General features: G+C 49.3%; 3 protein-coding genes and 1 long non-coding RNA gene across 11 annotated transcripts in view; 3 read left to right on the top strand and 1 right to left on the bottom strand.

The window, feature by feature from the left end:
- The window catches only part of RGS8 (regulator of G protein signaling 8), a 38287-nt gene extending 28024 nt beyond the window's left edge, over positions 1 to 10263 (top strand). For all 7 annotated transcript variants that reach the window (XM_082702869.1, XM_082702870.1, XM_082702874.1 and 4 more), the window contains exons 5-6: positions 8279 to 8445; positions 9645 to 10263. In XM_082702869.1, coding sequence (XP_082558995.1) covers positions 8279 to 8445; positions 9645 to 9827 — 350 coding nt within the window. In that variant the 3' untranslated portion in view covers positions 9828 to 10263. The remainder of the gene's footprint in view (positions 1 to 8278; positions 8446 to 9644) is intronic.
- A 548-nt stretch (positions 10264 to 10811) lies between these two features.
- Positions 10812 to 14932, bottom strand: LOC309849880. The gene is made up of 2 exons (XR_014303973.1): positions 11140 to 14932; positions 10812 to 10929 (listed from the first exon to the last, which is right to left on the bottom strand). It is a non-coding gene; the product is annotated as an uncharacterized lncRNA (long non-coding RNA).
- Positions 14933 to 49907: 34975 nt separating this feature from the next.
- RGS16 (regulator of G protein signaling 16) lies at positions 49908 to 55717 on the top strand. 2 transcript variants are annotated; one of them, XM_082703802.1, is made up of 5 exons: positions 49908 to 50078; positions 51009 to 51119; positions 51918 to 51979; positions 52265 to 52431; positions 53818 to 55717. In XM_082703802.1, exons 1-5 carry the CDS (start codon positions 50035 to 50037, stop codon positions 54037 to 54039), a joined length of 606 nt encoding a protein of 201 aa, XP_082559928.1. In that variant the 5' UTR covers positions 49908 to 50034; the 3' UTR covers positions 54040 to 55717. The 2 variants fall into 2 exon arrangements, with proteins under 2 accessions (XP_082559928.1, XP_082559927.1); XM_082703801.1 differs by having other exon boundaries at positions 51915 to 51979.
- Positions 55718 to 62479: 6762 nt separating this feature from the next.
- The window catches only part of RNASEL (ribonuclease L), an 18920-nt gene continuing 11402 nt past the window's right edge, over positions 62480 to 69997 (top strand). The window contains 3 exon segments of the mRNA XM_082702866.1: positions 62480 to 62588; positions 65508 to 65618; positions 65875 to 67518. Of these exon segments, the coding sequence (XP_082558992.1) occupies positions 66045 to 67518 (1474 nt within the window). The 5' untranslated portion in view covers positions 62480 to 62588; positions 65508 to 65618; positions 65875 to 66044.

Raw genomic sequence — 69997 nt, 5'->3', positions numbered from 1 at the left:
AGGAAAGGGGGGCCGGGTCTGGGCCAGGTGGTCTGCCTACAAAGGCAGCTGCTGTCACCTGCTCTGGAAAGGGAGGGGCTCCTGCAGCCTGGGGGCAGGGGGCTCCACCCACTTCTCACTTCTACGTTCTCAGGTGAAGTTTTTCTTTCCACTGTGGCCCTCCCCGCCCTGGTCCTTCCTCTGCAGGCCTGGGAATGCAGCAGGGTGGGGAGCGAGGGGACTAGAGGGCAGGGTGAGCAGAGGAGAGGTCTGTGGGCGGGCACCGTCTGTCTGGGGCTTTTGTGAGCTTTTTCTTTGCCACAATCTGTTTGCTGCGGCTTTTCAGGTCTGGACCTTCCCAGGCCTTCTCCCACCCCCTTCCCCATCTCTCCTCAAGCCCTTCTTTTGAAATCCCGGACACATGTTCTGAAGCCAGCCGTGGAAATGCAGGTGACCACATCTTTGGGTGAGGCGCCTGAGAGAGCTCGAGGTCTTTACAGGGTCACTCAGCCATGCTGGATTAGGGTGTCCCCAGGCCACCATTGGGGAATGCACCAGTCTGCTTTGTGTGATGCCCCTGTGCCTTAGGGAGGTGGCCCTGCCCTGGGAGAGAGGAGAGTTTTCGGCAGATTCAGGTTGTTGGTAGCACCTGGTGGTCTCAGTTGTCACCGCAGATGAGGGGATGGCAGGTGTCCTCTTGCAGGAGAATCTCCAGCTCTGTAAACCAGAGGTCACCTTTGCCCTCCTGTGATGGGTTTTCAGTGTGATTGCTTGATTTGGGGTTTTCGTCCATCCATCCTTTGGAGGGAGAGCTAAGGTGGGGCTTTCCGGTGATCACTAGGGGAGACACAGGCAGTGGGCTCTGAAGTCTTCCAGATGTGTGTGCAAATCCACTGTCCACCTCTTACTGGTTGAGTGACCCCACACATTGAACTTGAGCTCTCCAAGACACTTTCCCTCGTAGCGAAACAAATTTCTGGGAGAGCAAACATGTGTTGACTTCTGATAGTGAGCCACAGGGCACTTAAACGTGGACCGCTTCATTTCGTCCTCATAACAATCTGGGGGGAGTAAGTCCCAGTATAATTCCCATTTTCCAGATGAGATGAGGCAGGCTTCAAGACATTAGGACCCTTTTCTGAGGTCATGCATATTTAGACCCAGGCTGTCTGACGCCAGGACCTCTGCCTTGACATTAGGTGGGTGTGAGGGTGGAAGGAGTTGATACACGTAGATTGGACAATAGAGGACTTGGCCTGGGGTAAGTCCTCTGTGTGTGGCAGTGACGATGTGGCTGGTGGGGAGGGTGGGAAGCAGTCGGCTGAGAGCTGTGCCTGACGCAGGCAAAGGGAGCGCAGAGCAGAGCGCTAATGTCCCCAGGGAGACTTAATCAGATCCATCCCCCTCACTTTGCAGTTGGGGAGGCTGAGACCCAGGGAAGTTGAATGTGTTGTCCAAGGTTATTGAGCTAATTATGGGTCTGACTCTGATGCTCCCAACTGGGACAGTGGTGCTTCTGTCCCAGGTGCAACAGCAGGGTTCCGCAGGTTGCCTCCGTGAAGCCAACAGGTAATTCTGGGCTGGGTATGAGTTTGCCACACATTTTACTTCAAAGCCCCACCCCCGCCTGAGTCAGTCTCCACTGCCTCCACGGTCATTCAGTTGAACTCTGTTGCCCATGTCCATCTTTGTCTCTAGGTTGTTCTGCTACCTCAAGATACTCCTCTGCCTTCCACGGTGACTTTCGATTTCTCCCCACCTCATCTGTTGTCATCATTCCTGGAAACATCTCCATCCGTGGAGTTACTCATGGCCCCCTAGTCTTGGGCTGAGACGGACCCCCTGCCCTCCCCCTCCAGCCGTTGCTGGTGTAGGCATCCTTTAGGCCCTGCCGTCAGGCCCAGCCAGGGACTGGACCGCTGACTCCTGCAAGAACGTTGGCTTTGTAGCTTGGTATCCATGCCACTTACTAACCATGTGACCTTGAGTGACTGATCTCATTTCTCCAAGCTTCCTTTATCTTCTACAAAACGACAGTAATTCAGGGCCTATTGTATAACTTTGCTATCCGGAGCAGATGCTTGTGGCTCACAGAGCATTTAGTGTGATGTGTGACCCTAAGTGTGCAGTCAAGGCCCGCAGTGGTCGTTTCCAAAATTCCTTCTCTAATGTCAACCTTTTTTTTTTTTTTTTCAGCCTCCTGTTATCCTTCTCCCCTTTTCCCACATTCCAACTTTTAGATCCCACATCCCTGCTGTCTCTGGGTTCAAGCTTCATTTGCCAGCCTGAAGCTGATGGTCCTTTCTTTGAACGTTGGGTGCATCCCCGGAGTAAAATGTCTTGCTCCCTTCCTGGTGCATCGTAGCCTTGTCCAGGAGCTGGAACCTAAGACTTCACAAGTCTTTGCCTGTTTCTCACCCGATTCCTGCTTGTTCTTCCAGAGTAGCTGTTCTGCACCCTTCCCAAACCTCTCTAGCACACACTGGACTTAGAATATTCAACTAATTATTTTTAAATTGTTGCTCAATGTCTGTGACAGTAGACTAGCTTTTGAGTTCTGTGAGGTGGTGACGTCATCTGATTTACTCATGCCATCTCCTCAAGCCTAGGGCATGGAGGTAGACCGTCTTCACAGGGACTTCACCCCAAATTAATGAAGCTCGAGGTTGTTCAGCTTTATACATCTCGGAGATGGCCCTTCCCTAAGCAGTTCTTTCTATCTTCATCCACCCCACTTTCTTTTTTTCTACTTTTGACTTTAAAGAAGACAAGTTCTCCTACTTCTTCTTGGTCCCCCTCCTTGTCTAGGATTTGCCCTCCCCAGATATGTTCTTTTGATTCCTTCATCTTTCTCTTCCCTTGCTCTTTTCCTTCTGCCTGCAAATACGTCTGAAAAGATCTTGCTTTGGCGTCATATGGACCTGGTAGTGAAGCTTGGCTCCTCTTGCTCAGCTGTGGAACTGGGACACGTCTTCGACTTCTGTAAGTAAGACTTAATGTCTTCGTTTGGAAAACCAGAGTGCTACTATCTATGGATCTGCATTGTTGTGAAAATAAATTGAGCTGGTGTTTGCAAAATCCCCAGCAAAAAGTATGGCATATAGTAAATAAATAAAATTTCCTGCCCCAAATCCTAAATAAATACATAAAAATAAAACCCTGCCTTCCCTAGGTCCCACCACCTTTCCAGCTAAAATCAGGCAGGAACTCCTTCATTTTCCTGCACCCAAACTAGAAACTTCCCTGTATCCACATGCAGCCCCTTCTCTTCCTCTCCATCATAATTCTTTCTCAGGCCCATTTCTGTACCTTCTGAGGGGCAGCATTTGATCAATTAAACTCTTTCTTTCCTTTAATTGCAACTCCTTCTAGAGGACCAGTCTTTCCTGATTAGATCAGCTTTCAAACACACTCAAGACCATCTTACAACAAAACAAAACAAACAACACAAACACACACAACAACAACAAAACCAGAAAACCCCCAAACCTTCTTTCCCGACCTCCTGTTTCCTTCCAGTTATGCTGTCTGATCTCTCTCCTCCCCGTGTTGCCAGAAACATCTAAATGGACTCTTTCTGCTTCCTTTCCTCTTAATCACGCCCACGTTCACCCCCGTGCCCAGGACCCCATCCCACCACTGGAGCCGCACCTGCCCATGGTTGCTGAACCTTATCACCAAGGCCAACAACCGTGTCTCAGACCATAGCTCGCTTGACCTCTGGGTAGCACTGGACACATGGCTGTTTCCTCTTTCCTGAAAGCTTCGCTTCCCTGGCCCTTTGCAGTCCTGTGTTATCCTTCCGTCTCTCTGGCTCTTTCACAGACCTCTTAATGTGTCTTGTAAGTAGGCTCGGTCATTGTTTACACTAGTTTTCCTGAACTCTTTCTAACAACTCAGACATTCTTAATGACGGGCCTTCCCGGTATGGCTCTCCCTTCCTGTGATTCTCTTCTCCCTCCCCTCCGCCCCCCACTTCTTGCACAAAGCTTCCTGCTGCTCCACTTCACGTCCCAGCCGAGAAGCTTCTCTCCCTCCTGCAAGTCTTCCCTCCAGTCCTTAGATCTGGCTCAGGCATCCCCGCTGGGTGCTTTCACAGCAGCCCGTGCTTCCCCTGCTGTCCCACTTATCACGCACTCCGTAACTATCAAATTATGTTTTCTTGGCTCAAATGGCCCTTTCACTGCAAGTTCTGAGGGCTTCGTTGTGGCTGTTTCTAGCACACCTCGTGGAACGCCTGGTTCCCCTAATGGGCGTGTGAATGAGCGAATGAATGAGCGGAGGCTCACATTCATGGCTGTGTTGGGTTGGGAGTTTGTATACGTTGTATTTTTCATGCTACACAGTCTTACCTGGGCGAACTCTGTCAAGCCTGTTCTCCAAGCATCAGCTTCGCCCCCTGCCAGACTGGGAGAAGTACAGCGACATTCCTGAGAGGGCTTGCGGGCGCTCTCTCTTTTTCAATCCTCACAAGGGCCCAACAAAGCGGAGACTTCGATGATGGGAGATAATGTCTGTCTCTTGTCTTCCGTGGGGTTGGAGAGGTGCCCTAGCAGTGTTATCGTGACCAGCACCAGCAAGGGAAGCAGAAAGGTAGTTTTCTTGATCTGTAACTGGAGTCAGGTGGCTCACAAAGCGCCTGTTTCTGCTCGATGGAAAACAACACAAAAATCTGACACAAGCAACAAACTTCAGCTTGCTGAAATGCCAATAGAGTATTACCCCCACCTTAAAAGACCACCAGAGACGTGAGTCAAAGCCAATCAGGAAGGGTCGTTTATTGCAGGTTCGAACCTGGACCTCTGCGCCGCTCGTTGCCGATAACGCCGAGAGGTCCAGAGCTGGGTTGGTGCAGGGTTTTTATAGACAGGTACAAACAAGTTTCGGGTGGGGCTGAGCTGATTGATTGACAGTTTGAACAGGCATACTTGGCGTCAGTGAATTGGGTCAGGGGACCCCCCGCGCGAAAGCAGACAAAGCAATCTTACAGAAGCAGAACTGGCCGGTTAGCCCACGCATGCGGGAAAAAAGCACTATCAGGATATTGAAGGCCTGGTTACTATCAAGTAAAGACAATTGGGAGTCTCCTGGTGGAATATTACATTCCTGCTATCAAGCATCCTTGTTAGTGAGATTTAGGTTTAGAAGAAATTTAACTTTATTTACTTTTCCTTCTACCTCAGCCTCCTTCCGTTTTCATGGAGGGGAGGGTGACATTAGGGCTTGAAGAACTGAGTTCTGTGTCCCTGGAAATTGGGCTATTGATAAGGTAACTTCTTTGTTTGTAAATCTCAAGGACATTTGCAAACCAAGGGAGACTCCTGTCTTGTAGGATTGTGATCTCAGCAAGTTAACCATTTATCATTTTATGGCAGTCAGGGGTGCCTGAGGAATGCCACACATATGGAGGGGAGCGGGTGAAGGGGGGGGTGCAAGGCGCCAGCCTTTGCTTTGTCCTCAGCCAGCCTCCTGCTCCTTCATTGCCGTTCGGAGTATTTGCTCTCTTCCAGACAGAGGACGTCCTGCCAAGTTACTCTTCCAAGCCACTTTGAATTTACTCTTTTCGATGAATGCACAGTGTTTTTGGGTTCTCCCCCCGCCCTTCCCACAGGAGACGGCTTTTGGCCTGTGGTCCTCATGTCCTCCCTGCATTCACTGATCGCGTCCATGGCTCTTGTCATGTGTGAACTGGTCACCGCTCAGAGACTGCCTTGCTGGACCAGCTCCACGTTGGCTCTCGCGGGCACTGAGTCTCCTTAAAGCTTGCACAGCTTCGGCTGGTGTTCCGTCCAGTCACTGCCCTGTGGCCTCTGCTACAGGGGCCCCTTCTGCAGGCAATGACAGTCTCCTGGCGGGCAGGCGAGCTCTCAGATCTGAGTTCCTCAGAGCCTGTGGAAACTTCTGGAGTCCATCTGTAAGAACTTGGAGGAGAGAGGTGTGGCAAAATAGAGCATCTGCAGGGCATTTTTATGGGCAGATTTTATGACCTGTTTTCTGATGTATTTGTATATTAGCAGTTAAAAAAGAAATCGTTAAAACTGAGAGAATGATTCTCCGGTCATCTCTGTGCCTCATCATCCCGTGTTAGTGCTTCACGCTCTCTTCGATTCCCCTTTTATCTTGGGTTTCTACTCCCTCCTCTCAGGGCTTTAAACCCAGGGTTGGAATGAGGGTACGTGGGGTCCTGAGCCAACCTCTCCTATGGGTCTAACCTGTGCTACTCTCCTCTTCCTTCCCTGGCACAGGAGCAATTTTATTTCCATCCTGCCTGATGGGAAACAGCCTCACATCATGTTCTGCTTTCTCCATACTTCGTATCTTAGAGAACTATATGTCTTGTCTTTTTTTTTTTTTTTTAAAGATTTTATTCATTTATTTGATAGAAAGATCACAAGCAGGCAGAGAGGCAGAGGGAAGCAGGCTCCCTGCCGAACAGAGAGCCCGATGCGGGGCTCGATCCCAGGACCCTGGGATCATGACCTGAGCCGAAGGCAGAGGCTTTAACCCACTGAGCCACCCAGGAGTCCCTATAGGTCTTGTCTTAAGGTGATCATATGTCCTGGTTTTTGTCTGTGGTGAGCATGGTTATGCTCATTGTGTCTGTGTAATTAATAGGCATGCCCCCCTTCACTCTCAAAAATGTACTGGCTTGGAGGGTAAACTTCATGGCTACCCTACGTCTGTTAAGCACTTTACACTCAGGCCTCCAAACTTAGATTTCTTTTCAATTTAAAGCTTAACTGTGGCAATTCCATCAAAACCCTTTTCTCTCAAGTTCCTGGCTCTTGCAACTAAGAGTCTTGGTTTTTTATGACGATTATTCCAGTGTAGGGCACTACCACATCTATTTTGAAAGACAAAGATACCCAATGACTTTTTTTTTTTTTTTTACGATTTTACTTATTTATTTGACAGAGACACAGCAAGAGAGGGAACACAAGCAGGGGAGAGTGGGGGTGTGGGGCGGAAAGCAGGCTTCCTGTGATGGGGGGCTTGATCCCAGGACTCCGGGATCATGACCTGAGCTAAAGGCAGACACTTAATGACTGAGCCTCCCAGGCGCCTCCTCCCCGTGACTTTCTAATTAGAAATGAAACTGGTTCACAAAGGTAAAGACAAACATTTAAATATGTTGATAGCAGGAGGCACCACGAATCCCTGGGGCGATCCTGGGCAGCTCCTTGTCCTGGGTCACACCTGGGGGCCTCGGATGCCCAGGTGATCCCCTCCCTCAGCATTTAGAACTGTTGACATTTTGTCCTCTTAACAAGTTTTAGAAACGAAAAACAAAACAAAACAAAAACAACATTCTTGACAGAGCCATTTTTAACCAGTGCAGTAACTTCCTTCTAGGCTGTGTCTGCCCATCCCCTGAGGACAGTCTGTAGAAGGAAATAGCTCTTATTTGAGTAGAGGAGAATGTGTTGAGGGTTAAGACAATTTATAACCTATATTTTCATATAAAAACATTAGCTGAATGTATAGGCTATCAATGGGTGTTGTTTTCCGAATCTACGTGGTAACCCTGTTCACCTTACTCTGATTGGAAACTCTCCTTGGCAATATGCATGACATGGATTTAAAAAAAAATGAAAAAGATGTGTTCATTGTTAAATCATTTGGGAGGAAAATTCTAATTAATCTTAATTAAAACATGTAATTTGATAAGCAAGATCTTTTAAAACAAAGTATCCAGAGGCTAAACCATTAAAACACAGCACCTCAGAAGTTTTTTAGAAGAGGCTAGGAACCCTGTGAAGGTAACAGAATGGCTTTAGTGACTGAATTTCAGTGTGTACTTTCAGGCCTTCTTCTGGTAGTAGTGAAGGATTAGTCCTGAGGCATTCACCCCTTCCTGTAGTTTGTCTTATAACAGGTTGTTTTTTTCAGGGTGGTTAACGTGGATTAGGGTAGGGAATGCATTACAAATATTACTTTGGCCTAATTAGAAACACAGGTTCACCAGTGGACTCAGGGGACAGAGGACTCTACATTAAAGGACAGGCAGTGACCACCAAAGATTGATGAAGAGTGACCAGGGCCCCCTATAGTCATTATTACTATGGCTTCCTCAACATTTCTCCCTCCTATCACTGCAGTCCTTGAGCCCCAAGTAGAGCTTGTCTCCAAGGGTACCTGTGTGTTTAAGAGGTAGGGTCTTCAAGCAGATGTGGGGCAGTGGGGCTTGGACAGTCAGGGCTGGTCTCACATTATGGCTGCCCTTCTCTCTTGCTTCTGCAGTTCATGAGCTTAAGTCCCTTCCCATCTGTCTTCCTTCCCCCTCCCTCCACATCCACAGATGGGGTGGCTGCGTTCCGCGCCTTCTTGAAGACAGAGTTCAGCGAGGAGAACCTGGAATTCTGGCTGGCCTGTGAGGAGTTCAAGAAGACCAGGTCAACTGCAAAGCTGGTTTCCAAGGCCCATAGGATCTTTGAGGAGTTTGTGGATGTGCAGGCTCCGAGGGAGGTGTGTTGGTGGTGGCAAGAGTCTTCTATCCATGGATCCATTGCACTCCTTGTTGGGGTTTGAGCCAGTCTTGATGAGTACTGTCTTCTAAACTGAGCCTTACCTCTCTGATGGCTCTTAATGCCGGGGGTGGGGGGTGGGGGGGAGGAACACTTTAAAGGTGCAGAGCCTGGGACTTCTAAAAAATTGTTCTGTAAGGGAGTGTTTTAGCTGTCAAGCACGCACCTGTAGGACCTGTGTTTCTACAGGGATTCTGCAAGGACAGATGCCGTTGAATCCATATTAGTTTCCTAGTGGAAGGCAGCAAGCCTTAGTGGGAGGAGCATCCACTTGTTCCCAGCTGTGTCGTCTTGGCCAAGTTAGCTAGTCTCTCTGAATCACGTTTTCCCCAGTGTAGAAGAGTATAATACCCCGTATCATTCAAGACTACTCTTGAGTATTAGGGATAAAGCACCTGGTCAACATCTGTCACTGCTCCTTAATGAGTAATTACAGTCATTTCTATTATTTTATGATAACTTATTAAAATAATAAAATGAATTTCTATGTATGGCTGCGCTGAGTTATAAAACAGAATTTTACTTGGGAAGGTTTTATAGAAGAAAAATATTTGCTATCTATGAGTTTTGGTGCATTATATCCCTGAAGCCCTTCAATTATCCTTTGACTTGAGATGGAGGAGGACTTTGGCCAGTGGCCAGGACATTGTAGGCTCCTTATAATACTGCTTGGAACAGAGACGTCCATTATAACCATAGTCTCTCCTCTTGGGGCATTTGTTTCCTTAGTAGTTAAGAAAGAACAAGAGGGCAAGCTTACTTTAAGGAATCCACATTAATACTTACCTTCAGTGTTACCCTTTTCCTGGCATGGTGAAGCCTCCTGGCTTAGGAATTAAGTGATTTGGGATTTTGCCTTGGCTCTGTTACCAACTCTCTATAGTACTTTAACCAGCTTTTCAGTATCTCCTTTCTTCAGTGTCCTTATCTGTAAATTGGGATGAGGAATATTGGGTCTTCAGACTTCTCGGGATTCTTGCTGGGATCAAAGGGATGACCTCTAAGAAAACAGTTTGAAAAGTATGAATAAGCTTACATGTGTAAGACACTGTCATTAATAATTATTGTACAGCTAGGAGCAGCTGCCAGACACCTTGGCCCTTGAGGGCCTGTGACCATGCTTTCTGTTTGTGTCTCCAGGTAAACATAGACTTCCAGACCCGAGAAGCCACGAGGAAGAACATGCAAGAGCCATCCCTGACTTGCTTTGATCAAGCCCAGGGAAAAGTACACAGCCTCATGGAGAAAGACTCTTATCCCAGGTTCCTGAGGTCCAAAATGTACTTAGATTTGCTGTCCCAAAGCCAGAGGAGGCTCAGTTAGACCTCAGATGGGGACTCTTGGAGATCACTGGCTTTTCCCCTCCCTTTGCTGCCAAGACCATATTCTAACATGATATGTCATAGGTGTTCAAAAAGCAATGGCACTCAGGTTGGGAGCCTGGGGATGAGAAATGGATGAAAGGCCATTCCAAAGTAAGATCCAGTCACCAGAGCTTGGACTCTTCCATTTACCCATGTTTGTGTTTCGGTTAGTGGTAGCACCTTGCTGCTATTACCCTTTTATTGGGTCAGCAAATTGCCCTCCATAATGCCTTGGGTCATTGCCGCTGAGAAGGCAGATTTGCTATGCTGGGCTATATGTAAATAATGCAAATGCAATTTCCACCACTTCCACACTCTCCTCAGTTAGGATTCCTGACTCTAACTTGTACCATACCCCTGTGAGGAAGAGCTTAAAGACTCTGGCTCATGTTTGTGATTTGCTGTCACAATGTAATGGCCAGTCCTGGGTGCTGGGACCTCACCATGGAGAGAGGTCTCTGGGGAATCCCAGGTTTCTAGCACTGTCGTTAACGGGTGGCCTTGGGAGAAGAGGCAAACTCCATGGCTATTTCTTCCATTTCCATTGGACCAGTATGAGGAGCTGTGATCACTGCCCATCTTAGCCTAGGAAATTCACAAGACTTTTTTACCCTCACAATTCCAGGGAGGGTCTTGGGAGATGCCTTTCATGAATTCTGGTGTGGATCTGCTTTTAAGAAGGATACAGCTTGCAAATCTTCTTCAGTTCTACCAAGAAATATTCCAGAAGTCAAATGACCAGGGAACATAGCACCAGTAGACTTTTGTGCAATGGGGCACCATATATCCTTTCTGTTGCTTACTATATTCTCTGCCCTCACCTCCCTGAGGCATCACACATCATGATCTCTTAGACTGACAGACAGCTCGACAAAGGGAGGTGAATTCCCATAGCATGGACAGCTCTCATGGTGCCTAATACTTTCCTTGTCTCTCCCTGTCCCCCCTTCCATGCAGGTCATGTAATTATGATGGGGGAGAATGGGAATTTAGGCTGTAACTCTCCAGGTTGCTTCCTGGGAGCATGCTTTCTTAGAAAGGTCTCTCTCATGAGGGCCACCCTTGGCTAATCAGCAACTTCCTTCTTTTTTTTTTTTTTTTTTTTTTTTGAGAGAGAGAGAGTGAGAGCGAGCACAGGCAGACAGAGTGGAAGGCAGAGTCAGAGGGAGAAGCAGGCTCCCTGCGGAGCAAGGAGCCCGATGTGGGACTCGATCCCAGGACGCTGGGATCATGACCTGAGCCGAAGGCAGCTGCTTAACCAACTGAGCCACCCAGGCGTCCCAGCAACTTCCTTCTTGATCTCTGACTTTTTGGGATTGAACATGGAACAGGAGGTGAGGCTAAGATCACTGTGAACATCTGGCTGTGGAGAATCTTCCTAAAATGCTTTCACGGTACCCTGCGACTGCTTTTGGAGCTGTGTCAGGAAACCCTTCCTTGGAGGACAAGCATAAAGCTCTAGCTGACTGAGAAAAAGTGGACTTTGGCACAAGTCTGTAACGCCCAAGATGTGACTCCTCAGCAGAGAGACCAGAAAGTGGAAGAGGAATCTAGAAGAGGTCAGTCTCCAGCTGGACCAAATCATGGAGAATATGCTGGAAGTACTATTGGGATGATTCACAGCCAATGGATTTGGATTCATTGCAGATCTCCAAAACTTTCAGCTTGACTCAATGGAAGAACTACGATTAGGCACAAACTCTGGAGTTCCGGTGACTGAGAACTGGGCTGAAGCATTCTCCCTGTGTGGGGCGATGGGCCTCTTTAGATGCACCAGATTCCAGCGTTTCATTCCTTTCCAGACACTCTGTGAAACTCTTCCTTCTTTGGCTGCAGCTAGTCAAGTCCAAGGGGGCTCTTGAGTCGCCCTGGTTTTAGGGTCCATTGCCCTGCCATGACACGTTATATCTGTAAGCGAGGGTTGGCGAGTCTGTCTGAACCACCAAGGAGAGCGAGAACACATGCCACCTGGCCCTCACACTGAAGCATCCTGTGAAATCTCACATTCAAGGACTCTGAAGGCTCGAACGGGTGTTCCTAGTTAGATCAGGTAGTGTCCCCCTACCCCCACTGGTAAAAAACCATTCTTAGCTAAAGCTGCCAGAATTAATTTAATGATCAAATTCTTGAACAGGGTATTTTAAACATTGTTTACACATGAAATGTGCAACTGCTGCCAACTCTACTGTTGAATATGAGGTGCATGTAAGTCAGAACAGCACAGAGCTCCCGAAAAATGGAATGTTTAAGAGGGGCCTTTTTACCGCTTCCACTGTCCCCAGAAGTCTGCACAAGAGTGTTGGGCCGTGGCCTCCCCTGAGGCCTGGAGTTCTTGCTAATGGAATGAAGGCTGCAGATGGCGATGTCATGGCGCCCGGTGACTCCCCCCCACGATGGGGAGGCGTGAAGGACCAAGCTTGGGTGTCCTGAATTTTGCCACTATGGGAGGGTATGTGGGCGTGTGTCTGTGTGTAGAGGAACGTGATAGCTCTATTTATGGTACTCCCGTGGAGTGTCTGCGTGCGTGCGTGCTTATGTGACCACTGTGAGCGTGAGTCCAGTACCCCACAGAGATGGTCTTCCCATGCGGTGGAGCTGTCCTCACACGCTTTCTGTCCTGCTTTCCACAAAAGGCACGGAGCTCTCTGCTCCGATGCCTAAGTTCAGGCACTTAGGTCATGCCAACCCAGATTTTGGTCTGTGATGAAACAAAGAAAAATGTTTACAACATCTAGAGCAATATCAAAGCATACCTCATCCCCGACCTTCCATGTCTCCCCGTCCTGCCCTCTCTCCTAGTTCCTCTTCCTTGGGTCCTCGCCTGCCCCATTATGTGGGCATCTGCAGGGGCCCCTTCCGTGTAAGGTCTTCCTTTAATCCTCATGCCGGGCTCGTGCTGTGGACTGCCTTCTGGGCTCAAGGCGTGCTCTGGGCCTGGGCACTTTGAAGACCCAGGGCAAGCTAGGGCAGGAGGCCAGGCAGAGCGGTGGGTTTTAGGACTGCTCTCCACCCCACAAGTGGGCTTTCGGCCCCACTTGAGTGTCAGCCTGTTTTTAAGCCAGTGGGAGATGACCTGTTGCCTTGGGCAAACCAAACAGAACCTAATCTATGACAACCCTTCACAGTCGCAGGGTGCCTGTGGGGTGAGGACGCTCAGCATCCTCGGAGCGTGCCCAGGGCTTACTGGCAAAGCCTGTTACAAGTGCTAATTCCCAGGACGCACACCCAGAGATGCTGATCCGAAAGTCTTGGGGGGGGCACCCAGAAAACTGCAGTTTTAGTAAGTTCCCATGCAGTAGGCTTGGAAAGAAGATGGTCTAAGACAGTGGCTTGCAGCCCTGGCGGCTCCTAGGAATCCCCTGGCGAGTTTTCAGACCTGAATGTCCAGGTCCCACCCCAGAACAGCTTGGGGATGGGACCCACGGCAGCAGTTGTTTGTTTACAGCGACCCGGGTGATTCCGCGTGGATGAGGTCAGGAAGTACCGGCCTGGGGAGTGAGAAGGAGCACGGCCGAGATTAACGGGGGGCTAGGCCTAGAGGGTAGAGCGCATGCAGAGGCAAACAGGCACAATAATGGGGAACCTGCCAGCCTTGAGTCAGACTCTGGGGGGCTGCACCCTGTGCTGTCTCAGTCCGACGTGCTCCTTTGAGATGAAAATGGTTTTGCCCCAGTTGCACAGGGCATGAGGCAGCGATCGGGTCGGCCGATGACAGGGAGCTCTGGAGGGTGTCTGGAGGGAGCTCTGGAGAGGTTTCCCCACGCAGCCAGCCGAGTCTCTCTCTCTCATTCGCAGTGTTTCCTCTAAGCTCGCCTCCTGGGCCTCTCCATCCTTCGTGAGTGTTCATGCCCTCTGGTCATTAGCCTTAGGTCGTGCCTCTGTGTCCAAGGCCACGCGACAGGGTAGGTGGAACTCAGGCAGTGGGCGAAGGGTGTGTCCCATCCTGGGACTGTCATGCCCTTTGGGGCTTTCTTTTCCAAGGCCACAGTGGGGTTTCAGTTCCTGCGCTAAGCCTTCACGATTCCCTCTTCGGTCTCAGGCTGGATGGGCAGCTGCAAGATTCCCAGTGGATTTTCTTCTTTGGTGCTCGCCCCAGAACTTGCTGCTCGGAGCAAACCAAAGCTGTGAAATGGTGTTCTGCCCAAGCAGCCGGCCCAGCCTCTGGGTAGGGCGAGGACCTGGGTCCTTTTCCTTGGCGGGGCCAGGGTGACCCCATCCCCCGGGGCCCTGGACTGTGAGGGAAAGTCATGAACCCATTGTGTCAAGAGGGTAGGAATGGGGAAGACTGAAGAGGAAGGAACAGGACGGGAAAGGCAAGCAGCTGACGTGGCGTCCGCTTTTCCACGAAGCAGAAGGGACAGTGGAAAGCAGCACGTTCAGGGGCAAGACGGCCGCCATCGACAGGAGTGCCCAGAGCTCTCCTGACCCTGTGTGTGCCTACGCCCAAGCCAAGCAGAGGAATTCCACGTTCCATCTGATGCTGTCCTGCAGTCGGCCGGGGGGCACCCTCTCTAAGTAGGTGTCTCTCCGGGTCAGAAGCAAGGGAGGCGGAGAGCCACCCCTGCCTCTGAGAACCTGTGCCACTCGGCATGAGGCTGTGGAGGAAGCTGCCGAGAGCAGCCATGTCTCCCGGTCCCCCTGGCCTCTCAGGACCCCACAGGATGCTGTGGGCCCGGATGGGAGACGGCAGGACGGGGCCGCCAGCCTTCCCAGGCGTGAGGTCCAGGCTGGCTCGGTGCCCTTGGCGGTGGTTCCTCCCTTCGGACCCTTCTGCTGCCGTCCCTCTGCCGCGTGCAGGGAGAGGCGGCCGCGTGGCCGGGTCACAGGGCGTGCATGGGAGATGCGCGACAGCTCATCTGCCGTAGGAACCGCTTGGCTGATGGAGTCCTCATTGAGTTGTTTCATTCCTGGGCAAAGTGGAATCCTGTCATTCGCCTCGACTATACACAAGGCTGTGAGAACATAATAAACAGAGAGCCTGAACACGCGGCCCTCCGCTCTCTGCCCACACTTCTGGCCCGCTGGTTCTTTGTGACGAGACAATCCACCTGACACGTGGACTCCCCGCCGGGGTGGGGGGGTGGGGTGGGGGTGGCGACTGGCAGGGGGCTGCCGGGGGGGGAGGGGGAAGCAGCCACGTGGGTGGAACTGGGGTGGCAGTGGTTTGGGGTCGTGTGGGGGGTGGAGGGTGACTTGGGGCCCACGAGGCTGGCCCTGGAACAGTAAAGTGCCGAGCAAACACGAGGTGGTGTTTTTATCAGCACCACCTACTGCTTGACATGCAGGGAGAGAAAAGGCGGAGGGATGGTTTATGTGTTTGTTCATCTGGAGCCGTCTGAAAACCGAGTGGGCTGCTCTTGCTTCTAACGGCACTTGGCTTTCTACAATCAGCGTGTCCCCGAGGAGCGTGCTTTAGTCATCAGGCCTTGGCGTGTCTCTGGTGATCGGGTCCCGTGGAGAGGACTGGAGGAGAATGAGGTGTAGTGTCTGCTTGTGAGACTCATCTGTCAGGTGTGGGCATAACATGGCCATGCATCAAATCTTAGTGATCCAAATAAGTAAAATGCACCAGAGAGGGTCTATCTAGAAAGGAAAGCTGATGATTCTTTTTTGTTTGTTTTTGTTTTTTTCAAAGTATTTATTTATTTGACAGAGAGAGAGAGAGATCACAAGTAGGCAGAGAGAGAGGGGGAAGCAGGCTCCCCGCTGAGCAGAGAGCCCAGTGCTGGGCTCGATCCCAAGACCCTGATACCATGACCCAAGCCGAAGGCAGAGGCTTAACCCACTGAGCCACCCAGGTGCCCCTGTGATGTTTCTTCAAAGGTGAACACTTTGGGTTAAATGATAAAGCCTCTTGCAACTCAAATGTTGGCTTCTGGGTTCCAGTTTGGTGGACTTGGCTATGCATGAATGGTAGCAGCCCGGGCTGGTGCAGACCGGAGGCTGCCGGCGGGGTGGGCGTGGGACTGGCTCCTCTCTTTCCAGTGTTCCCCTTTGGTGCCCCCCACCCCTATTGCCACTTGGGCTTCTGACTCCTCCAGGACTGAGAAGAGCAGGGAAGGAGGAGAGGGAAGGGAGCCTTCTGGGACAGGCCTCAGGCTCTCCGGGCCTAAGAGAACTCCGTTGGGTCCTTCCTGGGTTCACTGGAGACCCTGTCTCTGAGGAGTCCTCCCCCTCATGTCCCCAGCTCCCCCAAACAGGCTAGTGGCTTGTCCCGCCCATCCCGGGAAGTGCCCTACCTTCTCTCCGCTGCGGTCTGTTTTGGAGAGCTCCTCAGATGACCCCATGCCAGTCTCCTCTCAGAGCGCCACAGCGGGTCCATTGGGAGCATCTGGGGCTTCCTTGTCCCCAGAATTACAAGGCCACAGCTGCTCTGCCTTTCCTCTGCAGCCAGGGCCCCCCGGCCAGCCCATATTGCTCATGTTTTTGATTTTTCAAGCTGGGATCAGGTTTCCAAGCCTCCCTCTCTGAGGCACCCAGTGTACCACTCTCCCTGGGGGTGAAGTGAGAGGCAGGCCCTCAGCCCCATGGGAGGGGGAGCTAGACTCACCCTGTGCTAAAAGCTCTTTCCAAAAACCGTCACACATTCTCTCTAGCCCCTGACCTTTTCCTCTGTGGGACAGGTTTTATAGGCCCCTCGCGGATTTTTACTCCCTCTCTGCGGTGTTTGCTTGGTCTGGAACCCTTTGGATCTGAGATCTGTCTCCAGGCCTTGACAGATCCTCTTTCAGAGGAAAACACTTAACACTATGCTGAGCATCTCATTAAGCACAGTAAATGTGGGGAAAACAAGCCCAATCCCTCTGGTCCTATTGTCCACATCAACAAAGTGGCCAGAGGAAAACAAGAGTACTCATTGATGTAACTCCCTCCTGAGGCTGCATTTCTTTTTGAGGTCTGTCCTTGTCTCCTGTCCAGTTGTTACGGGACAAAGCCATTCCGAAGGCTAGAAGGAAAGTGTGGGGACCCGTCATGGGTGCTGCCTCCCCTGTCCATGACGGATTCTAGAGCACAGAGCGGGGGCCCAAGTCCCTGCCCCACATCACAGTGGCTGCGTGTCCGGCCATGGAAACAGAAAACCACAAGCCTGCGAGGACTGTCTTTGACCGGCGTTCCATGAGCACACTCTTCCTGCTCATTTGGGCTCTGACGCTAGACTGCTTGAGTTGGAATCCAGCTGTGAACTCTTACACGTGGTCGGAGCCTAGGAAAGTTATTTCCCTGTGCCTCCATTTCCTCATCTGAAAAACTAAACTAAGAACAGAGTCAACCAGTTGGGGCTGTTGTGCAGACAATGTACATAGTAGGCACCGGGCAGGTGCTAGCTGCTGTCTTCTTTCTCCCCGGGCTCACAGGGACTCAAGCCAGCACCTTCATTCAGAGCTCACCTGCTTTTTAGTGGAAGCAAAAGGATACTACTCAAAGCAAGTGATGGTACACGACTAGTGTCTCCTCCTTCCCTGCTAAATCATCAACGTCCTGAAGATGGTCTGCCTTGTTCCTTACTCCAGTCCCTAGCTATTTCTAGAATATTATATCTACATATTTACATTTACATATCTACAATATTTCTAGAATATTATATCTACAAATGTTTTTGAGCTGCCCTTATAGATTAAGCCCTTGGGTAGGCTGGAGGCAGAGACCAGAAATGTACCCCCGGGACCCTCAGAGAACTTCCTTAGCTCTCCCAGGAACTTACCCCGTCACAACACAGGCATAAGGCTTACCAAATGGGGGCTACAGAAAGCGAGGCCGGACTAATGGACTAACTGTACTAACAGACGTGGCCATACTAGTAGAAGACACTTAGGGGCCAGGAACTTTACAGAGCAATTTAGATGCTCCATCTAGTCGGAGGCCCACAATAGTGCTTTCAGGTAGGGTGTGGATTTGCTAGGCTTCCTATCACACAATACCACAGACTGAGCAGCTTAAACAACAGAAAGGTGTTCCCTCCCCATTCTGCAGTCCAAGATCAAGGTGCAGGCAAGATTAAGTTCTTCTGAGGCCTCTCTCCTTTGCTTGTAGAAGGCCACCTTCTTGCTGTGCCTCACATGGCTTTTCCCTGGAGACCTTACCCCTTGGTCTCTTCCTCTTGTAAAAGCACCAGTCAGGTTGGATTTGGGCTGACCCCAACAGCCTCATTTTAATCTAATCATCTCTCTGAAGGCCTATCTCCAAATTGAGTCATATTCTGAAATATTGGGGGGGTGGTTAGGGCATCAACATACGAATCAGGGGAGACACAGTTCAGCCCATAACAGGTAGATACTGTTTGGGGGTTATTATCCCCATATACAGATACAGAAACTGAAGCAGGAGAGCTCAAGTGCCAAAGGCAAGGTCATGCGACCTGCAGGTGGCAGAATCGGAGTTAGAACCCCAGCTCCGCGAGCGAATCCAGGACAGGTCCTGCTTTGTAGAGGGGAATGCAGGGCCGGGGTGGGGTGCATAGGTGCAGGGGAGAGGAACAGATGCCGGAGCTGAGTTCCCCCGGGGTGGGAAGGATGCATGTCAATGTCAGCGCAGGCCGAGGGAGAGGTGCGGGGAGACGTGAAAACGAGGGGTAGACCTGAAAGCGAGGGTCAGTTCTTTATCTTTTGCTCGTTCAAAAATCTGGGCTCCTGGAGCAGCTGAAGGCGTGGTGGAAAGTGATGGTGGCTGACATGCACCACCAAGCCGGCTGGAAATTGGATTAGCCAATTATCTGCCCGAGCTGTTCCCGAGCTGCGCATTCAGGTGCAGCTGGGCTAGTTTGTTTTGTTTCTGCCCTGCTCTTTGTAGTATCTCTCCATTAGGAGGGCGATCAGTTCACTGCCATCTCACAGGGCACCTTCTTCCAGGGGGAGGCTGAGTCACAGCCCCGCCCCCAACCCCCAGACAAGCATAGTCTTTGTCTCTTACAGCTGCGGGCGGAGGGGGTGGGAGAGCACGTTCTTGGGGTTCAGGCTCCCGGGGCTTCCCCGCCGAGGAACAAAGAGCCCCGTCCCCCCAGACATTAAGACCTGTCTTGCAGGCACCCAAATGGACAGGGGCTCTCCTCTTAATACACATGGCAGGAAAGAAAAATGGGGATTTGGATACCTGAGATTGAATCCTGAAACTGTTACTTATTCTGGGTGTGTGACCCTGGGGAAGGAATTTGGCCTCTCCTAGTCTGTTTTCCTGTTAGCAAAAAGGGGATAATAGTACCCACGTTTCCAGGCAATGTGAGGTCTGCAGATGAGATGGGCAGAGCACCTGGGCAGGAGCTGGTCTGTGTAGGTGTCCTCAGAATAGTAGCCACAACTATTGGAGATCCAAACTCTGGTTTGCAGTCATCCCAGAGCCTGTCCTGGGGTGGTCGGCAAGTTTATCACAGTAGGTAGAATATAAACTGTATTTGAAAAACAGGACCTCTGTCCCTAGAAAGAAAACAAGGTGCCTTTCATTCAACAGGGGGTTTGACCCAGCCAGGGTACTAGGACCCCTCCTTACATGCCCTATGACCTAAATAGAATAGGGACCACTCTCACTTGTCATGCAGGCTTTCCAAGGAGACACACAAAATGCAAACAAATTAACTGAACTTTGAGTTGGAAGAGTCTGAAAACAAAATCCCACGTCGTGCAAAACCAAACCAACTGCTCGGCCCTTCTGGTATGCTCTGACCTAGTTTATGCCGGAGCCAGGATTAGACTTTTGACTTGTAGCCTTCGGAGAAACACGGGAAATGTAGCTGATGGTGGACGTTCTCAGTCAAGGTGCGGGGTAGTAGTGGTGCTGGAGTAGATCGAATGGAGCCGGCCTCGAATACAGAAAGGCGGTGTGTGTGTCTGCTGGGATGTGAAGGGGAATTATTTTAATCCTGCGTTTTAAAAATGAAATGGTCAGGGTTTTCCAGGAGGTGCTTTCTCCGGTCAGTTGTAACCAATATGGGGGATGATTTAAGTCCCTAACTGTTCATAACCTAGGTTGGCAGCACCTCATGGGAAATGGCAAGGAAGGGGTGAGGAGCTAGGAAGGGAGCTTCTAGGACCTTCTGCATCATAATCACCTTCAAATCAGAGAATCCCTCAGACGGTAGCCTGCTGATAGGGCAAACTTCCTCTCCCTTCGTGGAGTTGAGTCTTGGGGAGATGAATAGACAGCAATTACCTGTGAGAATATATTGGTTTGCTTTCCTGACTCAGGGCTGGCAGTTGCTAAGAGAAAGGGGTCTTGCGGGAGAGGAGGGGAGATAGTGCCTGTGGACAGCCAAGGGGAGCTGTGGGACTCAGCCCCTCCCCCTGGCAAATGGCCCTTTTCAGGCAGCTCTGCCGAGGGACTTGTCTCAGCCAGGAGGAAACATTCTCACGCAGAGGGGTGGCATCTGGGCCTGCTTTGTAGCCACGGAGACAGTCTTGCCCTGTCGAGGGAGCAGCTGTTGGCCACCTGCTCACCAGCCTGGGTTAAGCCCTCTTTTGAGGAGGAGTGAGGGAGTCCGGCCTCGAGAATAAAGGGTGCGTTCAGCATGGTCTGCCTGGGCCATTAGCTTTGGGAGGCGAGAGCTGTGAGCAGGGTGCAGCGGCCCAGATGCTTGTCACGTGTCCCCCCTCCCCCCGCCCCACCTCAGGCCCCACCCACAGGGCCCCCTCCACCCTCTGGCAGCTGGCCTGTCTGCCAGCCTTTTTGTCTTGGTAGCACCTGCCCCTGCTTCCACTTCCCTGTCCCCGAGGAAGCATCTGTCCCGGAGCCAGGCAGTCCAGCAGCGGCCAGGCAGAGGCCGGCCATGCCAGGCGGCTGTGGAGACATTCAGGGCCTTTGGCTTCCTGCCCTGGCCCTTGAACAGGGACCAATCCAGCTTCCCCTCCAAGGCCCCCCTTTGGGGGTGGCAGGGCTGGGGGCTGGGGAGTCGGTGCTTGAGGAGGAGGGCTTGGTAGGGACAGGGGAGCAGGGAGATATTCTTTAAAGCTGTGGATGTACACATCCACAACCAATCAAGGAAGAGAGGAAAGAAACAGACAAAGTGAGGAACTAGAATGTGTCCAATAATCGTCCGGCTGGAGCGGAGAACTCGGTGTGTGCCCTCAGTTCTTTATGGAGGGATCAGTGCTATTCACAGAGTACTATAAGCCCATGTCCTATGAACGCTTTCTTTTCCCCCCTCATCATCACAAGGCAGGGCTATCCTTATTTTAGCTTTTGTTTTTGTTTTTTTTTTAAATTGAGATATTATTGGCTTCTAATATTTTATTAGCTGCAGGTGTACACCCTCATGATTTGCTCTTTGTATATATTGCAAAACGGGCATGAAAGGAGTCTAGTTAACACGCATCACCTCACATAGCGACACGTTTCTCTTCTTGCGATGAGAACTTTTAAGATAGACTCCCAGAGACATCGTTTTGTTAATTACAGTCAAGCTGCCACACAGGCCATCCCCGGGACTTACTTTTTTTATAGCTGGCACTTAAAAACATCTTATTGTTCAATCCTTACCGCTACCCCAGGGAGCAGACATTATTGTCCCATTTTATAGAAAGACACATGTGGCTCTGAGGGGTTATTGCCACGACCCCAGGTGAATGGCGGGATGGTTCTGAAGACTGAACCCGTCCGATGAGCACCGAGCTCCTGGCCACGGCCTCCCGCTGCTCCCTGGGGCTCTGCTTTGCCTTCCTGAAGCAGAGACCTCTCTAGATCGCTTCTTCTACAGGAGAGCTAAGCTATTTATTTAACTTTTCATCTGTCATTCATTTTCTTCCTCTTTTAACCCAGAGTATAAGCAATGGCAAGAGTCAAGTTCGAACCTTCTTGGAAGGCAGCCTCTGCTGTCCAGGGCTCTTAAATGACTCACAGTGAATGCCTGGATGCTCCCTGATGATCCAAGGTGACACGGACTGTCCTCCCTGTGCATAGATATCCCTGACCCTCTATCTATAGGGCTTCGATAGGAATTTTTCAAATTCGAATCTTCCTTAAAATGGATTGCAAATTCCATTAGAAGTTGAAGGCGTGGGTGAGGGCAGGTCTGTGGACTTGGTAAAGAATGAGGCCTCTGTCCAGAACAGGATCTGTGCCTGGGGGCCCTCTGGGGAGGGGTTTTATAGGTCTTGCCATTACTTAAATACACGCAGATCTGGGAATCCTGTAAGCTTGAGGCCTGCGAACAGCTGCTCTGCCAAGGGTGTATTTGCCTGGTAATTCTCATTTTTATTTGAGTGCCCATCTGCCCCATCACTGACATCAGAGCACAGCTGCAGGTCCTGTTTTCCCTTCCCGGCGCCTGTGCCCGTGGTGTGTCCTTGCACTCAGGATGATTAAATGGCTCTGTGGGTGGCCTCACTCTGTAGTGTGTGTTTCAGGGTAGAGGGGGCAGGCCGGCGTCCCAGGGCGGCTGAGGATTGAGGCTTCCCATCAGGAAGGACAGGAGAGGCTCTGGCAGAGTCTGGGCGCCGTAGGGGAGGGTGGTGCTGGGCAGGGGCAGAGTATGGGAGCGCCTTCTGTGGTAGGAGGGAGGAGGTGCCCTGGGAACGGGAGGCTTCTGAACCCCAGAAAGGTTTGCCCTTTAGTAACCAAGCAGTCAGCCCTGGGGATTAAAAGGCAAGTGGCTTCACCCAAAACCAGGGCTGGCTCCAACTTCTGGAGCCTCCCAAGCCCAGCACAGGCCAAAGCCATGAGGACGGGTATGCAAGGTGCTGAAGACATTCAGGAACTATAAGTTCTAGTCTCACGATGACAAAATATAGTTTCCTTGTTATTCCTTTTGCCCCCTACATCCCCTCTCTCCCAGCGCTTCCTTGCTTCTGTTCTTCATGGCAGTCCTGGATTCAGATCCTGGATCTGGTTATCAACCAGTTTGTGTAATCTTGAACAGTTTCCTGAACCTCTCTGAGCCTCAGTTTCCATATCTGGAGAATGGGCCCAGCTATTTCCATTACTAGATATGTAACTGTCAGAAATATTTTAATATGTGAACATTAAAAGAAGTGCCCAAGAGTGTTCTTAGTAGCACTAAGTAGCAACAGTAGCACTTAGTAGCAATGGTAAAAGATTGGACACCACACAGAAGGCTCTCAAAAGAAGAATGGATAAATTGTGGCACATTCACGCAACGGAACTCATACAGCTATAAGAATGGATGGCCTGCAGTTGTACTGTAGCAACAATATGGGTGAATCCTAGCAAAATGATGTTAAGCTAAGAAGCAAGTCCTTTTATTAAAATTTAAATATAATCAAAATAAACAATATATTTTAAGGTTCCCCTGTATATACAATAAAACTAAAAAAGAACAAGGAAATGATAGGGGATGGGGCTGGCCTCTTGTAAGGGGAGATATAGGGAAGGATTTTTCTTAATCATGTAGAAAAATTTATTTATTTTGTTATCGAGAGATAATGGACAAGACAGTCGAAGCCGGTCTTACTAGTCTCTTATGAAAATTAACTATAGGAGAGGGCTGGTACTGGTACATTATTTTAATTTGTGACAATGTAGGGAAGGAACACATGAGTAGAGGTTAATTACCATTAGTATTCTAATTCTTGAGTTAGATGTAGGTTCAAGAGTGTTCTTCAGATCACTAAAGTGAATGATTGAAATAAAAATAATTAAGATCCAAGCATGGGCCAATAAGGATAGTGTGAATGAATAAAGTATTATAAAGATTAGTTCAGTTTTGTGCCCTGAAATCCTTTAAAAATATGATTGCAGAGATTACAGGATTGTATTAATGAGGTAATGTTCATAACAAACTACTAATGCACTGTCTGGCATCCAGTAGGTACTCAAGAAATCAAGTTAATCTCAATGTTTCTAGCCAACCACGGAGCTGATCTTGCTCCCTATAAATCAGTATCCTTAGTGCTTTGGTCCTTTAAGAATGGATCCTAAGTCACTCATTAATTTCCTTCTGCTTCCCTCCTCCCTCCCACTCCTCTCTTCTCCCCCACCAGAGCAAAGGAAGCTTGTCTGTCCTGTGGTACAGAAAAATGCGGGCAATATGTATGAGAAGGCTTTGAGACTGTTAAGTGCTCCCAGGAAACGGTTGCTTTCCTACATGTCCTGCATCCTATCAGTGGATGGAAAGAACGAGACAAAACTCTGAGCCTGGGCAGCTTCTGCCGGTGAAATGAACATGTGGCCATGCTGCTGGTTCTGAGAGGTGAGAGCCTGATGTGGTCTGTAATATTCTAGGAGGATGTTAGGGGAGGTGGTCTGGGCTTGCACCAGGAGCGGCACCAGGAGCTATCTAATGGAAAGAACAGTGGATTTGGACCTGGAGCTGTAAACTTTGGCTAGAAACCTGACCTTTCCACTTGCTGCCTGTAGGTAGGCAAGTCCCTCAGTCTCACTGAGCCCTGCTTTCCTCATCTGCACTGTGCAACTGGGAATAGAAATTAAACACACACACACACACACTACAGTGCCTACCTGACATGGAGCAGACATCCAAAAACTGTTTGCTGAATCTGAAAGCTCTCCAGAGCTTCAGCTTTCCTCCAGAGGATTGACAGACTCACTCCAGTTAGAGTCGAAAATGCCTGATTCAGACTTGACAAGAAAGTGTCATTTTGAGTTTCAGTGCTGTTAAGTTTGGTGGAAGAGCTGGGTGACATCCGTCATGGAGTTGGAAGCAGTCCCCTGACTTCTATCCCTGCATCCCGAGCCTCCTATCTGTCGGAGCAGGATGCCTGGAGATGTGGCAATCACACGTACTCCCTTCTCTCAGCTCTTGTGTCTGATAGAACCGAGGGAAGGAGACAGCCACAGTGGTCCTGGAAAGGAAAAGAAGTCACTGGGAAGCAATTCTGGAGAACCCCAATGGTGATGGAAGTTGGACAGATGGTTTGGGGATACGGGTGATTTCACAACCCATGGGTCTTTTAAAAGTCACCGGGCTTGACCTGAGAAAGTTACCTCCTTTTCCCTCAAAAAAGTGACTTAACCCAGCCCAGCAGCATGAGTAGGTCTAGGTCTGTGAGACAGACCGGAAGCCCAGGGTGAACTCTGTACTTATTTTCAGAAGATGTATTGAACATTCATGATGTGCTAGGTCTGGTGCTGAGCTTTTTATATACTTAAGAAAAAATCTTCACAGTATCTAACCATCAGAATGTCTCCAAGTACTCATTTTCTAGGTGTGAAACAGATTGGGACAGTTTCTTAGGTCAGATGGGGTTACCCCAAGATCAATAGTGAAAATGTGGGGGCAGAAACCAGGCGTTGGGGTGGGGGAGGCTGCCACAGACAGGAAGGAAGGGCATCCTGTATTTTAGGTCACACCTGCCTGTCTAGAGGTGGGGGTGGGGGCTGTGGGTTTCGACCAGAACACAGTTATGAGGCCCAGAAGGGAGACCCTGGAGGCCTTCAGCATCCGCACTGGAAATATGTCCCCCTATAGCCATTACTGACCTTCTCACACCACCCGTCCTGCCTCAACACATCGAAGCTGGAGGGTGACTAGAATTTGACTGGGATAAAGGCCTTCACCTGAAGGGATAAAACTTTGGGAGATCTTGAGCATCACTGGGAATTTGGGGGAAGGGGGGCTGCTTTAAAAGGGCCCTTTCAGTGTCCTCATCACTCTGAGGGGTCAGAATCTGTCCACCTTGTAAATGTGGCCAGACTTCTCTCTCCCTGTTCTCTCCCATGTACTTGAAACTCTGGGGGTATTTGCCAGTTTTTTGTTTTTGTTTTTTTTTTAAGATTTAATTTATTTATTTGACAGAGACAGAGATCACAAGTAGGCAGAGAGGCAGAGAGAAGGGGAGAGGCAGGCTCCCTGCCGAGCACAGAGCCCGATGCCGGGCTCGATCCCAGGACTCTGGGATCATGACCTGAGCCGAAGGCAGAGGCTTTAACCCACTGAGCCACCCAGGCACCCCTATTTGCCTGTCTTTACAAATAGGGAAAGGTCTTTATTTTTTTTTTTGGAGGTAAGGTATATGAAGGTGTTTTATAAATAGTAAAAGTTACATAAGTGTAAGGCAGTGCTTTTCTTACTGCTTCCTATGGAGACTGCTGCAGGCAGAGGCCTCTGATCTCATTCCCACTGGGAGTCTTTCTCCCCTCATAGGAGCCTGGCCCAGATCTGAAGCCCAGGAGTACATATTATGTAAGATTTGGCTAAACTGAATAGAGTCTCTCTTCCCATTTCAAGTTTGGTTAGATTTATTTCAATTAAAAATTTGTTTTAAGTGTTCACAAGGTGTGTAAGTACTGTGCATAATTGAAGACATAACAGAGAGCAAAAGATTGTGTCGTTCCTGTACTCAAGGAATTTACAGTCCAGTGGAGTGGAGGGAAGAAAAAGAGAGAAAGAGAACAAACCTTTCAATTAAATTAAATTTTAATTAAAGCGCCAGTACAGAGGCACCTGGGTGGCTCAGTGGGTTAAGCATCTGCCTTTGGCTCAGGTCGTGATCTCAGGGTCCTGGGATTGAGCTTGGGCTCTGTGCTTATTTGGGGGGAGGGGGTCCACATCTCTCTCTCCCACTCTGCCCCCTCCCTCCCCACTTGTGCTCTCTTTCTCTTTCTCAAATGAATAAATAAAATCTTAAAAAAAAAAAAAAAAACCAAACCCAAAAACCCAGTACATAAAATGCAGAGGGAAGCCTGCTTTGATTGAGATGGAGACAGAGGAAAGAGGAAGCAAAGGAGGTAGAATGTCTGGGTGAAGCTGGCTACACTTCACCCTTTCTCTCCAGGCCTTCCTAGGGCTTCTCAGAGGCCAGCTCAAAAAGCATAAAATTTCTAGACGAAAATAGGAGAATACTTTTCTGACTTGAAGATAGGTAAGGGCTTCTTAGGACACAAAAAAGCGCTAAGTATACAAGAAGAAAATGATAAATGAGACTATATAAAAATTTAAAACTTCTGTTTATTAAATGACATTGTTAAAATAAACAGGGAAGCCAGGCTGAGAGAAGATATTCACATGTATTCTATGTATTTACAATACATACATTAGACAATAAACTTGTGGCCAGAATATGTAAAGAACTGCTACAACTCAATGCAAATCAAAGAACAATTTTAAAAATTGGTCAAAGACTCACACAGACACTTCACAAAAGGATGTATATTAATGTCCAATAAACCATAGACTGATGGTTGATACCATCAGTCATTAGGGAAATGCAAATCAAACGGTTTACCAACAGCTAATTTGTAAACAGTGGTGCCAGCATTTGAGACAGCTTTGTGTCCTTCAAGTGCTTCTTCAAATCATAGTTATAAACTTTTTCTTATATCCTTTCTCTGCCTCCAAATTATTTTTATCCACAGCACTGAACCCATGAAGGTACAGCTAGATTTTTTTTATAGATGTCAATGGTTACGTAATCTTTCACTTGTGGTCTCTGAAACCTCTTTCCTAAGTTCGCAAATGACATATGAATATTTCTCTTTGCCAAGGAACGATCTCTCAATGGACTGCAGTTACTGCCCTCTGTGAACACAGAAGCCCACGCGACTTTTAGCATACTATCCTAATGATTCTCTCTTGCCCATAAACAGGCCCACTTGTGAAGGACAAATGACAACCCAAAAGAGGGCTCAGAGACCCCTGCCCAGAGCTCTAAGAGGCTCCTCTAGGGACTAGGGAACATTTGGAAAAATTATGCCAAAACCACCAGTGAGGATTCATTGCACACCCACTAGAATATGTGAAATGAAAATTCTAATCACAAGGTTTGGCAAGGATGGGGAATTACTGGAAATCTTATCCAGAGCTGGTAGGAACACAAGATGGTACAAAGCACTTCGGAAAGCAGTCTGACAGTTTCTTTAAAGCTAAATGTGGATCTACTCTCTGGCCTGGCTGCTCCACTCATGGGTCTCAAAACACGTCTACAAAAAGACAAGTACAGATGCTCATAACAGCAGTATTCACAATAGGCAAAAACTTGAAATGACCCAGACAAACAGGACGATGGAGAAGCAAATCATGGTCTATCATATCGTAGGAAACACTATTCAGCAATGAACAGGAATGTATTACTGATAAACATAATTTAAAAAAAGAAGCCAGGTACAAAACACTGCATTCTCTATAATTCCACTTACATGAAATTCTACAACAGGCAAACTTATCTATGCTAAAACAACAATAATAAGAGCAAAAGCAAAAGTTAAGTGCTTGGTTGCAGATGGGGTAGGATGGTAGCAGGAAACTGGGAGAAGATATGAGGAAACTATCTGGGGGTGATGAGAATATTCTAGATCTTATTAGGGACATGGGATACATGGGTGATATGTTTGTTAAAGCTCCTTGAACTAAAACAGGTAAGACCTGTGCATGTAGATGATATTTCCATAAAAAAAGTGTTAGGCAAAGAATTCGTTAGTTTTCAATGTCAAGAAAGCAGTGTAAATAACTTTCTGGACCCTTCCTCTCTGGAGAACAGCTCACAAGCAACTAGGAGAACAAGAAGCTTCAAAATAAACTTTAGCTCGGTGAAACTAGGTAACCCACAACGATATGTGGAGACAGCAGATGGAGAAATGATGAGAGGATGGAATCAAACCTGACCCCAAAAGGGAGAAGGTGAAGGGATGGGGTTGTTGACTGACAAGAGTCAAGTTCATTGGCCTGCAGAATCCCAGAAGGGCTCGGGTACTAGAGAAATCAGAAGGGGGAAGGAGGGGTGGATGCTACAGCAGAAGGACTGTTTGAGAACCTGGTTCTCTACACCCTCCCCACTACTACCCTATGCCACCATTGTTATGAATACACAAAGCCCTTCTTTTACTTTTCTGCAAACCTGTAACCTTCTCAAGGCTGAGAGTCCAGAAATCTAAAGCCAGGTAGATCTGTAGACTGATTCTGTTTTCCCACTCTATACAATACTTCCCTGACAAAAGAAGGTACAGAGTCAGTTATTTGCTTGAAAAGAGGAAGGGCAAGAGGAGATTTTAGGTAGTGAAAAAAACCATCAAATTAATACTGTCAAATATCATCTAGCTACATACATGGGGTACGGAATATATCTTCTAGTATTGTACCTCAGGTAGTCTTTTTAATTACCATAAATGAATCTGTGAGGTAGTACAGACTCTATTATTCCCTATATTACTGGTAAGGGAAATTGAGGCACAGAAGTGTTACATGACCTGTCCAAGGTCACACAGCCTGTTACTATCTACTCAGAACAAGAGCCCTGGTCCTTTGGTTCTATGATCAGTGTTCCTCCACCATTCAATGATAACTACTACCCCTCTTCCAAAATATGAGTGAACAGACAAAAAGAAGAAGATGCTGTGATTCCCTTTATATTCAATCCTAGAAAATGTAATCTAATTCTTAGAGACAGAAGGCAGATCAGCGGCTGTCTGGGGACAGGAGAGCAGAGCCAAGTGGGAAGCAGAGATCACAAAGGGACTTGAAGGAATTTGGGGGGGAGGTAATAGATTGCCCACTGATTTTTTGTTTTGGTATTGTTTTGTTTTTAAAGACTGTATTTATTTGAGAGAGAGAGCAAGAGTATGAGGGCCGGAAGGGCAGAGGGACAAGCGGACTCCCTGCTGAGCGTGGAGAACCCTGAGACCATGACCTGAACCAAAGTCAGACACTGAACTGACTGAACCACCCAGGCACCCCGATTGCTCACTCTTTTGTGATAATTTCTCTGGTGTTTACATAAGTCAAAACATCAGATTTTATACTTTAAATATGTACACTTTATTGTGTGTTGATTATCCACAATAAAGCTGTTTGAAACAATATGGCCAGAAATGAATCAGTTGCAGGGAAGCCCTACGTTTACCATTTCCACTTTTTGAACTTCTACAAAACATCAAAAAACATGCTTGATCTACAGAATGATAGAGACTCTGCCTTTGTAGGGATATGCCTATAGAAGAGGATGTCAAAAAAGAGAACCAACATTTATATAGCATCTGTAACGGACATCTTGTTTTTGTCCCCGCCCCCAAATTCATATGTTGAAACTCTAGCCCCTACTGGGATGGTATTAGAAGATGATATGTAAAGATGATTCAAGAGGGCAGAGCCCCTATGATGGTGTTCGTGTCCTTATGAGAAGAGGAAGAGACCAGGGTACTCACTCTCCCTACCGTGTGAGGCCAAGATGGCCCTCTTGTAGAGGGAAAAGAGGCTGGCTCTCTGCAGAGTATCCATACCATGATCTTGGACACCCCAGTCTCCAGAATAGTGAGAAGTAAATGTTGTTTAAGCCACCTGGTCTATGATATCTTTGTTAATAGCAGACCGAACTAAGAAACAGCTAATGTATTATCTTTGAGAATTTTCAATGAGCCCTATGTGATGGCCATTACCATCACATCCATCATATTGGTAAGAAAGGCTCAAGCCAGTGAGAGTTGGTGTCTCAGGGAGACAATAACTAACAGTCCTTTTCTCCACTCACTTCCTGACTTCTGAGCTCTGACTTGGGAGTCAGGCGTACAATGATGAAAATGTCAACTTTATTACCGATAAAAGCTGGTTTGGAAGGCTTGGCTGAGAGGTGCTGCCAAATGGGTCTGCTAATAGGCTCTCCTGAACTGAACTGAACTCTGAAATTGCAAGCTTCCCCCCCTGGGCCCCCACGAAACTTAGCACAGAGTAGGGTTTGCAGGCTTCCTGGAGACAAACCACTTTGGGCATGCCCAGTTCCTTTTTCCAAACTCACGGACTAGTGAGTTGCTACTTCCATGGGTAGGACTGGGTAAAGTTGGGGAACAAGTTGGGGGGAGAATCTGTAAGTATAACTTTAGGGCAGTCCCTTCACAAGAAAACACAAGCAATCAGAAAAAAGTATACCCCCAACAGTCAAGAGGGATTCAGACACAGGTCTACACTCCAAAGCATTTACTATGTCAGTGGGTTTCATGCTAAAAGTTGTGTGCAAAAATAATTTCTGGGCACTAGGTCCTAAATTAAATGGACTAATTTTTGTGCATCTATTCTGCCTAGGTGAGCCCATGATGAGACAGGCTAAGCTAAATGTCATGGTCCTTGTCCTTGAGGAGTTCAAGGACTGATCAGCCATTCTTGAGTTACAGCTTTGGCCTCAACTTGCTTCTTCAATATGTCTTCCACTGATCCACTGTGGCCTCATATGGCCACAAACAGGACTACTATGCATGGCCCCAATATATACAGCTCCAACCCTTGCCTTTATTATGTTATCCCTTTTGCCTGGAATCCAACTTAATTAAGTATATAGTTTTTGAGCATCTTCTGTGTTAGGACTGCAGGAGTCACCAATATCCTGGTGACTGGATATTGTAAACCTTGGTCTTTGATGTTTAAATTCTATCGATCTTTCTAGGTCCACTTCCTTTAGGAAGGCTTCTCAGGTTTTCCAATCAGGCATGATCTCTGATCTTTGCTTCTTTGGAGTGTCTGAATTGTAGATTTGAGTGGCGCCTCTGACTGCTCATCAGTGACTCCTCAGCCATGCCTATCAAGGGGCACACAAAGGAGACTCTCCATAATTCCACGACTCAGCTCCACAGTAGAGTCTTGAAAAGCTGGTCTTTCATCCCTGTGTCCCCACATTTTGCTGCCTAGCTTACAATGGGCAGAAGAGGAATAGTTAATGGGTGACAAGGGTACCACTTATCGGTCTGCACTTGAATCTCGCTCTGTCACCTCCTCCTCTAATTCACCTTTGCCTTAGTAGCTACTGACCCTCCTTCTCACCTTCCTGTTGCTGTGGTTACTGGTCCTCTTTGCCTTCCCCTGACAGTCCTCCAGCCTCCGCCTCTGACTTCAAGTGCGAACAAACCTCAGCCAGATGGCCTTGACTTCTCCCACAGCCCACAGTATCTGTTCAGTCTTTGTTTTGAGCCCATTCCATTGTCCAAGTCCATCCCAGGAAGCAGAGCTTCTCTGGCCTGGGCCCAGAGCCAGATTCTCTCAGCGAAACCCTCAGGACTCCTTTGGGTTTTTCCAGGTTTAGATTTACCAAATGTCTCACCAGACCAAGGAATATGGTCATATATTTTTTTTTCTGTCTGTACAGGAGCAAGGAGTGGGAAGACCTCCTCTATTACTAAAGAAATTTTGGTTTGCAATATAAATTGAATTCAAACAAACATTAATAAAAGGGAGCTTTGGGGGGCACATGGGTGGCTCAGTGGTTTAAGCCTCTGTCTTCGGCTCGGGTCATGATCTCAGGGTCCTGGGATCGAGCCTCACATCGGGATCTCTGCTTGGTGGGGAGCCTGCTTCCCCGCCCTCTGCCTGCCTCTCTGCCTACTTGTGATTTCTCTATCAAATAAGTAAATAAACTTTTAAAAAAGAGGGGCATTGGCCAGAGTACTGGGCCATCCCATGGAATCTAGACAGGGCTGTAACCTGGTTGGGATCAGAAACAGTGAGCAAAACCTCAGGAATCCAGAAGCCCTGTCTCTCTTCGCGCTTTGGTTTCTCTCTGTGTATCTGCCGCACTGTTTTCTCTGCTTACAGACTGTTTTTCTGTTTCCTTGTTCCCAGTTCCCATGGCAAAAAATGGCCAATAGCTTTCATGTTTACATATAAGTCCTAACACAAAGAAATCGAGAGAGAAAACATTCTATCCCTCAGTCTTGGGTCCAAAATTCTCAGGTAAGAGCCTGACTGGCTCAGCTTGATTTGGGTGTGTTTCCTGGGTCAAGGGGGCAAGGAGGCAGGACATAGTAGGACCAGCTTCTGCTGCTCCTGCCTGGAGGCGAGAGGGGAAGGCATATTCCTAGAGAAAGGGGTACTTGCTGAAAAGTGCATGAAGAGGCATCTAAAAAGTGTCTCCTAGGGGCGCCTGGGTGGCTCAGTGGGTTAAAGCCTCTGCCTTCGGCTCAGGTCATGATCCCAGGGTCCTGGGATTGAGCCCCACTCAAGCTCTCAGCTCCGCGGGGAGTCTGCTTTCCCCTCTCTCTCTTCCTGCCTCTCTGACTACTCGTGATCTCTCTCTCTCTCTCTGTCATATAAATAAATAAAGTCTTTAAAAAAAAAAAAAAGGAAAAAAATAAAAAGTATCTCCTACACCCTTGCTAGGAGTGGAGCACATACCGACAGCCACCGTCTCTAGGAAACAAGCCCCCCCATTCTGCATCGCGCTACTGGTCATTATTGCTGATAATATGCTTATTTATAGGTGTTCCCTCTTCCCCAAACCCTACCCCTCCTTAAGCTCCTGGAGGGCAGGGATAGGCTTAGAACTCTTTGTAATCCACACACCCTTAACATACACCCCCAACGTACACCCCAACACACGCGCACGCGCACTGCTTATCCAGTGCCCGCATTCGGCAGATTCACCTGAGAGAATACTGAGCTGTAACAATAATCGTTCTGAGCCCCTTATACATTAGCTCATTTAATCCTTGAAATAATCCTGTGGGGTAGAAACACTTGAGGAGACTGAGCAGCGTAAGTAGATTGTCCAAAACGATGTAACAAGTAGGTGGTAGAGACAGGATTCGAACTCAGGGAGTGTGAGGCTCGGGTTTGGAGTATTAACCTCAGACCGTTCCACCTTTCCAGGACCATTTGGTGAGTTTCTACCTTGCTTCTCAGGTTTTTTCAAGTGAGCCACCTCTGTATTTGCACATAGGCAGCAGGGTCCCTGAATAAGATGAAAAAGCAGAAGTCAGGACTTAATTGGCCTTCCTCCCTTTGGTGGAATGATCTTCTCTCTCTTTTATGTCCACACCATACACATTGTGTATGGGTAGGACCTGTAATTCTTTTCTCTACTGATCTGCTTATACATCTGTTTTGTGTACATGACCAGTGGGGTTCATTTTTATTATTTACTTAATATACTTTTATTTTAAATAAAAGCATTATTGGGTAATTAGTTTTAAGTTATATATGTAAGAAAAAAAAAACCATAATAAAAATTAGCAATTTCTTATTCCTCTCCCTCTGTCCTGCTTCCTTTTCCAAAGAGAAAGTCACTTGCAACTCCAAGTTATTCATCTGTTATGTCCCCTATATTTCCAACTCACAGAGTTTGCTGCTTGCTTATCAATTTTAGATACTAGTTATAGATTTCTGATATTGCTAATGAGGGTTTTAAACTCATGTACATTCCATCCTTCTCTTCTCCTAGCCCTCCCCTATTTCTGGTTAACAATGCTTTTGTTATCATAACTGTATAAATATTGTTTACTATTAAACGAATTAATGTATTTTAATTACATATCAATTCTAGCACATATTTTTTTTTTCCTGGGGTTAATAATTGCCTTTAATTTTCCTTTATGTAGTTTTATGTCAACACTTGACTAAGTTCTCTGACATACTCTCATAGCTCTGTGAAACTGCTCAATAACATTTCCACGTTGTTAAGACGCTCAGTTATCCCACATCCAGACGGCTCTCCTGGAGTTCTCTGACTCCCTTATTAGAAGTTGGTTGATCTTCTGGCTGTCTATCTGTTGTAACCCTTTTCTTTGCTGACTTCCTGAGAATCCTTTTCACCTCTCTCTTGTCTCCTAATTCTCCAGCCCGTCCTCTGTTTTTATTTCAACAGAGCATATTTTCCAGAAGTAGCTTTCTAAGAAAGAGTACATTGGAGATTTTTTTTTTTTTTTTGAGACCTTGCTCACTGAGAATCTATTTCTCTGCCTATTCTTGACTTGGGTGATATAGAATTCCAGGCTGGAAATGGTCTACACTTAGAATTTTGGAGGCATTACTGTTGTCTTCCATTTTCAATATTGTGATTGAGAAAACTGATGTCATTCTGATCCCTAGTCATCATTTTCGGTCTGTTCCCCAGTCCCCCTCACTATGTTCTCTCAACTTTTAGGATCCCCTTTTTGTTTCAGAGTCTGAATTTATAAGGATGTAAGATCTGATGTGGGGCTTTTTACATTTTATATGAACACGTGGTAGGCCTGTCAGTTTGTAGATTTATGCTTGACTTTGGGGAAAATTTGCTTGTATTATTTCTTTGATAATTTCTTTATCTGTTTTCTCTGTCCCCCCACTTCCTCCTTGAATTCCTACTAGTTAGAAATAAGACCCCTACTCTTTACACTTTAATTCATTTTCTTTTTTGCTAACGTATTTTTAACATCCAAGAGCTTGTACTTTTTCTCTGATTATTTTTTACAAAATCAAACTGTTCTTGTTTCACAAATGCAATATCTTCTCCTACCTCTCTAAGGATACTAATGATGGATTTTGTTTTGTTTTAGTTTGTTTACTTTTTATTCTGTTCCCTCCATTGTTCTGTTTCTCCCAGGTTCCTTTTTACCATTGTTTTGGTCTCTTTCATGTTTGAGATTTTGCTCTAAGGTCTGGCAATCCTTAGTTGTTCACTCATATTTAAGAGCAAAACACTAAGAGTGTCATTGGAGGCTCTTTGTGCATGAACAGGGCTTTTAGAACAGTTTTGTTTGTTTGTTTGTTTCTTTTTTTTCCATGGGGAGCCCCAAATGTCGGCATCTGTAAGTCTCCTTTTTGGAAGAGTTTGGTCTTACCATTCGAAAGAGATTCTCCTGGGGCTTGGGCAGGAAGGAGTCAACAGCTTCTTGGTTATCAAAGCAGAGGGGGCCTGTGATCTGTTTTCCAGGGATGCCTCCAGGGAGCAGCAAGATGCTAGAAAGGAAGAACTGGAAGGGCAAGGAGACCATAAGACAAGACTGTAAAAGGTTCTTGTTCAGCAAGAAAAGGAGCACAGTAGCAGGGGGTGCTGGACCTAATCACAGATAGGGATTGTAGCTGTCTGAGCAGAAACCTGAGTGGACACAGACTCAAAGAGGGCTACTCATTCCCACTGCTTCATGTCTTGGTGCTCTAGAAAGTTTCATAACACTGATATCATTTTGTAGAGAGGTACCTTAGGTAGATCTGATTCTTATTTTGTTTTTTTGCTTCTCAAGCAGTCTGTGGAATAGATGCTCAAACTGAAAAGATTAGGTTAAGCTATAGGAAGTAAAGAAAATAGTTTGTGGACTGGGATTCATAGCTACTACATGTACATTTGCATATAAACTAATGCCAAGTGTCCCAAATACTATTGACATAAAATAAATTCCCAGGCCTCGGGTGCAGGAGTTCTGGATAGGCTTCTGTTGGCTCCCTGGCTGCCCCCAGCTTCTACATCCACCGCTGGAGGAGGCTACAGAACATGTCTTCCTGCTCACACATCATCAGGGGATTTGCCGGCCTCCAAAGGGAAGACAAATGAATGTAGCTAAAGCTGCTGACATTTCTGGAGAGAATTTTGGTCCTTTAGCTTAGGAATCACACATGTGTGTGCACACAGGTACACATGTATACACACGCGGATTAGGGTCCTAACTCAGGTAATCAGGGGACAGATGGGGGAACCAAGCTCACTTCTAGCCTGATTCGGGCCCAGGGGTCTCCGGGCAGAGCCCCCGTGCCTCCAGAGATGCCATCACCGAGTGTCTGGGGTAACTGGGGGCCTGCTCAGCTTAGAGCTTCTTGGAGAACAGAGATGGCATCAGGGCATGGAGGCACAGGGGAGGACGGTCATAGGGGCTGCATCGCTCCTGAGCCCTAGTGCGGAGCAACCCTCCCTCCTCCCTCCATCTTCCCGAGAGTCCTCATGCTGAGGCAAGGTGTCACCATATTTTCAGCAATTCTGCTAAGCTGTGTCTCAGAGAAGTGAAAGACAAATCTCCAGAGGTTTACATGTTTGATTCACACCTAACGCGGCAGCTGTCTGCTGCCGGGGGAAACACTGCTGTGCAGATTTCCAGCAGCAGCCAGAGACTAAGTCTTCAACCTTCCAGCCATTTTGCTTGTCTTGTTGTTGGGGCCTTGGGGAAAAGAGCGAATGAGGCTGTCCCAACCCTCCTTGCTCGGAACAATTCAGACACCAGCACTTTGGGAAGTAGAAACCTGGCCAGGGGTGGGGGTCACTTAGCAAGCAGTGGCAGGAACCTCTTCATCATCCCCATAAGGTGAGATGCTGCTCTCTTAATAGATGCATACCGATTACATTCTAATAATACTCTGTGCTTATTGCAAAGGACCTTGACCAGAGAGCCTCATTAAAATCTCATGACAGCCTCATGAAATATACAAAAGATTCTGTGTTCTGTGAGTCAAGGAGAGAAACTGAGTCTTGAATGACTGGCTATGTGACCCACGATTAACCTGTAACAAAAAGGCCCAGAAATCCATATTTATTCTCATTGTCTCTCTCTTTCTTTCTTCATTGTCTCTGAGCAAATTATCCATTTAATAGTATGTTTTATTACTAGACCACTAAGTATATACATGGAATCTGATGCATTAAAACCAAGGCGGGAAAAAAGCCCAATTCATAATACAAATGTCTTAGGGGATGATCTTTCTTATCAAGGAGCAATTTTTTCACTTTAAGATGATTTCCCTTGGGGGCGCCTGGGTGGCTCAGTCATTAAGCATCTGCCTTCCGCTCGGATCATGATCCCAGGGTCCCAGGATCAAGCCCCATATTGAGCCCTGCATCAGGCTCTCTCTGCTCAGCAGGAAGCCTGCTTCTCCCTCTCCCACTCCCCCTGCTTGTGTTCCTTCCCTCATTGTGTCTCTCTCTGTCAAATAAATAAAAATAAAATCTTAAAAATAAAAAAAAGATGATTCCCCTTGGAAGTCCATTAATGGTAAGCTTCCCTGGTATGTTTAAATATTGGCTGCCGGATCTTTTCACAGAAAAGTAGAGAAGGCAGAGGGGATGCTGTCTGAAGCTGAAGTACCTGTTTGTCAGTGAGCAGCGGAGAGCAGTTGGAGATTAACAACGATTTCTGAAATGATGGTGTAAGCCGATGAGTACATAGAATTGATTCATAAAAATGCAACTTATGTACAGTTTCAGGGCCATATGCATTTTATGAAAGTGAGCCTTGCCTGTACCGCGGTATAAACCCACAAGTGTGGAACCCTAGAGGGGCTTGGAGGCTTTGTGGGGTAAGACTCAGCAAGGTGGAGGGCTCTCTCTTGACAAAGAAGACACCAGAGATCCCAGCCAAATGGCCTTATAGAACCCGGCTGCCCGAGAGGCTGGGACAGCTGCAGTCCTCGAGTGTCAAGACGGCCATAGGTGATTGGCAGGTAAAGGGCTGTAAAGCTTCTGGTCCTAAATCCAGATGGAGTTTACTGATCCTTCCCCCCATGTAGGATGTCTTGGATTCAGAAATGCAGGATTGCTCCAGTGCTGAAAATTTGCCGGAATTTTAATCCCCTTGGGAGGTAGCGTGGGCTCCTGAGAACGTAACAGACCAGCGTTCGAATACGGGCTCAGCCACTTCCCCACGAGATTTCTCACTTCCCCAAGCCTTCGATTCTGCGTCTGAAAATGGAGAGCATAATTAACTACCTTGCAAAGAGGTGGTAAGCCTTAGAGATGATGTCTGTGAAGGATTTGCATTGAACAGGCACTCAAAATTGGTAGCTATTACTTTTCTTGGAAGAGAGGCTGAAATCCCATGGTGGCGGGGGGAGGTGGTGCAGAAAGGCTGCCTCAGCCACACTGGGTTGGGAGAGGACTTCAGTAAAGAATGGATGGGTAGTCAGCACCCCCTCGCATCTCCCCCTCCCCGTGCCTTAAGTGCAGGCCTGCGGATCCAGCAGCACTGGGGCCGGTGCCAGAAGCTGCCCCTGCCTGGCAGGCACAGCTTGGAACTTTGCATCAGAAGAAGCATGGTGCCAATCAGACACACCCCTCTGGGACCTTGAGTCAGGTGTCAGTGATGCAAAGACATGGGGTGGTGGAGAATCCACTTTGGGGTGTGCGGTGGCGGCTGCATCCGGTTTCCAGGCTGGGTTTGGGGAGTTCCAGCTGTGGTGCAGGGCAGACTGAGGCTTGTAGCTCTCAACCCTGGTACGTGCTGGGCGTTCATCAGAGTGGTTTTGTGGAGGGATTTTTGGCTGCTGAGCCTCCCTTTGTTCTGATCTGTGTTCTGAGACTGCCTGAAAATTCTGCGGGTTACCCCAAACACCCTTCAAAATTTTTTTCTCTCTTTAAGTCAGAGAAAGTTCATTTCTGTCCTTAGCAACAGGAACTTGACTCGTATGCCTTTCAAAACCCCCTGATTTAAAGTAGTTCCCCCTGTTCTTGTTCCTTGATCGTGTTAATCACTATTGGCAATGATTTTTCCCAATTTGATATTTGCTCACGACCTGTTTTCCTTCCCTGAAAGTCGGCTGCCTGAGGGACCTTGTTCCCATATTCCCCCGGGGCCTCTCAACTGCCAGGGGCCCAGCAGCTGCCTGGCCTAGTGTATCAGTGGTACCCGTGGGCCCCGGCACCAGACTCACTGGGTTTGAATCATGGTGCTGCCACCGTGTGATTGTGGACCTCTGTGTCTCTCAGCTTCCCCATCTGTAAAGCGGGGGTGAGGACGGTTCCTGTATACAGTTGTAACAATTAAATGAATGCGTGTATGTGATCAGTTGCGTGGCACCGATCGTTTATGAATGAATGGAACTTAGGAGGTATTAAATTAGAATAACGGCTGCTTTTCAGGATTTTATGACTCCTGTCTCCTCACCTCAACCTTCACACTCCGGAAGGCCCCTCTCCCTAGGATCAGGCTGAAAGTTTACCAGATGAATTTGTTGGGTCTGTTAGGTCACAGAGCTGAGGGGCCAGGCTTGGAGGCATCTCTCCACACCAGAGTCTGCCCATGTTTTGTTACATAAGCATCCCCAACTTCAGCATTCACAGCCTGGGAAGTCAAGCTTTTCTGAAACCTGTGAGTCATGGCGCCTCTCCCTCAGAGGCCTGTCATTGTCTTTCCCCAGCCTGCTGCGGCTAGCAGGACTGCCACTGCTTCCAGGAAGAGCTGGTCCTTGGGGGAGCCCCTGGCCTTAGAGGATACAGCAGCATCAGGGCAAAGCATCTCATCCGGACGGAGGGAGCTGGGGTTGGGCAGCCACCCAAAACACTGCATTCCTGGATGACTGCTTTTCTCTGGAATCAGTGAATGACTTTTCCACGGCCTCGGTCTTCCGGCTCAGGGGGCTGGGTGCCGCGTGAGCCGATTTCTCTCTGTGTGTGCTGTGTAAGTTGAGTAATGGTGCAACCGAGCCTGGGGCAGAGAGTTCAAACATTTGCTGCTCTATTTTAAGGTCCCCAGTTCTGTCTGTTTCCCAGCAATCATCACTTGGTCAGAAGAAAGGGAGAGCGGGGTGGGGAAAAGGAGGCGCAAGCCACAGTCGCTCGTTACTTCCAGCTGGGTGGAAATTCCCATTCTCGACAGATGCAAAGCATCTCCCCTGCCCTAAAACCCAGTGACTCAGAATTCTTCACCGGTCAAGGTCAGGACAAAGTCTTGCTCAGTTTAATAACGAAAAATCAGGACAGCACTGCATTCTTTGCATGTATCTTAGATTTCTCAGACCTCATTCACACACTTTCCTCCCATTCGTTGGGCAAGACAGACAGACATCACTACCCCCTGTTTACAAGTGAGAAAACTGAGACACAGAGAAGTCGGTGATTGCCCGTGGTCACACAGCTCGCTTAGTCATAGAGCCAGTCACAGGGGCTAGCTCTCCTGAGTTTTAAATTACATTCTGCCAATCCCAGTAAATGGTCCTTTATTATCTTCTCTCCATAGCAGGTGCCTTCCCTGGGCTCACGATCAAACACGTGATGGAGAGCGAGACAGGAGAGGGCGGCTGGAGGATGGTAACTTCCTGTTCCTATGGCTTCTTGCTCCTACAGGAGAGGACAGTCGCTACACAAATAAACAGTGTCCGTTGTGTGCAGCAACTGTGGTTTTGCAGGTTGACAATCCATGGAAGAGAAAGTTGCTAAACACAATCCATGCAAAGAGAAAATTATAGGAAAATGTAGTGAGATGCTGTACTGTTGCAAACACAGAGTGTTATGGGAATAGAGAGAAAGGGCCGATTCATTTTGTCAGAGGCAATGAGGAAACTGTCAGGGATGAGGTCATTTTTTCCCCCTCCAACTTATAATCATGAATTTTTTCAAGCATATGGAAGAATTGAAAGATGATGACCACCACCATCCAGATTCAGCCACGGTTTGCCATATTGTCTTTGTCTCTCAATACACAGATCACTGGACATAGACACGCAGATACTTAGGTGTTTACGTAGGCATATAGCTGAATCATTTGACAGTAAGTAGGAGGTGTCGTGACATCCGCTCCCAAGCAGTTCAGCAAGCATCTTCTAAGAATGAGGACATTCACAGAGGTGAATTTTGAGTTGGGTCTTGTCAGATAAATAGGAGTTTTTCAGACAAATGAGGAATGTCATTCCAGGTAGCAATGACGATGCAGGCAAAAGCAAGTGGGTGAACCACACACATGGAGTAGTATCTGGTGGGAAGGTTGAGGGTGACCAGAGCTGAGGGGGTGTGGGAGCTGGTAGAAGAGGAGGTTGGAGCAACTGATGGGAACTAGACTGTGGAGGAACTGGGACGTCCTGGTAAGGAGTTTCAGGGTGACCCTGGGGAAGGTGGGAGACGCTGAAGGCTTTGAAAGAGAGAGAAGCCATGCTCTGATTTATCTTGTCTGGCACCAGAGTAGGTGGAATGGGTAGGATGGAGAAGACAGGTTAGCCCTTGAAAGGGTGGGGACAGGGGCGCCTGGGTGGCTCAGTGGGTTAAGCCGCTGCCTTCGGCTCAGGTCATGATCTCAGGGTCCTGGGATCGAGTCCCGCATCGGGCTCTCTGCTCAGCAGAGAGCCTGCTTCCTCCTCTCTCTCTCTGCCCGCCTCTCTGCCTACTTGTGATCTCTGTCTGTCAAATAAATAAATAAAATCTTAAAAAAAAAAAAAAAAAGAAAGGGTGGGGACAAAGGTAGTGAAGATGGAAGGAGAAGATTCCAGAGATCAGATCAGAGTAGACAGGCTTTGGAGACGGGAATTAGGAGGGATGGAGGAGAGGGATCACTGATGGTGAGTGAGGTTTCTTTCAAAGGCAACTGAACAGATGCTTTCCTGCCATTAATTAACGTCATTAATCTAGTCAAATGTGGTGGTATGTGCGTAATATGGAATCCGTCTTGGACAAGTTAAGTATGAAGGCACCTAACTTGCCTTAAACTCTAGCAGGGACCAGAGAGATAGGTTTGGGGGGTCATCAGCACACAAGACGTGGTTATAGCAATAACAACTTAGTGTGGAAGAGGCTATCATACAAGAGAAGAGGCGGGTCAAGGCCACAGCCCTGGACAGCACCTGAACCGGATGGACAGAGAGAAAGCGAGAGGAGCTGCCACTGAGCTGGGAGATGGGCCACCGCGGCCACCCCACCTGGCAGGTTCACGGTGAGCGATGCACGAGCTCATATGCGTGAAATTCCAAACTCCAGGTGAGTTGCTCGGTAGGTGAAGAACCATTTCTAGAGTGGAGGGACGTTCTAGATGAACTGCATGACCCCAGGGTCAAAAGCTGCTGGGGCTCCCAAGGCTGGCCCGCCACAAACTGAGTCTTGAAAGCAGAACGTTCTTTTCCTGTGCCTCCTCTACTCTTCCCAAAAGGTGAAGACCAGATTGAACTATGAGAGAAGACAAATCTTCCTCTCTCAAATCCTCCTGGAGCTGGAGAAATGAGCGTTTTGAAACCCAGGGCAGAAAAGAGCTTTCTGCAGCTCTGGAGGAGGCGGGGGCAGTGTGTGGAGTGAATGGTTAATGCACGGGGGCTGGAGTCAGATGACCCCATCCCAGGCCATTGCTCTGCCTTCCATTCCTTCCTCAGTTAACCTCTCAGTGCCTCAGTTTCCCCACCTGTAAAACAACAGGAGGATACCTTCTCCGGAAGTTAGTGTGAGGATGAAACAAGATGAAGACCAGAATCACCGTAAACGCAGAGCACAGGAAATGTTCACTGAAGGCTAGCGATGATCACCGTTTTTACCGAAGCCCGGGGGTTCGGCAAGCCCGGGGGTTTGGATCTGGCAAACTCCCCTGGGGCCACACTTGGAGCAGCACAGCCAGACGGCTGGTGGAGAAGGAGGGGCTCCGCCCGGCTCAGTCACACAGCTCGCCGCGTGTCTCCCCGTGCTCAGATGTGTGGGGCCCATTAGGGAGAGCTCATTTCTTTCTCTGCAAAACATCACGGACCCCCCACTGTGTTCTTCCCTCTGTCCACCTGGGCCTGTTTCTAGGACAGCTGCTGTGTCAGGGGCTGATGGCCTGGGAGCTTGTGAAAGGACCACCTGTTCCCATGGCTATCCCTGCCCCCTCCCTGCCCACCCTAACCGCGCCAGTGCCAGCCTCCAACCGCTCACACAGCACAGCACGTTTCTCCCTCTGCTCAGGTGCTGCGGGCACATTGTAAGAGGCACGTTTCCTTGCAACTTGTCCGGCGCTCGCAGGCACTGTTGGGGCTCCTCGAGCCTCCGGAGTTTCCTATGAAACTGCTTCTCCTCTGCTTCCCTGCAACGGCCCTCCGCACCCTCACCCAATGCTCTCTATGGACGTGGGGGTGCATGGAAGGTGACTCAAAGGATGGGGAGAGGCCGCACGGACAGCAGGTCCCTAACTCCCAGGAGATGGGCTAAAGCCCTCCTAGGGCTCCAACCTAACATCTCTGCATGTGTGTGTGATTTCACGTGTTGGGTCTGCTGTCCCATGGGCCTGCCATCTCATCTGCAGCTTACGTAAGCACCCAGAAATCCCTAACTAGGGCATGTGAACACAGGGCCTGAAGTAGCACCCACCTGCGGTGGGAAAGCCACTCACAAGCAAGAGGACAGGCCTAGAGTAGCCTGTTGGGACCTGCTAGACAGAATGGGATCCCAGTCCTAGCACCTCTGTTTACGAGGTGTATCCCTTTGGTTGGATTACTTAGCCAGGGCCATCTGGTTCCCCGTCTGTGGCCCTGTCTATACGGCACTGAGCTCAGCATTAGATCGCGCTGAGGCCTCCAGATGGCAGTTACCCTTCCTCCTAGGTGGGGTTTAGAGCGGGGCCAGGTGTCAGCCAAGCAGCTGAAGACTGTTCCCACTGCGTCCAGCACCCCCCAGCTTCTTCCCAGCACGTGCCTCTCCGAAATGCCTACGAGAGATGAGGACCAGGTGGGCTGGGGTGTCCTTGCTCAAGAACTTCAGAGAAGAAGTATGAGGTGGCACAGATTCCATGCCTGTTTGGTGACCTGTTTCCAACTTAAGCTGGGCTCTGGAGCCATTCATTCTGGCCCGACCCTTGCCTGGCTCGGTGCCAGTTTGCCTGCCCTGGGGGACTCCCGAAGCCATGCTCCGTCATGTTTCCCTGCATGATCCGGCCTGTCTGTGACCCATTTCCAGAAAGCTGTCTGGTTGAAGTTCAGCCAAGAATGTCTGTGATCCCCAAGATCCTGGGAAGCCGGGTTGACAAGGTCCCTGAAGACATTCGCTACATCTAGAGCGGGATACGTTTCCTTCCTTCCGTCCTCATTTGCCATTTAATGAGTCTCCGTGCTGTGCCGGGCACTGGGCTGGGCACCAAGATTCAGGGGGCCAAGCCTCCCTGAGGCCGGTTTAGATCTGCCCAAGCGGGCACCCAGATCGCAAAGGTGGCTTTGCAACCAAGGAGAGCACAGGGTGTGTCTCTGAAATCGGGGATCATCTGATGTGCTGAGGTTTCCTGAGAAAGCAGTGAGGTGGGTAGGAGTGAGGTGGGTTGGGGCTGAAATTGATAGAGCCGAGGCTCCCTTCTGTGGGGGCTTCCAGTCCCCTGCCCTACACACACACTCACACTCACTCAGTGTGAAAGCAAAACAGTGCTTCCTCTTCACCTACTCTGTACCCCTCTCCCCCTCGAATCAACAATCAGGCTGTTTTCAGAGTCTTCCCAGACAGCAGTATGCCTTCTCCTTATTCATTTCAAACACAGGTGGCTGTCCTGGTTGAGGAATACGGCAGAGTGAGTTGGACAGAATCCCCCTTTCCTCCCCAACTAGGGGGTGGCGTCTGTTAGAATGCCCCCCTCCCTGTCCCCCCCCCACCCCGGGGGGCTTGTTTCCCGCCTGGAAAGAGGCCCATTCCAGCACACAGCACCTGCCAGACTTCCCAGCTCCGGAATCCAAAAGTCCTCACTCAGCCTGGGAAGGAGCCGGGGGCTGGAACTGGAACCAACCCCTTTCAGTGATATGCAGATCCCAGACCTCCCTTTTTGTGCCTCTGCTCTCTCAACCTAAGTAGTTCCTTGGGGCCTTGAAAAATTATTAAATGAGAAAAATTCACATTGCGATAAACGTGTTTCTATGTCTCAGGGAGTGGAAGTGCAGTGCTATCAGGAAGGGACATTCGTGACAGAAATGGACAAAGGGATGAGGAGAGAGGGCGAGAAAGGGGAAGACATGTAGACACCCAGGGTGCTTGAGTACTTCTCCTATTTTCAGTCTTAGGATGAGACAGGGCTCATTCGTTGTCGTGAATTGAGTTGGTATTTTGGGGAATGCATCAAAGTGATGGCAGAAGCACTTGTAGCTGAGAGCGGACGCAGCAAGGGACGAGTGTGCAGACAGGCCGGGGACAGGCGTGCTGTGCGGGGGACACTGGGCACTGGTAGTCAAGGAGAACTCAGGAGTCGGAGGTGGGCTAGCTGTTACGATTTGCATCAAATCAAGCTTCCCGTCTAGCCAACATTTACTTAGAACACACTCCGAACTGTGTGTGACGCTACAGGCTGAAGATGAAAAGGTGACCCAGGGAATGGTCCCTACCCTCTAGGAGCTCATAAGCAAACAGGCTGGAAATCAAAATTAGCCCTCAAAATTAAGTTAAAAAGTTAAGAAGAGTCAACACTGGTCCCACGGTTCTAAGAGTAAGACTAGCGGTTGCCTCTGATGGGGGCTCGGGAGGACTGGCTGGAAGGAGCATGAAGGACATTCCTTTTAAACAAGTGGTACAGGAGGAAAGGGACATTTGGGCCAAGAGAACCTCAGGCTCAGGGTTTTGTACGTGCAAGGCGGGGTGGAGCCTGCCAACTGCTGAGTTTGGTGGGGATTTAGGGTGAAAAGATGACGGATATGACATCAGGTGGTCAGAGCCGCCTATGCCATACAGAGGAGTCCAGACATGTCTAGACATGCGCCTCTAAGCCATGCGTACCGCTGACAATTTTCAGCCTCCTCCTCAAGTGGCTGAGGCTGCCCTGTCTTGGAAGCTAGGGGTCGGTGGCCTGGCTAGGGAGAGAAAAGCAGGCCTCCCAAACTCCCATTCCCCCAGAGCTCCTCCCAACAGGAGGGAGGAAAGAGGAAGAGAATTTGGAGAAGCATAAAAAAGCCATCACAGTGAGATGGACCCAGTGCGCTGAAGGATTATGGGGGGTGGGGGTGGGAGGGGGAAGCAACTGTTTCTTGTATCCAGGCTGAATTCCTGCAACTCCTCCCCCTGCCCAGGAGGGACAGTGCCTGAAGTTTTTGTCGTGACCCTCCAGGACGATGGTCCCTCTTTCCCATCTTCAGGAGGGGATTTCTTTCTTTCCTGAGCTGCCTCACGATATATGTTGCTTCAGCTGTTTTTTGGCTTCTATCAGTGACATCCGATGTGCAACCTACATGCCTGAGAGCCTCTGCTTATATAGGGAATTCCTAAGTCTTTCTGCACCGCCAAACTACAACTGGCTTTTCGTAGCTATATCTCCCACGTGGGGCATCCTCCTTCCTACCCATCCAGCATGTTCTGGCTGTATTCCATCCTGCTCAAATCCCACTCACTCGTCGTTCAACATGGCAGACCCTCCCTGATCTCGCCCCTTCCAGGACTTCGGTTGCAACTCCTACCAATAACTTCCTTTCATCTCTCCTTCCCTGCCATGCTAGTTCTGTTTCCTCCACGAGGAGGAAATAGAAGGTCATTAAACTCAGCAAAGAGCCTAAAAGCTGTGTGATTTCCCCACCGGCTAGGGAACATAATAAATTCTTAATAAATATTTATCAGTGGATGGATGATTGAATTGGGAACATCCAGACCCCTGTGGGGGACCATCCGTGCCAAGTCAGAAGTCGAGAAAGTGTATTCATTTCCCCTGACCTTTTTCAGGAGCTAAAGGTCCTCCCTGGACGTCCACTCGGGGGAGAGCATGGGGCTGGGGATGGGGTGGACGGAGCAGCAGAGGCGGGTGGAGGGCAGTGTGGCTGGGATGTCATGGGATAGTTAATCCCGATCTCAGATGACTCAGGCTGTGGAGCTGTGTCCCCACACCCTCCATGAAACACAGCACAGCTGTGCAGCGAGTGCTGGGCAAAAAAACGAGGTCAAGTTCATGTCAAAGCTAGTGCAGCTCACAGGTGGGCTCAATTTGCTGGATTCACAGCAACTGTCGAGTCATTACCGAAATTGCAGATGTGAACCAGCCTACCTGCTGGCGAGAGAATTTGGGATATATTGTGAACTTCAAAAAGTTTCTGCCTGGAAACCGAAGGGGTAACCATGGCAACCGGGAGGCAGGTTGAACTCAGAAAGGGTTCTTCCTCTTGAGCCCAGAGCTTTGTGCTCTTGGATTGGATGTGCTTTGTCTCTCTCGCCTCTTTTGCTTTCTTTGTCCAGTGGGAGAAAGCACCAGCTCAGGAATCTGGAGAGCTGGCCCTGATTCAGCTCTTTTCCGATGCAGGGCACTTAAGTGAGCGCACCTTAGGCACTGGCTGTTGTGTTGTCTGCAAAATGGAAATTAAAAGGCTCCTCTGGCTTATTCACAGGGATGCAGACGGAACAGGAAGGTTTAGGGAGATTCTGCATATAATCACGATTTTTGTTGTGCTGTGGCCATGTCTGGGCTGATTCCAACATGGCACTCCTGAGGGCAGGAACCAGCATTTGCTTTGCTTCATCCGTAAACTTGTTTTCGTCGCTTGAAGAGAAGCTGTCCCAGACACCACCCACGTCCCCACCTGGCAGCTGCACAATACAGTCGTGCCCCGGCCCCTGAGGAGCCCAGGTAACACAGGAGGTCTCCCCTCAGCGGACCCACGCCTCCAGAGAACATCCTGCTGGTGGGGCGGTGGGCTGCTTCCTTGTGTGGATGGAGGATTATGCTGAGAAACACAGATGTTTAAAAGGCATCCTTCCATTGCCTGGTTGCACACCACAACCCTTGCCCTCTCCCTGCTCCAGGCCAACCCAGTTGTGGCCTCGTGAGAAACAAAGAACCAAAGATGGGGGGTGGGAGGTGGATCGCTGGCACCCAGTATGGAGCTGCCAACGTGTGAGCTTCTCCGCACCGGCCTTGTCTACAAACCCACTGGCAGGTTGGGGAAAGGTTTGACGCTCCTCTTCAGGGTACATTATATTTTTGACGAACTGAGTCACCTTCTGCGGGCCCTGGGTTAACTAGAGAATCTGCTTTGACAGATAACCCCACACGTTGCTCTGATTTGGGCCTCTTTTGCCCAACTACTATCTCCAGGCCTTCCTGTCCCCTCCCCCTTTGTGGTTTCAACCTTTCCTTCCCCAACCAGCTTTTCTGGGCTGTCTCACCCAGCTGTCTAAGCTGGGGATCTCTTCTCTAATCTCCCTTTCTCTATTCTGACCCTTTATTTCCAGGCCTTGCTGGAGAACCGCAACTCCTAGATGCCCCTCATGAAATAAAAACCTAAATTGCAAGAGATACAAAAAACATACCTCTTTTCCTTATTGTCTAGCAATTCTTGTGTCCCTAGCAAGTAAGCCTGAGAGCTAGCATTTATTGAGTGCTAACTATGTGCTCAGCACTGATCTAAGCATCTTACTGTGGGTGTTGCGGTACACGACCATCATCCCCTGTTCGGGACCTCAGCCCTCACTGTCCAACCTATTGTCTGCTGTAGGCTGTTAGCACAGCCCCTCTGGCCTTAACAGAGGGGGTTGCCTTGCTTAAGATTAAGCCACGTTCTTGGGACAACCACATCCAATGAATGGCCAATGCGTACAAAGGCCCTGGGGCCAACTGCATTCTCTGTTGCAGCAACCTGGCATTTAACTCTTCCCTCTGAGCAACCCTGTTCCTCTCACTCTCTCTCCGGTCTGAGAACTCTCCCCAGCAAGACTCTGCCTCAGGGCAACTCTTTCCCATCTCCTGGGGAACTCAAACTAAGAATTAACGTAATCCTCACATCTTTATGAAATAGCTGTACCATATGTTCATCTTAGAGATAAGGAAACCGAGGCAAAGAAAGATTAGGAAGTTTGCCCAAGGTCTCCTATCAGTAGGTGGTGGAGTTATGACTGGAAACCTAGAAACCCAGCTCTGGATTCCACACTATAAACCTCACAGACAACTTCATTAATAGTAATCCCAAGGGAGAACTGAGGGGGAACGGTGGGAGGCGAAGGGAGCTGTAAGGCCTTTATGGGAAGGTGAGAGAGGGAGGGCATTTCTTACCTTGACCTCAGAGATAAGGACACTGAACTAGCTGCTGCTTAAACCCAGGATCATTCATCAGTTTACAGAGAAGTGGGGATTCTAATTTCGGCCGGGAGGGCAGTGGAAAAAGCGTAGTAAATTCGTATTTGAATTCTGGTGAAAAACTAATTGCGTAACGCTGAGCAAATTATTTAACCTGACTCTTAGTAAAGATGCCTGGCGCACAGATGCTCAAGAAAGCGTCCAGCCCCGCCCCCACCCCACCCCCGGCCATTGATCTGCTAATTCCAACCCTCTGATCTTGGGTAGGTCTCTAACTTTCTGACTGCGTTTCTTCGTCTCCGAAACGGAGGAGAGGCGATGACGAGCTGCGGGAAAGGGCTTCCTTAGCCCCACGAGCGTGAAGGAGCACAGTAAAGGGGAGTAATCAGTGTAATCCCGACGCCGCCTCGCGCCGCTTGCGCCTCCCGTCTCTGTCGGCGCGGACCAGGCAGGTTCGGGCGCAGGCTGCGATCCCCACGGTGCGTGCCTACGCAAATCCGCCCGCTGCCGCTGAGCGGGTTTTCTGCTTTTACTAGAGGCGGACGGTTTTTTTCCCTACTAAACTGAGTGGGCGCTTCTCGGGCCGTGTGACTTCCCCGCCGCTTTTCCTTCCGCACGCCGGCGCAGCCCGGAGGAGAGGGCAGCCGCGTGCGCCCAGCTGGGGGCAAGTTGCGGGCGCCCCGCCCTGTCGAGCTCCTGGGCCCCGCCTCCTTCATCCCCGCTCGCCGTCCCGCTCTCCGATTGGTCGGCAGTCCTCAGCCCCGCCCTGCTCCCTCCGAGGGAATAAAAGCCGCGGGATAGCGGTGAGTCCGCGCGTGCAACCCGATAAAGCCAAGAATCCTTGGATAGTGCCAGCCGCCGGCCCTGGTCCTCGTTCGCCGTGACCGCTGGAGCCCGTCACCATCCTCCCCGCGACGTGCTGCCCGGAACCCGCAGCCATGTGCCGGACCCTGGCCGCCTTCCCCACCACCTGCCTGGAGAGGTACGAGGAGCTTGTCCGTGGGTCTTCCAGCTGCCCGCAGCAAGTCCAAGTCCCACCAGTCCTTAGGGAGTGGAGGGACAGGCTTAGGGACCGGGCAGGCAGGAGAATGGGACTCTAGCGACTTGAGTGGAGAGGCAGAGGTCACCTTGGTTCCAGGTTTTCAGATGCCTCCTTTAGAGTCTTAGAGCAGCGACGGGCCGAGAGAAGGGAGAAGGAAGAACCGCGGGAAGCAAAGGAATCACTGCTCTCTGTCATTCCCCATCTTCTGAGGAGTGGCCGTCCTCAGCCGACCTGCGGAAGACAGGGCTGCAGAAGAGCTCAGTGGCACCGGCAGGCGGAACTCCCTTTTCTAGTTTCTTCAGCACTCGGTTTTCATTCTGTTTGTGGGCTCTGAATCCCATTCACAGCCCAGGTCTAGGAGCGTGGTCTGTCTGGGCCCTGAGAAGGCAGGGAGGTGTTTTGGGGGGGGGGCGGTGAGGAATGTGCCCACTTCCCAGGGAGCTACTGAACCACGTCTTGTCCTTGCTGGAGCTGGTGGCTGGGAAGGAAAAGATGAAGAAGGTGAAAGCAGGAATCAACTTCCGCACAGTTCCCAAAATATTCATGGAGGGTGCTGAACTGCCTTCTGCTCACCAACAGCCACAAAGATAGAGCAGTGTGGCTTAAGTGGGGAAAAGCCCACATGTGCTGTGCTCTAAACTCATAAAGTTTAAGCCCTACTGAGAAACAGCTAAAGGATTACTTTTATTGTTCTGGGTTGGTGATATTAAGAGCCAAGCAGAGTTTAAGCCCTGGGAACAGCTGAAGTTTCCCAGGGACCCTTGAGGCTGGAATGAGGGGACACCAGTCTAAACTCTTTGGGACCCCATAAACCTTTTTGCTTTGGCTGAATCAGTGTAGGACCCTACATGTTCCTGCTTTGTCTTTCAGAGCCAAAGAGTTCAAGACACGACTGGGGATCTTTCTTCACAAATCAGAGCTGGGCTCTGATACTGGGAGCGTTGGCAAGTTTGAGTGGAGCAGCAAACACAGCAAAGAGGGGTAAGCCCCGCTAGCCGGCCTAGGGCCCTGGAGGGGAGGGAGCCAGATTTAGGGAAAGAGCCACAAGAAAGAAAATACAAGGAGAAATTAGGACATGAATGGTGGGTCTTGGTGACCCCTTCCTGGAGATTTTAGTGAAGATTCCTGCTGGTCTGCCATGGGTGACTGGATAGGGGGCGCCTGGGTTCTGAGGTCACCGACAGACCAGGGCTGTCTAGTTACCAGACAGGGTTGGAATGTCTAGTTACCAGACTCCCCCACCTGGAGATGTCATTGTTCGTGCAGCCAGGGCTAGGACAGGGTCTGTGAACACTTGAGGCTTTTCAGTCAATGACTCTTCCTCCATTAGCGTGCACTCTGCCTACAAGCCCTTTCACATGAACACCAGTGTTCAATTGCCAGGTACTGCTCTGGTCTCTGGCGCTATGGGTAGAGTTCATCTCTATCCCCCCTGAGGCCCTGCTTTTCATGAGGGAAGTGTAGAAAACAAAGTTCAGAGTCAGAGGAAGAGAAAAATTTTGGACAACGAAGAGACCATCTTAGGGTTATTTACTGAGGGGCAGAAGGTCCTTGAATTTGGTCTCTCGTTACTGAACTGTGCTCTAGAAAAACACCTATAGCCTCAATTAAGAGTTCGAGAAGTCAGCTCCAATAATCACCCAGCAATGTGAATCCTACAACTTCCATCAGAGTTCCAGCTAGGATTTATGCTATGCATTCCTGTGCTGCTTTTTTTTTTTTTTTTTTTTCAAAATGAAAATCTTGGCTTTTCTTTTTTCTCTTTTTCTTTTTTAGCAGAAACTTCTCAGAAGATGTGCTGGGGTGGAAAGAGTCATTTGACTTGCTACTGAGCAGTAAAAGTGAGTAGGACCCTGTTGTGTCTGTCTGTGGATGGCACGTGTGTACCCATGTGCTTTGGAGCCAGCCTGAGGGATGCTGAAAAGTGTGGGCAAAATAATCGTCGTAGTAATGATGATGATGATCCCCTAGTGTGCCAGCCTCTGTTCAGAACACAAAGGCAGGTCCTTGTTCAAGAAAATTACATCCTAAAAATAGAACCATTAACCACAATTGCCGTCTTTCTTCTTTTATTCCCGGCTGTCCCGCTGTCTGACCTGTCTCTCCCTCTCTCCCCTCAACCCTAGATGGAGTGGCCGCTTTCCACGCCTTCCTGAAGACGGAGTTCAGCGAGGAGAACCTGGAGTTCTGGCTGGCCTGCGAGGAGTTTAAGAAGCTCCGCTCGGCCACCAAGCTGGCCTCCCGGGCTCACAAGATCTTTGAGGAGTTCATCCGCAGCGAAGCTCCTAAGGAGGTCCGAGCCTCAGCAGGTTCCGGGGCTCCTCCAGACCCTGGCTGCCCCTTCCCCGCCGAGGACTGGGGCTGGGGGTGGTCTAGTCGGGGAAGGGTTGACTTTAGAGAGCGATCTTATGTGGCACAGGGCTGAATGGGCTTCTGTGGCCGGAGACTAGGAGAGCCAGGCGCCCTGGGACTCCAGGCTGCTGTCACCCTCAGACTCGCTGAGGGGGGCTGGAGGGCTTGGCAGGGAGGGGTTCCGGCTTCTGTTCATACCCACTTTTGCAAAGAGGCTCAAAACACACGAGCGGAGAGACGGGTCAACCTGGGGACCTCGTGTGACCCGGTTCCGTCTCCTGACTGACCTGCCTCTGGCTGACTGGTCCGTGGGTGGTGAATTTTTGCACTTCCCTCTGGTCTTGGCTCCCTGCCACCAGCGTTTGGCAAAGCGAGTGGGGCCACCTTGTGGAGAGAGAATAGTAACGCCTTGCTTTTGTAGCCTTCTCTGTATTTTTCTGAGCCCTTTAATTTTTTCCACGTTATTCCATAAAGACTTATTGAGCACCAATTACATGCAAGGCATGGTTATAGTCACTGGGGACATAGCAGGGACAAGAAGTCTCTACTATTGAGAGAAGATGACAATAACCGATTAAATGAGTAAATAACATGTCAGGGGACGGTGCGTGTTCTGACCCCAGCAAAGCAGGATTTGAAGGGAGCCCTGGCCGGATGTGAGGTCTTTTTGTTTTACAAAGGGAACTGAGGGGTGGGTCACCCCTTTAGGTGACAAATGAACAGATGCACATAAGAAGGGAGGGAAGAACATTGCAACACTGGAAATGGCAAGTGCAAAAGCCAGCAGGAAGGGGGCCTGAGGAGCTCAGAGAGGGAGGGAGTCCGAGTAGGAGAGGTCAGACCAGGGGGCAGGGGGCCAGATGTGGGCCCAGCACACACGCTGGCTTTTCCTCTGAGTGACACAGGAGGACAGCACTGCTGCTGGCAACCTGACTTGAGTTTTCCGAGGCTCAAACCGCTGGCTAGGGAACCGGCCACAGGCGTGAGGGTGAAGGAGAGAGACCAGTTAGCAGGCTCTGGCGTTAACCTGAGGAGAGAGGCGACGGAGAACTGAACCAGGACCGTCCGAAGGCAGGGAGGAAAAGGCGTTAGATCTGTATACCTTCTTCATACATCCTTGATAACGTTGGGAGATCGGAGGGCAGATCCTGCGTCCAATTGCACGGACGGGCCCAGAGTTGAAAAGCCAGTTAATGGTCAGTTCAGGAGACCCCAGGTTCCTGGTTCAGGCCCGTCAGCCTCCCCCACCCCCACCAACCCCGTGGCCCTCTGGACCCCTTGCCTGGCCCACCCTCCCCTCACCCGCGTGCTTGCCTTCCTTCCGCAGGTGAACATAGACCACGAGACCAGGGAGCTGACCAGGATGAACCTGCAGGCTGCCACGGCCACGTGCTTTGACGTGGCTCAGGGGAAGACTCGCACCCTGATGGAGAAGGACTCCTATCCACGCTTCCTGAAGTCCCCTGCTTACCGGGACCTGGTGGCCCAAGCCTCGGCCGCCTCTGCCTCTCTGGCCAGCAGCAGCCACGCAGAGCCCCTGCACACCTGAGCCTCGTGGCCGGGAGGGAGCCAGCGCGGGGGGAGAGGTGGAGTCACCCGTCCCTAAGGCAGATTCCACCAAGCAAGCGAGAGAGGACAGTGAAGAAAAAAGCCCTTTGGCAGCCTGTTTTGGAAGCGGCCTCTCCTCCAGATACTGTGGGACTGGGCTCCGTGCACGAGAGGGCCCCCTCCACCCCCACTTCCAGGACCGGCGGATAAGGGCCGAAGATGAGGGTCGCGTGGGGCTCTCTGGGGAAAGGAAAGGCGGCGTAGGAGTTCCCCTTGCTCTTGTCGTTCTTCACGGGGCAAGAACTATTCCAGGGTGGACTGGGAAACACGGATAAAGGAAACTTGAAAAGGAGAGCAGGACAGTCAGACCAGCTCTTCCTCCGGGGAGGAGCTGACTCCGGCTACATCCTGTTTTCCAGTTGCCGGTGCCCGGGCCCAGGAGGGAGCTGCGGATGCGGTGCCTTCCCACTCTGCGCTCCTCACCTGCCTCCGGGCTGCCTGGGGCTCCCTTAGCTTGCCCTTCCCCACATATGTGTCCAGCCTCATGGTCTTTGCAAGGCCAGAGGACAATTTGACACTTGCCCAAAATGAGATTTTTTTTTTTAATACCTCGAAAACTGGCCTTTTGAGCCCCTTTCCACATCAGTAGAGAGCCTGGAAAAGGGGCCATTGTGCTCCTGTGAAATTAATCTTGGTGCTCTTGGTGATCTTTGCAGGCGGTCCCCGGCCCTGTGCTTGAAGCAAGGTCCATCTGTGAGTAGGGCCCCCCGAGGGCCTGATGTGGGGGGGCGGTGTGCCCTCTCCTGGCCCCGTGCTGCCCTAGACCATAGGGCCCACGAGGCAGAAGGTGTGGGACCTCTCAGTGAGCGGCTAGTTCAGCTCTTAGGCTCTGCAGTATGGAATGAGGAAGAAAAGGATCCTAAGAAATCTCTTGGCAGTTCCCAAAAGTTCCGTTGAAATGAAGCCAGCATTTTTTCTGGGTGTGAGAACAGGGAAAGAAAGATGCCCAGAATGGAAGGGGAACCTTATGTTTCCTTCCTGTGGATGTGAGGTGCACTTACTGGAGTGTTGGGGGAAATTGGACCAGGGACCACGGTGGCCCTTGGAAGACGGAAGCCAGGGATGCAGCTGGAGAGAGAGGCTGCTTGGAAGAACCTAACTGGGGTGGGGGCGGGGAATCAGGACCTGCTTGTCACCTCAGGGCAACCCTAAACACGCATTTTCCTCACGGAACTTTTGCGGGAGCCCAGGCCCAGGAACTGAATGAACCAGGCGACCCCTTCGACCCCAGGAGAAGCCACACTGTTCTCTCTACGCTCTGAGCTCCTCCAGGAGAAAATTATTTAAGTATAATGTGTTGTTGGTTTTGTGACAATTGTCATAGCATATTATTTTTATTACTGTTGTGTTGTTGTTGTTGTTATTTATTATTGTAATTTCAGTTTGCCTCTGCTGGAGAATCTCAGCGGGAGCTGGTAGCCTGTCTCCCTCTCCACCAGACTCTACCTCTGAACGTGCTGGGAACCTCTTCGCGCCTGTCAGGGACTCCTCACTGCTTAACTATTTATTTATTGTTGACAATGGAGCTGGTTTCCTAGATAAGAAGGATGTACTTTACCCCTGTTTCCCTGTTTTAGCATGTTATATTCTTGTAAAATAAAAATAAAACCCAAATACGAGATCCTGACCGCAAGTTCTGTGCAGGTGGGAAGAGGGAGGGCAAGCCTGGGGCAGGAGCCGGCCTCCGGAGAGCCCTCCCCGCGCATGCGCACGCCACAGCTCTCGGGTCAAGGCAGAGGCCCAGCGGGAAGACCCATGTTTGTCTGGTGACTGGCAGAGTTGATGAGAAGGGCCCAGGTGCTAAGGGGGGCCCCCCCGAGATTGGTAACTTCCTTTAGCCGATGATAGTCCCAACTTGCGTCGGGCTGTTGTGTTGTGTCAAAGGGACCCAGTCAGCCTGCTGTCATTGGAGAGCCCATGTCCTTCGCCCAGTAACCATTCCCAACTTGGCCTTTCACAGCACGAGGGGAGGCTCCCCTTGGTCCAGTAGCCGCAGGTGACAAGTTAGACAAGGTAGCTTTCAGGGCATACTCACTTTGGCCCATTTTTAATTTGCATTAGGATTTCATAGAAATTCAAAGCATTAGTATTTTGCAAATAATTTCATAGACAGGCTCTGAGATGAGCTGTGGGAAGCCGCTCTGTACCACGACACTGTTCCATCCCATGGGCTGAGGATGCCAGAGGGTTGAGCTGGGCTTGCACGGATCGTATCAACCCTTCCTTCGCCAATAGCCTATTCGTTCTCTCTCTTCTTACCCCACTGGTCCTCTCCCCGACCCCATTACCACTATTTAGAAATTCCTTTTCTATCGAATTATCTGTCTGTACTCTCTGGTTTATCCACTTGCAGGCAGATGATATCTAGTTGACCATGTGGGACAGGGTGAGCTCAGGGTCTTCCTACTGTAATGCTCCCAAGCCCTTTCTTGAATTACCTGTTTATCCACAGATCTGGACCTTCTCTTGGCTTTTATTTCTCCCCTATTGTTCGTCTGAGTAAATGACCAGACTCCAGCCAGGAATGTCGGCTGGAAAACCAGGTGGATTCTCTCTCTAAGCCCAGGTCTAAGGGATGGTTCTGTGGGCATCTCCAGGAGGGAATCAGAATTGAGGGTCCCGAGAAGGAAGATACGGTCAGGGGCTATGGAGGGGCCCGATCTCAGGGAGTCTTTCCACCAGCTCCGTGAGGTTTGTTAGCCTGTGATTCGGGGAACTGGAGCTCATGGAGCAAGGAACGGACCCCGTTCCAGCTGGCTGGAGAGAGCAGTGGGGTTGGATGGGAGTGATGGGAACCCAGTTACAGCATCAGGGGTCATCTGGTGTGCAAGAGATGGGTGTGGGAAGGTGATTGATGGGGGAAGAAGAGAGCTGGGTACCCAGGAGGCAGGGAGGCATCCACATGTCCTCTTTTCCTTCCGTCTTTTCACCGTTTTACATGCCTTCGAGTGCATCCCATGGGCCTGGCAGAAAACCAAAAGCAGTAACTACTTTTATTCAATAGTGGGCAGGGATCCTGAATATGGTGAGACAAGGGCACAGACGTGTGCTTTCTGAAACAATGTGCGCAGCCAGGAGGAGAAGGCAGGTGTAGTCAGTGAGTGGTAGAGAAAAGAACCGGGCTGACGGACAACCAGGGGCGGGGCGGGGAGGTGTGTGCTAGCGGGCCACACAGTCCAGGGAGACCATCCTCAAGGGCCGTCCCCATCCCCCTAACCCTCCCTCTCACATAAAAAGTGGTCTTGGCATCCGTGCTGTGGCTGAAGGTAATAGGTCCACATTAGAGAGGAGAACAGTCCTTTGCTGACCTTCTACATGTCCCAGGTGCCAGGTTCAAAGCAGTCCAGGCTGTAATGCTTTACTGAGGGTTTAAGGGATTTCCTGAAGATCAAACTGTTAGCAAGTGGCTCTGATGTCATCAGACCTCTGCCCCCTCCCCAGGACCCTCTAGGCTTTGGCTCAGCAGGGAAAGCATTTCCTAAGGAGGCTGTGGCTGGCCTCTGAGACCTCACTTGCTACTCTCGACCCTGTCCCTTGAAAACAAATCTGTCCCTGTTCCCAGATTCGCTGTTACTGTCTCACATTTCTTGGCTTTCTTGTCCTGGACCACCCCGCTGTCTCATTGCTGTCCTCTACCTCCTTAATCAGCTAAGGAGGCATCTTCCAAAAGCCATCTCAAGGGTCTTTCTGGGTAGACTTGCCTGAGCCTTTGGGTCTGATTACGGAACTCTCCATGTCCCACCGCTGCCAACGCTCACCTGAACTGGAGCACTTAGATTCCTGCTTTCTGCCTTTCTGTCCCTGTGGTGAGCTCCTGGGACTAGGCAGGTCTCTTTCTCCCCAGGGCCTTGCAAAAAAGCGTTCAGCAAATGTCTCTTAAGTTACTGATTGGTTTTAAATCCAGCAGGAGGAAAGTTCAGATTACAACTTTGAGCTTCAGACCTGTCCCACAGGTTCTTTACACATAACACATTTGAAATCAAGGTCACTGTCGTCCCCCGCAGATGCACACTGCTTCCCGTTTCTCTAACCCTGGTATGTACACAGAGGCACTGGCCACCCAAATTCAGGCTGCGCCATCTCTTCTGCATGTCAGCTCATCCCGTTTTGGAAACGGGTCGTGTCCAGCTTCTCTTCTCCGGGCCTACCGAGACTTCGTTAGAGGAGCATTTTGTCCTCTCCAGTCTGAGGCATAAAGACAGCTTTCTACCTGGTCTCCCGCCCTTGGCCTCCCCCACCCATTGCCCATGCTGCCAATCTTTATCCCTAAAGCACAGATCTGACCACATCGTGGCTGCCCTCAAACTCCTTCAATGGCTCCCCTTGACTCCAAAAGAAAGTCCGGATCTGACCACGGCATCTGAGGCTCACCCTGAGCAGACCCAAGTCCCTCTCCTGAGCGGTCTCCTGCCCAGATGGCCTCTATGCACATCCTGTTCTCTCTACTTGGAATGCCCTTTTCCTCTCTTATTTTTTTTGAACTGGGAGTGATGTGGAGGGGAATGCCCACCTCTAAATGCAACAAAAGCATCACCTCCTGTGTGAAGCCCTCCCAGATGTCTACTGCGCCAAGTGAATCTCCCCCACATCTGTGATTCTAGGACACACTCTTGACTTTGCTGCCCATTCTGCACGGAGCACTTCACATGTTTTCCTTCCCCTAAACTGGCCTCTTCAAGATCAGAAGCCATATTATCCACCTAGATAATATGTAGATTGCACCTACATCTGCAATATCACCATATTGCAGATGTAGAAATCAAGGCCTGGAAGGTTTAAGAAAATTGTCCAAATTCAAAAGACCGCAGCAAAGCAGTTCACAGGCCTGGCCGTGGAATCAAGATGGTCGGAATCCTGGCTCATTTGCTCTACGACCTTGGGAAGTTACTAGGGCCATTCCCTCATCAGTAAAATGAAGACAGAAGAGTGAACCCCTCCGAGGGGACACTGAATGAAGTGAGTGTTTGGCACAATGTTGTCCCATGAATATTAGTTATTATTATGATCATCTGATTCCTAGTACTCAGCACAGTGCCTTGTATGCACAGGTATCTGACAGTCATCTTTTATTGACTTCTTGATTAGAATGCAAGAACCAGATTCCAAGTCTACGTTTCTTTCAAGAATAGTACAGCTGTTTTATATCGTGTATCATCTGACATGCAGAGCATCACATCAGATTTTTCAAATGAGGAAATCAAGGGTTCAGCCATTCATCAGCTCCTTCAAACCCGGGTCAGCCAGCACTTTCCAAATTCAGGCTGTGGCTCCCACCTGACAGGAAGGGCCCCCAACTCTGGCCCATCCCTCAGCCCTCTGCTGCCTCCCTGTGGCCATGTCAGGCAATGCAAACGTTTTCCTTGGTATTGCTTGACTTTTGCCCTACTTTGTTTGGCTTCTTCCAGAGGAATGGTATCCAAGAAATATAATTTATAGTTTTGTTTATTGACGCATTTTAGTAAATATGTGAACGTTTAATATAAATGATAATAATTAGAATAACTGTTAAGAACCAGTGGGTACAAGGTTTAAAACAAGAGTTCTTTAGTCAATAGGGCAAAATTAACTTTAGAAACTGAAGTTTTTAGGTAAAGAGAGAAAGGTGTTCGGGGCATATTAAGGGCTGATCTCAAGGTAATTCCCTTTCACTGAAACTTTTAAATTGGTCTAGCTCTTCAAATTGCTTTAAGGAAGAAAAGAAAGATTTGAAATTTAAATAACGGAGAAAAAATCCCAAGGGTGAGGGATGTAATGCTGTCAGCGGTTAGATAATGAAGTTTGAATCTCCATCATTTAGAAACGATACCTCTTGACTTACAGTTTTGGTGATTCCCAAGCTTTGGTCACCAACCTAGACAAGGATTTGATTTAAACTTCAAGAAAAGCAATAATGTGTGGATTAATCCTTTATTTGGATTATAATTTGGGCTCCCAATTAAGAGAGAGTTCTGTGCTGGACAGTATCATTGCCTTAACTTACTCCGTCTTGCCAGTTCCCAGAGATGGTTCCACAGATAAGGTAGTATCAAGTTTTAGACAGCAGGCCCTGAATTCAGTCCCATATCTGCTCCTTACTAGCCAAATGATCTCAGCACATTATTGGATTTCTCAGAGACTCACTTTTTCCTGTAACCTGTGAATAAGAATAGGACTGGCTTCATAGGACTTTTGTGATGATTGAAGGAGGAAATTTACAGAAAATACTCAGCACAAATTGTAGCTAGCTATGTACGTGTGAAGGACACTATTCCAAGTGCCTCACGTAGGTCCATTTCTGCAATCTGTACCCTATTCCTGTAAGGTAAGTTATGTTATTGTTTAATATTATTTAATATCACCATATTGCAGATGTAGAAATCAAGGCCTGGAAGGTTTAAGAAAATTGTCCACATTCAAAGAGTTAGCCGGTGGCTGTATGGTGAGCTATTGCTGCATGACAAGCCCTTCCATAACTCTGTGGCTTCAGATGATAAGCATTTATTATTCTCGTGACTCTGTGGGTCAGCTAGGCACCTCTGCTTATCTCGGCCAGGCTCAGCTGATCTCCACTGGCTTGTTCTTGTGTCTGTGATCCACTGGAGGGCTGGTGAGAGTTGACGGGAGTGGGCTGGTCTAGGATGGCCTTCGTCATATATTTAAGGAGGATGGTTGTTGGCTTAGGCAATGGTGGTGTCTGGGCCATGTATCTCCTATCACCCAGCAGGCTAGACCAGACTTCATTATATGGTGACAGGGTCCCCAGCCCAGATTCAAAGAGGGGGAGTAATGAGAGTACTTAGTGAGAAAAAGCATGAAATTAAATTGTGGAGGGCATGGATATAGAGAGGGTTGAAAAAATGTGGCTATTTTTTCTAATTATTCTATCATAGTGGGAGAGTCTAGATTTGAAGCAGGATAGTCTGGTGCCAGAATCCTTGCTCTGAAGCACTCTGGAGACTTAATGCCTTGACCTCTGCTAGCAAGAGTCTCGCCATTTCCTGCTCCTGCCCATGGGCATGGAATGCCCTGTCAACAGCCTCATTGCACTGGCAAGTGCTGGAGAGTTTCTAGCTGTGCCAGCTGTTTTGCTTTGCCTACATTTCTTGCTACTCCTTTGTTTATTCCTTTGGAGTTCTGCTTTATGATCACTTGGGTCCTGAGCAATTCTGGTTTTGTTTGTTTTGTTTTGCTTGCAATTGTTAGTTTCCTATCTTAGCTGCACCTCTACTTCCTCATCTTTTTATTTTGAACACGTCACAGAATACGTAAGATGAATGTTTACTGCAGTTGCAGGAAAGTGGGAAAATCTGGATTTAATTAGCAAAATTATGATGAAGCTGTGAGAACGTCAGTAATACGTCTGATCCAATTGGACCCCATTGTCTCCTGGCCAAGATTGAAGAAGAGCTTCTGGTGAGCCAAATGCTGTTTTCTTAGAGCACATCCTTGCAGCCTGAGGGATCTTTCTGGACCAAAGAAGGGGAGGGTGAGGACACTGTGTCCACATATCAACATGTTGTGTGTGGAAAGGGGACGCCAAAGGGATGGAGGGGGACAGCCTTACATTTATAACCTTGGCCTAGGCTTCTCTGCATGTTCTCCCCCTTGGTTTCCCACCGGTTCCTGGGCCTGCTTGCTTCTGCTGTTGGAGGTGGCTCCTTTTTCGGTCTGGAGCTCTGGACCCAGCCCAGTGGCTGGGGTCTCTGGGCATTCTCAAGTCTCGTCCTACCAGAACAGGTGTCACTCCCCACATGTCTCTTGGGATTCTCCTGGCTCAAGATGGTCAGGAGTTGGTCTCCCCATCAAGACTGGCTATTCCTTGAGGACCGGAATATTTCCCACAGTGGCCTTCAGTACACAGTACGCATCTCCGTGCTAGGAAAGTGGCAAGAACAGAACTTCTAGACCAGAAGGAATGTTAAAAAACCATGTTGCATGAGAGACCCTGAGACTCCACATGGTTAAGCCATCCACCCACCTGAAGTCACTCCCCTAGAAGGCCACCGCACTGGCTACAGGACCAACTCTCTAGACTGCCAGGCTGGTGGACTTCTGGGCAGTGAGAGCGTTGTGTGTGCCCAGAGGAGTGAGCAAGCTTGGGCTCTGAGTTTATTGAGCTTCTCTGAGCCTCAGGGGTGTCATGATCAGGACTGTCAGGGGTCAATGGGGGTCATGTCACTTGCAAAGCAATGGGCAGGACATGTTTCTTTACTACTCATTTCCCTCAAGCAGGTAGGGGATTTGGAATAAGGTCCAGATGATGCGGGAAGCTGTGGCCTGAAAGCCTCAAGGGCGAGAAGGCGATGGGCTGGGAGCCGGACCCTCAGCTGGGCCCTCCGCCGTCCCGCCAAGGGTTAAATGCGCCCGGCTCCTTCCTCACTCACTCGCGCTCTCTCAACCCCGCCCCGCTGGCCGGGCACCGCCGGAAGAGGTGCTCTCCTGCGGGCCCCCGCCTTCGGCGACCGAGGGCTCTCCGCGGAAGAGCCGAGGGCGCGCGTCCGAGTTCAGGAGGTAAGAGGGGCCCCGGGAGGGCAGCGGGGCGGCTCGCGAGGTGGTTCCCTCGGAGGGATTCCCTGGGGTCCGGGGCGGGCAGCGGGTGCGCGGCCCCCCACCGTGCAAGGTCGGGGTCGACACAAACCTCGACCCCAGGACCCTGAAACCATGACTTGAGCCACAGGTAGACGCTTCACGGACGGAGCACCCCGGGGAGTGCCGGGTTCGGCCGCGGCCCCCGCGGCGCCCAACCAGCGCCCCCCCTCCGGGAAACCCCGCTGCGGAAGCGAGAAAACGGAACCGGAAGCGGCCCCTTCCTCGGGGCGGGGTCTCCTCGCTCCCGCGGGGCGCGGGGAGGAAGCGGGGGCCGCGGCTTCCTGCCCTGCGCCGCTGGGTGATTCGCTCCTGCAGGCCTCACACCTGTGGTAGCGCAAACCCGCGTCCCAAGTTTTCATGGCCGGGTGATGGCGCTTCTGCCGCACCCTCGGTCTCGGGCTCTGCCGGCGAGGGCTCGGCGACTGTCCCCGCGGCCGGGTGGCAGGAACGCGGGCGCTTCCGGGCTCCGGAGCCGGTGGAGTCGCACCGATCTGCGGGCAGCGGGGCGTGGGTGCTGACCGATGGCTGAACGGCCGCTCTGTGGCCCACAAGGGACCGAGGGCGGCTGGACTGCGCACCAGCAGCCGCTCCGTGTGGGCAGGGTGTGCGCGCGCTCGGAGGGCGAGAGAAGCAATCGCTGAATTTTGTGTTTCCCGAGGGGACGTGATTCAGTCTATCATTTAGCGAATGCCTCATTTTCGCCATACGTTATAGCAAGAGGGAGCGGAAAATTGAGAATAACCTAATGTGACAACAGTGAGGAAGTAACGGTCTGAAGTTAAATGAGCAGGGGTTCAGACTTCAGTCTTGGGAGGTTGGAGTCTAAGCTCTTTCCAGTTCTCTCTACTCTTTGAAAAGAAGCGCACCTGCCTGAAGAAGACAGGCCCGGAGCCAGCACAGGCGCTGAGAGCTCTAAGACAGGCAAATAGGTGTAAGAAATGCAAACTGACACAAAACACCCCCCCCCCCCCATATATGAGGGTACTTTTTCTTTTAAGAGACCATCTATTTCTAGTGAGAGTATGTGAATATGGAAGATATTTATTAATATAGCCTGAGCATTTTTGAAACAATGATATTGTTTTGTTACCGGACGGAGAATGGGTTCTAGACTCAGGTTTGGCTGTGGGTTGCTCACGAAACTGTACCGGAGAGGCTGGTGATGGTGGGAAGGAAAGGCTGCTTTATTCAGGATGGTGGCAGCCTGGGAAGATGGCAGACTTATGTCTCCAAGGCCATCCTCCCGGGGCGCCTGGGTGGCTCAGTGGGTTGGGCTTCTTGCCTTCCGTTGGGGTCATGATCCCAGGGTCCTGGGATTGAGCCCTGCATCGCATCAGGGTTCTCTGCTCAGCTGGGAGCCTGCTTCCCCCTCTCTCTCTGACTGTCCTTCTGCCTTCTTGTGCTCTCTGTCTCTTTCTCTCTGCCAAATAAATAAATAAAATCTTATTAAAAAAAAAAAAAAAAGGCCATCCTCCCCATCCTAGGGGAAGCCGGAGGGCTTTAGAGGGCAAGGGATGGGAAAGAAAGATGGTGGGGGTGGGTGGAAGCTGTGAGCAGGAGTGGCAGGTGGCCAGTCAGTCCTGTCAGTATGACCCTAAACAGGTGGTCCGGCATCTCTGGCAGCTGTTCGGGAATGTAGTCAGGACTTATCTTCTGGGAAATTCTGGTCCTTCACTCCTCAAGGCCAGTGGTCTGCAAATCTCAAGGAAAGGACATTAGTTCGGCTACAGGTCAGGGAACTTAGGTCGGCAAGCAAAGAGCGGATAAGCTTGAAGTCAATTAACACTTCAGACCTGTTGGTGTGCTGTTACACTTTGACCAGTCATTCAGTTCTTGGAAATCTATCATAAGAAATCTATGATAAGATTTAGCATAAGAAAACAAGCTTTAAAACATGAAATTTACTGCAACGTTATTTAGAATTGTTAAAAAATCCTAACTTTAAAAATCATGTTCAAAAAATGTTTTAAAAAACTGTTCAGTAATAGGGAAATGAAACAAGTGATTGGTGGCATATTGCAGAGCCATTAAAAGTGTTTGCAAAGGGCGCCTGGGTGGCTCAGTGGGTTAAGCCACTGCCTTCGGCTCAGGTCATGATCTCAGGGTCCTGGGATCGAGTCCCGCATCGGGCTCTCTGCTCAGCAGGGAGCCTGCTTCCCTCTCTCTCTCTCTCTGCCTGCCTCTCCATCTACTTGTGATTTCTCTCTGTCAAATAAATAAATAAAATCTTTAAAAAAAAAAAAAAAAGTGTTTGCAAAGACTTTGTGATAAATAGGAAATTATTTATACAATGGCATTAAATGAAAGAAAGCAGGATATTTATACAGTATCCTCACATAACGTGATCTCAGCTATTTTTTTTTAAAGATTTATTTATTTAGTTGACAGAGATTAGGTGGACAAGTAGGTGGAGAGGCAAGCAGAGAGAGAGAGGAGGAAGCAGGCTCCCCCCTGAGCAGAGAGCCCAATGTGGGGCTCAATCCCAGGACCCTGGGATCATGACCCAAGCTGAAGGCAGAGGCTTTAACCCACTGAGCCACCCAGGTACCCCGATCTCAATTATTTTTTAAAAATTTATAGAAATTTACTAAAATAGGGTGGTTCAGTTGGTTGGGTACCCGACTCTAGATACCGGTTCAGGTCATGATCTCAGGGTTGTGAGACTGAGCCCTGTGGCAGGCTCTATGCATACTGCAGAATCTACTTGAGATTCCCCCTCCCTCTCCCTCTGTTCCTCCCCTGCTTGCGCACTATCTCTCTTTAAATAAATTTTAAAAATCTTTAAAAATAAAGAAATATACTAAAGCCTTAAAAAAAGTTTTTTTTTTTTTTATTTGTCAGAGCACAAGCAGGGGGAGCAGTGGGCAGAGGGAGAAGCAGGCTCCCCACAGAGCAAGGACCCCCCAACACAAGACTCAATCCCAGAACTCTGAAACCATGACTTGAGCCAAGGTAGACACTTAACTGACTGAGCCACCCAGGCATCCTCTGAAATCTTAACAATGCCTATTTCTGGGTGGTGGGACTACAGTGTCATAATTTTCTTGTTTTTAATTTATATATGTTCACAATATTCTATAGTAAAAAGTTCTATATAAATCAGTAGATGTATTTTGAAGAAGTCGCTAGTAAAATTAACTTTTCTGATTCAAATGCTTTCTCACTTTTATAAAATTACAAAATGGCTCATCTCCTGGTGGAATGTCAGAAGACTTCCAAGAATATTTCCTTCCTCATATTGCGGGTCCACAGCCAGATAGTCCCTATTTATCCTGATGGTTCAAAGAGCTCCATGTCTCTTTGATCAAGTCCCAAGGAGAGAAGTTTTCATTTTCTCAAAGAAAAGGCACAGAATCGTAGCCAGTGGTAATTACCGTCATGGAGACCGAGAGCCCTAACAGCCTTCAGGAGAGTTCCACACCCTCCGGCACTGAGAGGACATCAGGGGATGGCATTCAGTTACTCAAAGCTGTTAAAGAAGGAAACATCGAGCTGCTCCAGCAATTGCTGGAAGGAGGGGCTGAGGTCAACTTCCAGGATGAATGGGGCTGGTCAGCTTTGCATAACGCCGTACAAGGTTGCCGGAAGGACATGGTGAATCTTCTGCTTCACTATGGTGCAGACCCTTGTCTAAAGAAGAAGAATGGGGCCACTCCCTTCATCATTGCTGGGATTGTGGGAAATGTGGAGCTGCTCAAACTTTTCCTTTCTAAAGGAGCAGATGTCAATGAGTGTGATGATAACGGCTTCACAGCTTTCATGGAAGCTGCTGAGCATGGGGAGGAGGAAGCCTTAAAATTCCTGTATGAGAATGGGGCAGAGGTGAATTTGAGTCGAAAGACAACGGAGAATCAGAAGAGGCTTAGAAAAGGAGGGGCCACAGCTCTAATGGATGCTGCTGAAAATGGACATGCAGACATCTTGAAGATCCTCCTTGATGAGATGGGGGCAGATGTCAAAGCCCGTGACAATAAGGGCAGAAATGCTTTGATCTATGCCTTTTGGAAGTCTGATAATGGAAACTTGGTGGACATCATTTCCCTTCTGCTGTACCACGGGGCTGATGTCAATGTGAGGGGAGAGAAAGGGAAGACACCCCTGATCCTGGCAGTGGAAAGGGGGGACTTGGGTTTAGTGCAGATGCTTCTGGAACAAGAACATATAGAGATTGATGACACAGACAGTGAGGGCAAAACAGCGCTTCTGTTGGCTGTCGAACTCAAACAGAAGAAAATTGCTCAACTCTTATGCAACAAAGGAGCCAGCACAGACTGTGGGGATCTTGTGATGATAGCGAGACGCAATTATGACGCTCCCCTTGTAAAGCTGCTTCTCTCTCATGGGGCCAGAGAAGATGGTCGCCCTCCTGTGGAAGACTGGAAGCCTCAGAGCTCACGCTGGGGGAAGGCCTTGGAACATCTCCGCAGAATATACCGCCCTATGATTGGCAATCTCAAGATCTTTATTGATGAAGAATATAAAATCGCTGACACTTCTGAAGGGGGCATCTACCTTGGGTTCTATGAAGGGCAGGAAGTAGCTGTGAAGCGATTCTCTGAAGGCAGCACACGCGGACAACAGGAAGTCTCCTGTCTGCAGAGCAGCCGAGTAAACAATGACTTGGTGACATTCTATGGGAGTGAGAGCTACAAGGACTGTCTGTATGTGTGTCTTGCCCTCTGTGAGCAGACCCTGGAGGAACACTTCGCCGCGTGCAGCGGGGAGGCTGTGGAAAATGAGGAAGATGTGTTTGCCCGAAATGTTCTCTCATCTGTATTTAAGGCTGTTGAGAAACTCCATCTGCTGTGTGGATATACACACCAGGATCTAAGCCCACAAAACATCTTAATAGGTGAGTCCCCAGTCTTCTCTTAGAAATCGTGGGGTCTTTATTTACAGGTCGGAAAGGAGTAGAGTAAATGTGGATCATTCAGTTTGAGGATTAACACAACGGATTCAGGATTATAGTGCTGTCTCTTTTGCTACCAGGTAGAACCTTACCCCACATGGAGGTCGCAGATGCCAATGATACCAGGCTAACTTCATATTTCCTTTGGCAAATACAAGTATGAAGGTTATGTCTTGGATGGAGTCAGCTCCAGAATTTTGAGTTCCTCAAGTAGCTGGCAAATCAGAGAATCCTGAAGGTGTATTCCTTCAGCTAAGATGGTAGCCACTGTGATCTTTTTTTTTTTTTTTTTAAGATTTTCTTTATTTGTCAGAGAGTGAGAGAGGGCACAGAAGCAGGGGAAGTGGCAGGCAGAGCAGGCAAAGGGAGAAGCAGGCTCCCCACTGAGCAAGGAGCCCAACATGGGACTCGATCCCAGGACCCTGGGATTATGACCGGAGCCGAAGGCAGATGCTTAACTAATTGAGCCACACAGGCACATTTAATGGCAAAACCAAGGTCAAAATTGCCAGGATAAGATACAGCAAGGGGGCAGACGAGTCAGCACCCACTGGCCTCAGCCAAAACCAAAATCAATGAAAGCAACATTAATGGAAAGAAGTGGAGCTGAGTGTCAGTCCCAGGCCATGTGGTGCAGCTGGAAGAGTCTTGGCTTGCTGCACCATGGGGTGCAGCTGGAAGAGTCTTGGCTTGCTGCACCATGGGGTGCAGCAGAAAGAGTCTGGTCACGTGTAGGGAGGCTTGCAGCCTAGTCCTGCCGCTTTGTAGCTTTGCACTCTCCAACAAGTCACTTAGTTCTGTGAGCCTTAGTTTCCTCACTAAGATGGACCATACGTCTATCATAAGGTCGCTATGAGGTGCAACGTGTTAGACAAGTTACCTGTATGTTGTAGGTTAGGTACTCAGCAAAGGCTAGGTACTTGTCCAGAGGGCTAAGCTGAAACTGATACCTAATCTACAGGCATGCACTGAGATTTAAGGTAGGTATAAGGGAACAAGACAAAAAGAGGGTTCAGGTATTGAGAGCAGAGAACAGTATTTAATTAAGGTCCTGGATGAGACCTGGAAAGAAGTATGTGGACATCAGAATACAACTGGAATCTGGCTTTTAGTTTGAGGACAAGGGCTAGCGGCATTCCTTCCTGGTTTTAAGCAACTTTGCTGGGGAGACTGACAAAGGCCAGAAATATGTGCAGCTTTACAAAGTGAGGCAGAGTCCTCAAGATGCAGCCAAGGGCAGGGTCCTTTTCAGTTCTAACCGCTCATCTTGATACAGAAGAGTCACATATGTTCACATATCAAGTTCACAGCCACATATCACTACCTCTTCTTTGGCATTTCTGATACCACGTCTTCTGTTCTTTTTTTTTTTTTTTTTTAAAGATTTTATTCATTTATTTGACAGAGATCACAAGGAGGCAGAGAGGCGGGCAGAGAGAGAGAGAGGAGGAAGCAGGCTCCCCGCTGAGCAGAAAGCCCCATGCAAGGCTCGATCCCAGTACCCTGGGTTTATGACCTGAGCCGAAGGCAGAGGCTTTAACCCACTGAGTCACCCAGGCGCCCCCACCTCTTCTATTCTTAACCTTGAACAATAGAAAATTGAGAATTGATTATATTTCTGCCTCCAAGTGGTGAACCTAACACATACCACAATCTGTTTCTTATATTAAATCCCTAAAACGACAGGAGAAGATTGTTAAATGAATTCCTAGCTAGAGTCAAAATAACAAAAGAACTTTTACAGGACGAAATCTTTGAGGAATTGTAAAGAGACTGAACATGGTAGGATGGGATGAGAGAAGGACACAGGAGCCTGCACAGATGCAGGGTGCCACAACTAAATATTGCTCCTGAAAGTGGGAGTAGTGCAAAGAAATGCCACTCGGGAGTAATGGAAGCCAGAAGCAGGAGAGGACACAAGACCAGCTAACAGGCAGGTTGCTGCATCAGTAAAAACTAGGAAGATCACACCCTGTGCATTCCCCACAGACCAAGCATCTGTGCCCAGCCTGTCTGTCTGTAGACTGGGCTACTACTTGAGACACTAGAGGTTGATGATTGCAAGAGAAACAAAGAGCAGTTAAATCCACAAGATTTCTGCCAAAATATCCTACTAAGTGGCACGTCCTGCTTACCTCCCAAGTTTCACTGAGCAAAACGCAAAGCAGAAGTTCTGACAACTGCCTCCATCTCTGCCCTGTGTTGGGTGGCATTAACAGAAGCAGTTCAAAGGGCATCAGGGATTCTCAACTGCAAAGTAAGGCTTACGGTCAAAAATCACTGAAGATATTTATCATGTGCTGATAACCATAAAAGGGGTGCATGAAAAAGAAGAACTTAGACCCAAAGAAACAAAGCTAACTGAGTATGTTAGTTTCCTATGGCTGCTGGAATAGATTATCACAAACATGGTGGTTTAAAA

The sequence above is a fragment of the Mustela nivalis genome, assembly GCF_964662115.1.
Source record: "Mustela nivalis genome assembly, chromosome: 16".
Taxonomy (NCBI): Eukaryota; Metazoa; Chordata; class Mammalia; order Carnivora; family Mustelidae; genus Mustela; species Mustela nivalis.
This window is presented reverse-complemented; position numbering and strand designations above follow the sequence as displayed.

Coding starts and splice junctions, on each gene's coding strand:
- RGS16 (XM_082703801.1), top strand. CDS start 50,035: ATGTGCCGGACCCTGGCCGCCTTCCCCACCACCTGCCTGGAGAG. Junction 51,980..52,264: donor CTTGCTACTGAGCAGTAAAA/GTGAGTAGGACC, acceptor CCTCAACCCTAG/ATGGAGTGGCCGCTTTCCAC. Junction 52,432..53,817: donor GCAGCGAAGCTCCTAAGGAG/GTCCGAGCCTCA, acceptor TTCCTTCCGCAG/GTGAACATAGACCACGAGAC.